Consider the following 51,501-nt stretch of genomic DNA (forward strand, 5'->3'; position numbering starts at 1 on the left):
GATGCCACTGGATGCCACTGGATGCCTTACAGGTGCCGTACAGAGGTTTTAAAAGAGCTTTCTTTGCTCAAAACAGACACATGTTGTTTCAAATAGATGAGAGCCAATCAAAACAGTTAAACTGCGCCCAGAAACCAAAAGAAATGAGCTAATACAGAGACACAGATGAGTATGTGTCTGTTCGTCACCAGGAGTCACCACTTTCACATTACACTCATTCATTTGATCCGTTGTTAGTATAACACATTGATAAGAGCAGCTTTAAGTTACTCTTAGTTACCGCTAAAGTGTAGCATCAGCATAAACCAAAGTGGAAGTGGTTCTTGCGTGAAGCTGACACCAGATCAGAGCCCCTCACCAGGTCCCTCTGACCCCCCTCCCCCCAACCACCTCCTCATCCCCTTATCCTCCTCTTTATCCCCTCCTCTGGCTCCACATCCCCTCCTCTTGCTGAGGGGCCAGGTGGGCAGACGCTGGCCCAGGTCTGTAGTCATTTTCCCCCTGACTGGTTTTAATGTAAAGGGTAATCTGAGAGGAGACAGGCAGACACTATGTGTGTATTATATATATATATATTCACACAACACACACCACACACACACACACACACACACACACACACACACACACACACACACACACACACACACACACACACACACACACACACACACACACACACACACACACACACACACGGAAACCTGTGCTGGGAGTTGAACACTAGTAAACCTCTACCAAACACCCTCAGTAACCTTCACCTTCTTTTCACCCAGTAGCATCTGGTTATCACTCTGAACACACACATAGGTGCACACTCACACTTGCGCGGCCTCTGTATCATGCACACACACACACACACACACACACACACACACACACACACACACACACACACACACACACACACACACACACACACACACACACACACAACAATCCTATTAACATCAGTACTTTTGTAATGGATGTGTTTGTGGTGCTGCTGTGGGAGAGAGGAGAGACCTGGAGTAGCTGTTATAAATCACTCGCTTGTTCCCCCTCCCCCCACACACACACACACACACACGCACGCACACACACACACACACACACACCCAAGCACACACACACAGGCCCTCTATCGGCATCACTACATGGGGCTCCCATTCACTAACTCCGCAATCACACACTCTCACACACACATACATACACACAGAGACGCTTTCTCCCCCTCCTACTCTCTTTACCGCCTGGGGTGGGGAAATCCTATTACCCTATGAAGAGGAGGAACACATCATTAATTACACTCACATACTCCTTTACACACACAAACATATCTGTATGCCAGACTCAATTGCAACACACAAACACAAACACCCACACATACACACACTTACAGATCTCAGCTACTCATTCTCACACAAAACTATTTTTCTTAGCTGCAATTTTGTGTATTTCTCTGTCAGCTGCACCATGACAGGTGACATCAGAGCTGGGCTGGTTTATCTGATAGCACACACACACACACACACACACACACGCACACGCACAAATATGTCAGAATGTGTGAGAGAGCAAAGTTACGATCGCCGAGAGAGATTTCAGGCAACATGGACAGGCAGATCAGGGACTGTCAGAGTGTCACCCTCAGATTTATCCAGAGCCTCAACAGCCTTTTCAAGGTTTACTAGATAGATGGATGCCATAAAGTGATACATGCACACTATAAAATGAACAGAGGAGGGGTAAGCCATGCATAGCCAGGCTGTCAGGGCGAGTGTTTATGCACCCAGGTGGGCACCTTTAGGACACATTAAGTCAAGGCTGTCCCAGCAAGAATAGAAGAGGCGGTTTCACTTCAGTGAGGGGACACGCATGTCCTGCAAAACAGCTTTTAATGGCCCTGAACAGTGAGTTGCATCATTTATGCATACAGACATTTTAATTGGTCTTTAGTGTCTGTCTTTAAACTGTAAAATAAATAAAGAAGCCCGAACAACCACAACATACACAGATTTGAGGAATGGCATGCAAATTGTGCAAGCTACACATGCCAGTAATTAAAAAAAGGTTGCACACATACTGAGACAAATGTACAGACACATGCCTACACATGTGCATGCACCTCCACACATGTCATATACAGACATGTATGATTCACGTACTGGTACATCACATCATAACGCAATAACAAATATAAGTGAAGTCTGATGGTATCAAATGATCATCTTATATTTGTCATTATTGTTGTTGTCTTCTTTGTCTTCGCTTCTTTGATATATACTTGTACTTCTAATTTAAGTGCATCCACAGGATAGACAATAGATAAAAGAAAAGATAGAAAATAGATAATAGATTATATGCAACATGTGTGCAATTTTTCAGGATACACAATGAAACAAAATTATAGTTAGATGAAAGTATGTGTCTGGTCAAATTACTCGAGTAACATACTAAAGAAATCTGGTTAGTATACCAAAGAGATCACATTGGCATTTTAAACATGCAAGCAAGTATCCCAGTTTGTGAAAAACGAATAGATTTAGATTCGTTTTTGGCTGAAATAACACAGCAGAGTGGCTCTGACGCACAGCCACAGCGCCACCAAGTGGATGCAGGTCGCACCAACACAGCAACCACAGAACGGCAACAAGAAGCAGCTTCAGATTTGAACAAACAATTGAGAGCCGAGACCTTTACTTAGCAGGAATGAAGAATTCAAACAGAAAGTATGTTTTAAGCACCTTTTTTTTTTTTAAACCAGCACAGTCAAATGATTTGTAAGGAACACAAACATTTTTCTATGAAGGCCAGGGTATGAAAAAAAAAAATAATATAAAAACAATCTTTTTTTGCTCTATCACAAGAGCCACGACATCCAAACACTTTGAATGGCTCGTTTGAAAGAGCGTCTCAACAAATGTTTTGGCAGAGGGCTTTGGATCTTTTCTTTGTTGTCAACTGTTCACAAAGTATTTTCTCTCTCAGAGAACACACATTTTTACCTTTTCAATATCCAACATTTAGCCATATTCTTATATAGATTTCCACTCTTGTTACATGTCCATTAAAGCTCATGTCCGCATGCAGGCAGATTATAGTTCAATACATAATAATGAATAGGCGAAACCTTGCAAAAGTAATTTACTTTTTTTAAATTAGTTTACGGCAGATGCACAGTTGATCCAGGATAAAGTACTTCAATTGTGTAAGTACTCTCTAAAATGGGCAATAAACATAGGACTACTTTGGACAAATATATTGTTACAAGGATAGAAATGTGAAGAAACGGAACACTAGACACTGTTCAGATTAAGAGTAATCTGAAATAAGGGGAAAGGATGAGGTAAGGCATGTGGTGTACAGAAAGTGTTTATTTTTACTGTCCCTTTTCCTCTATATTCTCACTACGGCCTCTTTCTTCATGTACAAAACATTTCTAACCTGCTGTAATACTTTAATGCAGGGGTGTCCAAACTACGGCCCGGGGGCCAAATGCGGCTCGCGGACCATTTTGAATCGACCCTCGGCTAATTCAAAAAGTATAATGGAATATGGCCCACAAATGAACTTTGTACTTCTTATATATATATATTGTGTAATATATGTACACATGTGTTAATAAGACCACTTTTCAAATAAGTTCAGTCACTTAAAGTTGGAAACATTCTCTAACATGTCTTAGTTGATAAGAAAAAAGCCCAATGACTTATTTACATAACAAGCTTGAAATAAACCCTTCCTATTTCTCCTTATTATAATCAATGTGAGGCTTCTGTTTTAAGGGATGAGCTGCCAACACTCACAATCATAATTTACCTACATTTGATTGATTTTGATAACTTATAACTGAACTTATGAGGCAATATACCTCCAGTGAGTGGCCTAGCCCTTCGTATATTTTTCTGTATGTGGCCCTCGGTTTGGACAGCCCTGCTTTAATGTGTTTGTCCACTGTTCCTGCACACAATGCTAGAAGAAGTCATACAACCAATACGACCAGACTTATGTTGAAGGCCCTGTGCATCTGTGTACATTTAATCCCAGAGTGAACAAACTCAATTTCCTGGGGATAAATAATGGGTCTTCTTCTTGTCATTTGTCACAGTGAACCTCTTTATAGATCTCTTTAAGTCAAATCTGGCACACGTTGTCACAGAGTCTTCTCACTTCCCCCCTGTGGTGCCATCCATCCACCAGAGGCCCTCAGTACTCTCTCACCTGTTTCCTCTTTCAGCCCTGTAGTAAAACCTGACCCATTTCCACTCATTCAAAGCCAGAGTGCTACCAACGCTATAAACGCCTGTATTTCCAAACAGGGATACATCAAGTTCACTCTTATTTTATGTGTATGCCTTTGCTTTGCAGACAGCTGAGCCTGTTCCTGTTTGTTGTTCCTGATCTGCTCACCTGTCATCCTCGTTGGATTTGTGTTCCTGTTTCCAACCGACAGTATAAGCCTGTTCCTGACCACCAACACAAGTCCATTTCCCATCATTCTACTTGCTTGCATTGTGTTTCAGTCCTCCTCCTGTCATTGTCAGATGTTACCGTTTTTTTCCCTCGTTGTTAAATTAATATTAACAGTTTTATAATGATACATGCACACTATAAAATACAGTATGCACACATGACACACTATATATCATGTTGAAGTCTTTCTCTGCAAGACATAGTGACACTTTTATATCAAGATGTACAATATTTCTATGGTGGTGTTTCTTTTAGCATAGTTAAGACAAACAGTTCTGCACATTTTTTGACAAAGGATACACTTGTATTTTGAAGCAAAGAGATCCCCCCCCCAGAAGAATATGAAGCAACTTCTTACATGGAGTCCTAAATGACCACAATACTTCCTGCCAAGAACAAATTGAGTTTGTTCACATGAGATTTTTCATTTGGTTTTCTCACGGGTTCAAAGTGAATGGGGTCAGTTAGACACATGTGTCATGTACATCCCAGCACCATCAGTATTTACTAAGGAAAATGTGATAACAGTTGTTGGACTGTCAATCAACTGTGTTAGAATAACTACCTTTCACTTCCTGAACTATGTAGCTTTTTACTGATGTATTGCATTCAAACCAAGATTAGGAGCTTTTGAAGGTCAAGACTGCAGATCAAATCAAGCTGTTAAGTGCATGAGGAAATATTTTGCATGGGCCTAAAAGCTCCCTTTCATGCAGGGACTTCATCCTGTTCAGGCAACAGCTTTTACAGTCAATGGGGACATTTAGGGGGGGTCAGCGGGGGCTTTCTTTGGCTGCACCTAATGGGTCCAAAAACCAAAACCATGCACATGAAAATGTCAACCGTTTGCATGTTAATGTCGAAAAACAAAACCTGTCTGAGATCATTCTGCAAAGACAATCAGAGAACAGCATGAGTTTTGCAGATGCTATACACAACAGATCTGATGAGTCTCAGTATGTGGTTTGTCTGTGTGTTCTTCACCATGATCATTATTGTGACACTTGTACACACGTGGTCAGCGATTGACCGCACAGATAACTATTTGAAGCTTTTGCCATGACTCAGCGTTTCCTCTTGACACATTGTGTTTTCAAAACCCTCATTAGCTTGATGTAGCTTGATTACCAGAGATACTTTCTAATAGACGTGTAGACAAAGTTTAAAATGACTTTATTGCAACTTACGACAGGATAGAACTTAGGCTGCTTTATAAAAAACTGTTGGAATAAAGAGCAAGACATCCTGTACATCCTGACATGACACAAACAGGATGATGAGAAACAAAGCTTAATTGAGCAATGTGCAGGATGCATGGCTCTGTCTAACCAGCAACAGTATTGCGTAGATATTTGACATTTTTCTAAGGACAGAGTAAGAAGTTTCTTTGTTCGAGGCTTCAGTTTGCCAGCAGTCTGCTCTTAAGAGCAACGTCGACATAAGTGGTTATTTAAAAGATGTCCAGCTAAATGTCAGCGCAGCAACAAGTCCTGCCTTTGCTGCATGGACTGGATATATATTTACAGCAGTCACAGTCTTTAAAGAAGTCCTGTATCAATATTTATTAAAACTGATTAATTTTCATTATGAAGGCTCATGCACAGCTTCAAATGCTTAGACAGGTGCGTAGGAGGAAACGTCCATAGGTGAGAGAAGAGAAAACTCTTGCATGCTGTCCTTTTTCTTGCAATGAACTTGATTTAAAAGTCTAGACTCCATGCATTACTATAAATTAGACAGTATATATAGCATTAAATGACCCTTTTAATATGGATCTGCATCTATCTGTCAGTACATGAACTATGGACATATTGGCTTTCTTTAAGACATGATGGTTTCGTTTTGAAATAAGAATCTGTGATGCAAGGTCATTCTTCACATTTATGTTTTTATATTTATTTGTTTGTAACTTCAAGCTTACAACGCTGGTTGGTAACTTGTGAATGAGATACACCTTTATTAGAAACATAGATTTTCACAATGGACTATTGTTTGTCAATCAGTCTTTTGTAGAACAGTTTATACTTTATTTTTGACTCAATCATGTTTCATTTAAAAACAGTGTAGCCATTATGATGAGTCTTTACAAATATGAGGAGGGGCTCAGAGATTTGCTAAAACATAGCCTGTTGTAAGAGACGAAATGATCATTAACAGAGATACAGAGCATGGGAAGTATTTTCATTTCAAGGTGGCTACAGCCCCTGTGTGTAGGATGTTTATGTGGTTATACCATTTCATTCTGAAAACAGTTTGTAGAAAAATGAAGCAATCCTGGTGCACATTGCTGCAGGACGCTGTCGTCAGTACCCCCGATCCATTTATATTACCATTTGGTGGCGCCGAAGTCTGTTTTAAGTATTTAAGAGTTGGATTTACAGAAGCATGAGGAGTTGCCAAATTATGCCAATTCCCAGACCGTCATCTGCTGATCCTGCTCTCCAGCTAGAATAAAAACAGCAGCAGAAAGACTCAATCCAAACAAACACCGGACACTCTTACTGGAGCACACAGGTGTAGAGTTCTCATGGCAGGTCATGTAGCTCACGTACACACAAACACACCAGAACCCCCCCTAAAATTAATAATGTACTGGAACCAAAACCCCTGTCATGGCCCCGTGAGCTGTTTCCTTGTTTTGAAACAAGTCAGTTTGTGAAGGGTTTTATCAGTGTAAGACAGACGTGTTAACAATAAGCAATAAGTCTAGGTTGAACAGGTTTTCTCCTAACTTGTATATCAGGGAACATAAACGGTCAACCTCCTGCAGAGAACATATTGCATTCAACAGTGAAACCAACTTTTAATAGTTTTATTTTTACACCAATCCGCATTTGTAATGCTTTGGGGAAGTTCGATTAGCTTCTAGGTTGTCAACCTATTACAGATGTTCATCTTTTGCAGCTTATCTGAATGTCTAACCCTTTTTTTGGTCCCACTTACTTTGCATGTTAACCACAGCATTAAATTATTTCAGATAAGCCTTTTAGTAGTGTCCTTCTATAATTGGTCTTTTAGTTTGAAGTATTCTTATAATTTTGTTATATACTTTATTTTTATTTATTTTTTACATTTAGTGTTTGATATTTTGGATTATTTATGTATATATATTATATATAAAGCACTTTTTGAACATTAAAGCATGTGAAGATGTCACAATACAAATATAAACCTGACAATTAGCATTATAATCCTCTTTATTTCTTCTTCTGTTGTTAACTGTTAAAATAGCAATTATTGAAAGAAGAAAAACATCAATGTCCAAACCATATTCAAAGTTTTGATCAGCAGTCTTTATTGAAAGTGAACCTTAACAAAAACAGTGCAAAGTTAGTGCTCATGAAACGAAAATGACAGCCTGCGACGAAAGTTAAAAGAGTGAAGTGAAACACAGATGACTCAAAACTTTAGTCTATGTTTATCCTTTCCTGTGCATCTTTCAAATGTTCTCGCTCATTTGAAGACTTAATGCCTGTCAGATATCCTTTAGTCAGTGCTCTGAGTGGAAATACCTCAGTCATATTATTCATGAAAAAGGTTAAATGAGAGGCTTTTTCATACAGTACATTCAGTGTTCACTGTCACCTATACATTTATTGAATTCACAGAAGTAAATGTTCAAAGCACAAGTTCTTAATCAAAACAGAGTATATGTACATGTCTCAAAATAAGTGTGAATTTTAATCTCTAAAGTAAAATATGTTGGAAAACTTGTATTTATCTTTTTATTATTTGCATTTTCAGAAATTATTTAATGACATAACAAAATAGACACAAATAAATACATAGATTAACTACATATCAAACGACAAAGAAACTGCAAACTTTTTTATAGGCAAATACACTACATGTAAAAATGAACACACACTATTATATGAGTATGTAAAGTATATGTAAAGCATCACTTTCATACTTGTTTGTCTGCAATATGTTGAAACGACTGAGGATTTGTTAGCACTCCCATTTCCTTAACCGAGTTATTCAACCTTATGCTATGCTCTTTTTTTTTTGTCTTACTGCACCTCACCCCCACCAGAATGGCACATACATTACATACTCAAGATGACAATCTGTTAGAGAGTGGTTCAAAAGAAATGTGAACTCTCTGGGTTTTCCTGAGTAACAGGAACATGTTAAAGGTTCCTTCTCATTTGCTCACACTGGGCACATGAGGAACAAAGTGTTGGGGCTGAAGTGAAGATTTATTCTTGTTTAGGAGACACTTTATTTGAATGAACTCACCCTTTTAAAGGTATGAAATAAAATGATGACACCACATGCATGTTGGCTTTTGAAAATGCACTATACAATGATTATAGCTTGTGAAACTGCAACAACTGAATGTCAATATATGAATACAAATAGATCATAAGCTCTACAATGTAAAAGTCTAGATCCCTGTGGTTGCAATTTAAGGTTATTTTCATTATTAATTAACCCGTTTGTTTGTAAAAAGGTGTACAAATAAACTCCATGAATGCTTAAAACCCAAATTGATGCATTCAAAGGTCCTGTTTTGATTGATGAACATAAGACAAAAAAAAATCAGCAAATTCTCACATTTCTGGAAACTTAAAGCATCTGTTTTTTCATATACTGTAGCTTTGGTTAACCCTTATGTTGGGAATGAGATGTTGCTGATTTAAATAACTGTTTGTTTTTCCTCCAGCATCTCCTCAAGGCACTGAATAATAATTGGGTCCACCTTTGGGTCGAACTTATTGGCGAACCAGTGACCATAGTTGAGTAACCAACGCAACTCGCCTGCACCAAAAATGCAAATGCTGCGGACGTGTTTCCCCGAGCATTGTGGGTACAGTGCTTCCTCCAGGTACTCCCACTTCACCAGCCTGGCCTTACTCATGAGGTCAGTGATGTCGGGCTGGGATCTGGGCACCTCTCCAGGAACACCTGGCAGGCGCACAAGGGTTGCCCAGAAGTGTTCGTCTGGAGAGTAGGTGTCCTCTGACCAGGCCAGGAAATCCTTCACCACAGCTAAGGAGTCTATGTGCACAATAAACTCCCGTGACAAGACAAAGTAAGCACTGCCGATGAACATCTCGATGCCGTGTGGAGGTGGCGTCTTCTTCTGCTCTGTTTTCATTGGAAGTTTTTTTAACTCAATTTTGAAATCCATCAGTTTGTAGCTTAAGGTGAACCTTTGCTTCTTGCTCTCACTGGGCCGGCTTGTCTCTAGCATATTGGACCCATTTAACTTCTTCAGTTCTGACACTATCTCAAAGTTGGACCTGAGGGGGAAATCTTGGCCACAGAGGTTGATGACATACTTCCATTGGACTTCCGACTTCAAAAGGTCAGAGAGACAGTTGAGATCTGCTTTCAATCGACTGAAGCTGGCGTAAAAGACGGATTCTCGCTTGGAGGCTATGAAGACATTAGGCAGACAGCGGGCTAACCCCTCCACGGCTGAGATGAACTGTCCTGAGGACTTCTGATCATAGTGGATACAGTAGATGTTACTGGGCGAGTACACCACTTTGATGAGTCTCTCTATCATCAATGCAGATTTATGCACAACAATTGAGTAAGCAAGAGGAAAGTCTCTCTCCTGCTGTGAGACTCGAACAACATCATAACCTCTGGCTTTGATGAATGATGGGCAGTTTGAGGTGAGGTTAATCAGACATTCATCGGTGTCCTCCACAACTTCACGTCTGATGACAAGTGATTTACCCACCTCCACTGGGTCCATGTCATAAATAGCCGGACAGTTAATATTGTACTTTTGATATGCCTGGATGCCATCTAAAGCTGCTTTGGGGGGTAGAGGCTCAGTGATGTTTCTGTACTCCACACTGACCAGCAGCAGTAGACATAGTGTCAGCAGTGACAGGAGTGAACGACAGAATGACTTTCTTCTGAGTCTCGGTAGTGAACATCTTCCATTCATTCTGGAAGCAGAAACCAAAACCACATTTCTTAAATACCCCTTGCGCTCGAATAGAAACTGAAAAGCTATACATTTAGTTTTGACAAAAGAACATACATTTTAATGATTGGATAAACACTCACCCAGGGCCGGCCCGTAGCACTGGCGTTATAGATGTTCGCCTAGGGCGCCAGATCTGGGGAGGCGCTGCGCTGGCAGTTCTGGGAGGGGAAAAAACATTTTTGACCGTTGGTGCTCATCCTAATGTTGGGCCTTGATGTAACAATATTCATAATTAAGTAAATGTAACACCCTTTTCACCCCGGTTACAAGTTTTATTTGCCCTGTACGATGGGCGCTGTAAGTGATGAAAATGGGGAATGTTGGCTTATCTGGCACCCGCAGCTCGCAGCCAAAATGCGAGTGAGCGAGGGAGAGAGGGAGGGTGCACCGGTACCGGCGCTGTTGTTATTAGAATCTGGTGCTAGCTGCTCTAACGGATATAAGAAGAAGATGTTTCTACAATAATGTGGAGGGAGAGTCCTCTCCAGTCAGACTGAGAGGCTGATAACTACAGCTCAGTGAGGTAAAGGACTCGGAGTGTTTAGATAGTTCACTTTAGTCTAAGTTATTACATGTTACTTGTTAGATGCTTTTATCCAAAGCGACTTACATACTCAATACTGTGGGCAATCCCCACAGGAGCAATTTGGGATGAAGTGTCTTCAGGGACACAACGCCATGCTGACTGCAGTGGGGTTTGAACCTGTGCTCCCTGATCCGAACACCTACAGACAACCCACTATGCCACATGCCTATGCCATTATCTCAGTGGGTCTCAAACGGTTTGGTCACAATTTATGTAAACACATATTTCCAAGGCACTCCTTTATAATTATTGGGATAAACAGGTTTGAAATCATTTCAATGTATACTATAGACAGTAAACCAACAATATCATTTAAAACTGGAGAGATAAAACAAAATGCATAAATAAATAAATGTTAACTAGGTCAAATAAGATATAAATGAACAACACAAATAAAATAAGTTACATTTATTTGTTATTGGCTATGGTAGGTTATTGGTTATGTTCACACACTTATTTGATTATTAAAATGTAAACCGATCTTTTTCATAAGGGTGTTTAGAGTTGTACCCCCTAGATCTAGTAGTGATTCTGCTCAAAGTGCACCAGATTGAAGCATTTTACTTTAAAATGTTCAAACATTTCTTCCCGGGGGGGCATACCCCCGGACCCCCCTAGGATGTGACGTCCACCCCCAATTCTATTGCGTATTCCTTGGATACTTGGGCTGCAAATTGTCTAGAGCCGGCCCTGCACTCACCTTGCTTCAAACGCATGTGCCGATTTGCAAACTGTCTCAAATCACTTCCTAAAAGTATAAAGGATAAATCCAGATGTATGGGTTGTGTGTATTGAATGCAGCAAATATGTATTTAGAATTAATAGTTACATATAAATCATAAAGTTCAGGAGCAACTTACCGATGTCAGGAGGAAGAATTTAAATCCTGTGCCATTTTCGCTTTTTACGCACGACTGGTTCAACATCTATTGACGACTTCCACTTGAATCCTCTCTTCATTCATCGCATTCCGAGATGTATTTTGTAACATGATCTATATAAAGCATAAAGAGCCTCAACACGCTGTCTGTCTGCCTTTAGTCGTTGTGTCGGTGCGCTCTCACAAATGAGCCGAAAAGAACGAGGGAGTGGCTCAAAGAAGCGGATAACTGCACTAATTGCATATAAAAGATGCACAAATGTTATCTGGCGTTTCATATGTCACCACAGATGTAAGGCAAATACTATTATTATGTGCATAATATTGTAAAAGTGAATGGAGCTGTGCGTACATTACAAGCTATTCCTAAACGGACATCCATGCAGCTGATTAGAGAGGGGGAATGAAAACCCCGTGGTTTCTGTCATCTGAAATCACTTAGAAATCAATCAAAAAGAATCCAAAGAATCAGTTTCTTTGTATTCTTCCAGGAGTGACAACCTGTCATTACATTGTCAACCAGATCGCGCTATATAATTAGGAAGACTGTACAACAAGTTAACCGTTCAACGGTGCTTAAAACCAACCACGTCTCTAATGTGTCAAATTAGCAGTTATTTGTGAGAAGGGATAGAAAATGCATTATCTAACTTTATCTACATCATGTTATTGGCAGCAGATAAACAAAAACATGGATCAGATTTGTCCTCAGGTTGTTACAGAAACATAGATTTAAGTGTGAATGCATTTTTCATTGTCACCTTTTTAGCCATTTCCAAATATTTCACACTTTATTGTATTGACTTTTAAGTTTACGCAATAGGCCTACATATCATGTGGCAATATTTTTTTGGGACCAACTTTTTTCAGTTTTATATAACGGAAATGACAGTTCAAACACCCGTATAACAAGAGTTCACACATTTTTTGTCGACATGTAATGTGTTTGATAAAGTGGCCCACAACGTGTTACTCAGAGACTGACTGAACTGTCAAACCAGTTTATAACGGACAAGAAAACAAGCGGCTGTGGTTAGCATACAGGATATGAAATATGAAAATTCACTCTGCAGATAGGCTAGCTATGATGTTCAAGAATGGATAGATAGACTTTTGAAAAGTGCTGAAATGATCCTCCAGTAAAGAGAAACTGATGTGATGCACTTCATGTAATTGCACATTGACAGAATCAATATGAATGTTCAGTAATAAACTTCTTGCTCTTTTATTTGTATTAGATCTCTGGAGAGTGAATCTACTGAGATACCGCTGGTCCTTCCTTCCTCCAGCGTTCAGACTATACAACCAGCACAGCCCCAGTAGAACCCCCTAACCCTAACCCCCCCACACACACCACAACACAGACTATAACACCCCTTGCTGTTAAATACCAACCAACTATATTTGCAATATATATATATGCCGTTAAAACTGTGCTATTTATACCTGGCTGCTACATCCTAAAACTGTTACAGGATGTGTATTTTGAAAATGATGTCACTTTTTTTATTTTTTTATTATATTTTTTATTATATCATAACTTAGTACTTTTTAATGCATGTAACATATGTAACATTATGTAACGTTAAGCTGTCTGTGGCTCTTTTTTCTGCTGTAACTACGTACATTTCCCCTCTGTGGGACTAATAAAGGTATTCTGATTCTGATTGGTGGAAAGTAAATACATTTACTCAAGTATTGCATCTAAGTACTTTTTTGATATATTTGTACTTACATTGAGTATTTACATTTATTGCTTCTATATACTTCTACTCCATTACATTTCAGCGGCACATTTTTTATTTTTTTATTTTGTCTTTTTATTTTAACACTCACAGTTACTAGTTTCCTACATATACAAATAAGCTGACATGATATTGAAGTGCTGTACATCACAGTGCTTCACATATCTACATGTGGTCCACATTGACAAACTTAAATACTCTTACATAAAAACAGGATAAAATAATAATAATAATAATATAATACTGTGAAAAGATCAATTCTGCATAACGCATAGTTTAACTTTTGATACTTGGAGCACATTTAGCTATAATTCTGATGTACTTTATATAGTTCTGAAATGGGCCATTGCCAACTGCAACACCCTACCAAGTATGTGGGCCGCCTTACTGATAGAACGTGTAATAGTCAGCCTATAATCAAAGGTATTTCTCTTCAAACCACACATGGTCAAACATGCACCAAAGCCCAACTATATGATCCACACAAAACAAGGCAGAGTTTTACAGCAGCTCCTTTTGTTCTTTGTTGTAGGCACATTTGCATGATAAGCATAAAGATGGGAGCTGTAAAATTACATGTTTCAGTCCAAACAAGTGTAAGATTGACAATTTCTCCTCAAGACAGAGTCAGACTCTAGGCCTAACCACTGGGTGCTTCACTTGCCATCTTGAAGCGCTGCAATCTTTAAAATACTGCTCGTGCTGACCATTTTAGTTTTCAGTCATGTTTTACACCTGACAACCTGTAGCGCTAACTACAGTCTGCAGTGGTGTACAGTAACTAAGTACATTTACTCAAGTACTGTATTTAAGTACAATTTATAGAGAATTGTACTTCACTTGAGTATTTCAAATGTTTGCTACTTTGTACTTCTACCCCACTCAAATTCAGAGGTAAATAATATACTTTTACTCCACAACATTTATTTAATATCTTTAGTTACTGTGGATTAATGATGTATAATCAACTCTTAAATAAGACTTTAGTTACGCCTGGAGTAAATTCACAAGCTACCCTGCAGTATACAAAGTCATTAAAACTAGCAGCACCTTTACCAGCTTTGATAACACTTTAATGCATCAATAATTATAATCAAAGCATATACAGTAATAGCCTATATTATTCTGAAACGGGCATGAGTATTTTTGCTTTTGGTACTTTAAATATATTTTATGCTAATACTTTCGCAATTTACTTATATTTACTAATATTTTGATTTCACTTTTACTTGTAACACAGTATTCTTACTCCTACACTCTGGTGGTTCTACTTTTAATAAGTACAAAATCGGAGTAGGCTACTTTTCGCAAGCGTGTTTATATATATCTATGACTTTTCCCACCTCTGACAGTCTGTCATCACGTCGTGTGACGTAGGTGACGTAAGTGACGTAGGTGACGTAGGTGACGTAAGTGACGTAAGTGACGTTGACGACGTCAGGATTTCCGCATCGCCATGTTGACGTCGTTGTTACCCCGAAGCGATTTGTGGAAGGGGCATATCATCATGGAAAGGACTCGCTGACCCTGGTGAAGCTTACATTTTAAAGTACGATAATTCAACATGTTTTATAGGGCTCCAACTTTAAAAGAGTCAATAACGTACAGAGTGACAATGTCACCTTGGTGGTAGAATGTGTATGTTGTTAGACCGGGTGTGACAGCTAATGCAGCTAATGCTAACGCTACTGTCTGAGAGCTAACTGCTAAAGCTAATGCTAACCATGAAAAACCTTAAACTGACACCTTAAACACAGATATTTTTACTAGTTTGACCCCTCTCGATCATTTCTTCCTTTATAAACTGTTAAACAGTACGCTTAAGTTAGTATGCATAGTTTGAACTAAACGCTCTTTCACTTGAGATAGCTAGCCAAGGGGAAGCTACATGTTGGTCTCACAGCTGTTAGCTAAACAAATGTAGCTACAATTACATTACTTCCCTTTTTAAATGTAGTGGAATAGAAGTATAAAGCAGCATAACATGGAAATACTCAATTAAAGTACAAGTACCTAACAGAAATTCTACTTGAGTACAGTACTTGAGTAATTGTACTAAGTTACTTCCCACCTCTATATGCTTTTTAATACATGTGACTCTGTGATCTTAGGCAGCAGAAAGGCATCCTGAGACCATGTTGGCCCGGCTGTTCAGGCTCCACGGCCTACTGGTGGCCTCCCATCCATGGGAGGTTATAGTGGGCACCATCGCTCTAACCGTCTGCCTCGTGTCTATGAACAACTTGACATCCAGCAGCCAGATATGCAGATGGAATGACTGCCCCAAAGTGGAAGAGGTGAGTCTGCTTGAGAGGAGGCTGGAGTGGGTTTGACAGCTTATTAAAACAGGTAGAAGGATATGCTAACAAGAAGTTACGTCTGTGCTTGTTTTCTTACAGGAAATCCACAGCAGTGACATAATCATCCTAACTATCACACGCTGCATGGCCATCGTTTATATCTATTTCCAGTTGAAGAATCTGCGACAACTAGGCTCCAAATATATACTGGGTCAGTATGATAGGATGCTGTAGCTTGTTCAGCATTACACTTTATGCTTCATATCATTTCTTTCCATATTTACAATGACAATGCCATACAGTATATATTTTTAACTGTTATCGTATTTCTTCCTACAGGCATTGCAGGGTTGTTCACAGTGTTCTCCAGCTTTATTTTCAGTACGGTGGTCATCCACTTCTTTGGGAAAGAGCTGACGGGTCTTAAGTAAGTTTTAAATGGGCCAACATACTTATTGCACAGCACACAGAATTAACTTAAGTTTGCTAGTCATTTCAACTTAGGGGCAGTGTCCAACAGAACTTGGTTTTTAACAATGAGGACGTGCTGCCGTGAAACAATGTAATTCCCTGTTTGACATTTATCCCTTTCCCCTGCAGTGAAGCCTTGCCGTTCTTTCTCCTGCTCATTGACCTGTCCAAAGCCTGCACATTGGCCAAATTTGCCCTCAGCTCAAACTCTCAGGTATTGTCACGCACCTTGTTTCTGTGAATGTGTGAACTGTAACTGAAACCTGTTGATTCATAGCCAGAATATAGATGAGGTATCTGACAGGTGCTATGGCCCTGTGTCTTGTGTATAGGAGGAGGTTAGGGAGAACATCTCTCAGGGCATGGCCATCCTGGGCCCCACCTTCACCCTGGATGCTCTGGTAGAGTGTCTGGTCATTGGGATTGGCACCATGTCAGGTAAGAACAAATATTTGTGTTCCTCCAAAACAGCACCAGCTATGTTTTATTTTAATACTCTGTGATGATGGTGTATTAACTATTTTCTATTGTTTTCCAGGTGTGCCTCAATTAGAGATCATGTGTTGTTTTGGCTGTATGTCTGTCCTGGCCAATTACTTTGTCTTCATGACCTTCTTCCCTGCGTGTGTCTCCCTGGTCTTGGAGGTAAGGATTATTTGTAAAATATGGGCGAATCTTTGTCTGAAATCAGTTGCAAATGCATGTCACAGTAGATTTCGATCGAGCTCAAGCTGTATGTTTGTCTGTGTAGCTGTCCAGGGAAAGTCGTGAGGGACGTCCGATCTGGCAACTGAGCCACTTTGCTTCTGTGCTGGCTGAAGAAGAGGACAACAAGCCCAATCCTGTGACACAAAGGGTCAAAATCATCATGGTGAGACTCGGTAGTTTAAAAGTAAACTCTGTACAGTTGTTTAAAAATCTGTTTCAATCATGTGAAACGTTTTTTACAATATCCTTCCCAGTCTCTGAGCCTGGCTTTGGTTCATGCTCATACTCGGCTAGCAGCTGAGCATCCAGGTCAGAACAGCTCTCTGGAGGGACCCATAGCTACCAGACTGGACTCTGGTGACACATTATGGCCTCCTAAGCTCAACAGGTAAGAGCACTCGTAAAAAACAAATGACCCTTTCCATGAACACATTTGCCTGGTATTTACTGCCGTCCTCTGACCTACTGATGCATGACTTTGTCTCTTTTCCCCTCCGACCAGTATGGACCTGGAGCAGGTGATAACTCTCGGCCTCGCCCTGCTCCTGGCTGTGAAGTACGTTTTCTTTGAGCAAGCAGAGACAGAGTCTTCCCTGTCCCTCATGAGTCCAAGTATCAGCTGTCCTCCGACCCAGAAACCCAGGGTGGCAGAGGACTGCTGCAGGAGGGACTACCCAAACACAAAACCTCAGACGACCATGAACGGTACCTTAGCAACCAACCCTGCCTTGCCTGCCGTGTCAGACGCTGACACAGCGTTCAGGGAGAAAGGTGAGACTTATAATGAGCCCTCATAGCGCTATCCTGTCTTAACCTGCAGATGAAAAAACAAAATCTCTGATGTAACTGCATTGTTGCTTAACATTGCTTTTTCTCTCTCGTGTTTCCTCTACATCAGAGGCTACTCAGCCGGCTGTGGTCCCAGTGGAGAACGGCCCCTGCGTTTCATGCTTTGGGGAGTCTCCTGCTCCGACACCTTGTGTTCCTCAAAGCAGCTGTAATTCAGAGGCCCGGACGCTGGAGGAATGTATGAGTATCCTCTCAGATCCACAGGTAAGCTGATGGAAATCCTATCTTCAGTTCTGTGTTTGTCTGAAGGTATAACAAGTCACTACATTTCCCATGTTGCTTTCCAGAAGGGTGCCCGTTTTCTGAGCGATGAAGAGGTGATGAACCTGGTGACCTCTCGAAACATCCTGAACTATAAACTGGAATCTGTCCTGGAGACTCCAGAGAGGGGCGTGGCCATCAGGAGGGAAATGCTTTCATCCAAACTGCCTGTTCTCTCTGCTTTGACTTCTCTGCCTTATAAGGACTACGACTATTCTAAGGTATTGGCCACATGCATATCTTTCACTTTTTATGGGGCCTATTTGGTATTAACTACAAGCACATTCATTTTTGATCCATTTTAAATTATGATATACATACATATTTCATTTTACAAAATTACAAATATTCAAATTGTTTTATATACTTTATATATTTATATAAAGTTATATATTTATATTTCATGTACATTTTTTTCATTGTTTAAATACTTATTTATTTGCTCCTTTTTCTTTACAATTGAATACCTCCTACGGTGTTTATGTATGCTCCATTATACACCAGAGCAATGTATGTATAAACCTACTTAGCAATAAACCTAATTCTTTTTCTGATGGTTTTCATTAACGATATGTTTCTGTACATATTGCAGCTTCTATAAAGTCCTTGTTGTTGCCCTGCAGGTGATGGACACCTGCTGTGAGAACGTCATTGGCTACATGCCGGTGCCAGTGGGAGTGGCTGGTCCTCTTCTTTTGGACGAGAAGCAGTTTTACATTCCCATGGCGACCACAGAGGGCTGTCTGGTGGCCAGCACTAACAGAGGATGCAGGGCGCTTTCTGTAAGTTAGGAACATCGAGCTCTATCTGTTGTTGACTGTGTGTATATATATGTGTGTGTGCTGACTCCATGGTATGTTCCTGTCCAGCTGAGCGGGGGTTGCCGCAGCAGCATCCTGGCTGACAGTATGACCCGGGCTCCTGTGGTGAGGCTGCCCTCAGCATGCCGCGCCGCAGAGGTCAAATTGTGGCTGGAGACCGCGGATGGGTTCGCCCTGATCAAAGAGGCGTTCGACCAGACCAGCAGGTCAGTGCAAACACAGACAGAAAAGGTTTCCATTTCATTAAGTCACACCCATGAAATGTTGTTGTATTTGAGGACATACAGATCATATGTTAACATTTGCTCTTGATAGGTTTGCTCGTCTGGAGAAGCTTCTGGTGAGCTTAGCAGGGAGAAACTTATACATTCGCTTCCAGTCTCAGACCGGTGACGCCATGGGCATGAACATGCTCTCAAAGGTACCATCCACGCTTGTATAGCAGTCAATGCAAATGAGAGGCAGCACTACAGACCACTGTGTTTGTTTTGTATCTCCAGGGATGTAAATACAAATAAAAGTGTGTGTGTATTTTCCCAGGGGACGGAGCAGGCTCTGCAAATACTCCAGCTGCAGTATCCAGATGTGGATGTGCTGTCGATCAGTGGCAACTTTTGCACTGACAAGAAATCTGCTGCCATTAACTGGATCCTGGGTCGGGGAAAGTCTGCTGTGTGTGACGCCACCATACCAGCCAAGGTGGTCAGGGAGGTAAAGAACACTAAACTCCTCTGTTTGTATTTTGATGTGTAACAGTGGGATTTCCACTATAAACTCAAATCCCAGTTTATTTATTCATTCATTATTAACATTTTCTTATTGGTGCTGCTTTTTTCTGTTGGAAAAATCATACATTTGGCACTAAAACAGCCCATTCATGTGTCTGCAGGTGTTGAAAACCAGCACAGCCTCTCTGGTGGAGCTGAACATCAACAAGAACTTGGTGGGCTCGGCCATGGCGGGCAGCATCGGGGGCTTCAATGCTCATGCTGCCAACATCGTAGCTGCCATCTACATCGCCTGTGGACAGGTAATGGACCCCCCAACATGTTTTAATTACTTAGATTCATCTCACACAAATTTTGGTAAAGCAGTATTGATGGTTCAGAATAAAGATTACATTTGATTAGTATTTTATGAGTATAATAGAATGGTTAAATTACGCATATAACATTATAATTGGACACTAGTCTTCTGATCTGCTTATGAAATCAAAGTATGAAAAACATCCCTATTAAGAGATACTTATATAAATAAATACATTATATGAGGAATTAGGAGTGCTGATAAGGGTATTCATTAAAATGAACCCAAAAATGATTACATTGCAATATATTAGGCTGCAAAAAAAGAATAAATAATAAGTGTTGGGCATCAGCGTAGCCCACCACATGAATCTGTGCGTCGAGTGAAATGTTTGCGTTGCTGGTTCCAGGACCCGGCTCAGACCGTGGGGAGCTCCAACTGCATCACCCAGATGGAGGGGGCCGGCCCGGAGAGGGAGGACCTGTACATCAGCTGCACCATGCCCTCCATAGAGCTGGGCACTGTAGGGGGGGGCACCAACCTGGCCCCCCAGCAGGCCTGCCTCCAGGTAATGTTCCCTTTAACAGGACGTATAAATATACATTTTCTCCAAGAAACAGTGTAGTATGTTCAACATATCTGAATAAAAGACATACTAAATATGTTTAGTATTATATGTCTGAACACCGAAATGGCATAATGGAACATTTGAAAAAATGACATAGATTGGTATGTAAAACAATGAACAAAAAACAACAGCATAGTATGTCAAAAAAATCCCCAAAAATGACATTTTAACATGTGTATCGTATAGAATGCCGGAAACGACATAGTATGTCGTAGAAAGTCGTAGTAAAGTATGTTTAAATTATTATTTTTTAAGTATGATTGTGGATATTAGGGTTGTAATTACAGAGAGAGGGTGCTTATACAGTGTAGTAACAGTTTTATTAATCATTAGAGCTTTATTAAATGTGACATAGACCTGCTATACTTGCATAGATTCTAATGACCATGGTAAACAGTTCTCTGATATTTGTCTGATCTGTGACCTTTCTTAAACATCTGTATCCGTCTCTCTGTAGATGCTCGGTGTCCAGGGGACCAGCTCCAGCCGGCCCGGGGATAACGCCCGTCAGCTGGCCCGCGTGGTCTGTGCCACGGTCCTGGCCGGGGAGCTGTCTCTGATGGCCGCTCTCGCTGCTGGACACCTCGTCAAGAGCCACATGGCCCACAACAGGTCAGATACTTCATTAGTCTTCTTTACAGTTTATAACCATCTTCATTTTCTTCATGATTTCTGAAGCCTTCCTATTTTTCTGCTCCCAGATCTAAAACAAACCTCTCAGAAACGCCTTCATCAGCATCCGAGAAAGCTGTGTGACAAAGAATTCAGAGAAAGCTGCGTGACAAAGAATTCAGAGGGTCCCTCTTTATTCATATTGAAGGAGCGCTCCAGCCAACAGAGGGAAGCGTCACGGTGAAAACTGAGAGACAACATAGAATTGTCTCCTAATGACGTGACTCTGAAAGGAGTGGACCTAAAGACTAAAAGAGTGTCGCACCACTGTGTGCATAAAGACTTTTTCAGGTCCGGTATTATGTTGAGGTTATTTATTTGTGCCATGTGTCTGCAACTGAGCATTGCAGAAGTGTGTGTGTGTGTGTTGTCACTGATCTTTAAGAAAATAGTGAATTATTGAATGGCTTTGAATTGCTGCCCAATTGATTGAACGCTTTCTGTGCCTCTTTAGAGTCTTAAGGCCGAATTCATTCATACAATGACGGAACTTGCACCTTGATTCTTTTATTTGAAATGCAGAATGTGAGATCTTCAAACTGCTATACCATGTTTTGGTCTTTGCACTAGCCAAAGGTTTGCGTGAGATGATGCTATTACCGCCATCTGTTAAATGCCAACTTTTCCCCTGAATGTATGTGTTACTAAAGCAGTGTTCTCTTGCACAACCCTTACGGATTCAGGCTGCTGCTGCTGCTGTGTATTCTGTGGAATGAAAATGGCTGCTAGTTCCAGAGAGGAAAAAGCTAACATGGTTTTTCGTGAAAGTGGAAAAATGATACAGGCATTGTTTCTTTGTGTTCAGACGAAAAGGATGACTGGAAAGATTAAAGCCATATTAACTAATATAATGGTACACTATTACGTACAGAAGGTTATACTGACAGTGACTGCAGCTCCTTGTTTTGTCCTGTTTGGAAAGCAAGTGCAAATGTGGCCTTACAGTTTGTCTCTGAGAAGCCATGGCATGTTCTAGATAGAATATTCTAAGCTATTAATTTTTTGTATTTAATAAAAAATGATTTACATCAAGTTTCCTCTTAATGTCTCTGCTAAAACTAAAATGGTATAGGTACTTTATACCACTAACAATGGTAACACGTATGTTGAAAAAAGGTTGTAGTGAGTCAAAAACATCATAGTATATATGTCAAATATCCATACATTAATTTCTATTTCATAAAAAAGTCTTTATGCCTGTTTTCTTATTACATGAACAAATGACTCCAAAAATAAGAAATGGAGGATAAACTTATTTATTTCACTTTTTCAACAGGGCAGAAGTGCAACGCTGTCACAGTACATTTGTAAGTTGATCCCACAGCATTAGTATGAACAAATTATTTACAAAAACATATTCCTAATAACATTCATTTTTGATTTAGAAATGTTAAGGTGAAAGCGCTTTAGCCTTTCTTCGTTCCACTTGGCCCAGAGGCTGAGTATCATACGGCTCACTCTCACCCACATCACTGCTAGAGGCTCTAAAATCAAACGCTCAAGAAGAGACGGAAAAAAATAGCAACAAATATCATCGAATTAACCCAAAAACAGAAACATTTTGTGCTGTCCACTGGTGGAAAATAGTACTAAAATATATTCAGGTAGAGCTACCGATGCTTTACTTTGAAATGCTTTACATGGCAAATAACTAAGGAAGTGAAAACCAACTTCCTCTTAAAAGTGTTATAATATTTCCATATCAGTGTCAGTCAACTCAACGTCAAATAAGGAATGATAAGTACACCATTCCAATATTTTTTATTTTATTTAACCAGGAAGGTCTCACAAGTGTAGATCCTTACTGAACTCTGGACTTTGCACCTCCACCTTTGTCTACATTTTTACACAATATACCAAAACCTAACTTGATTTCAGTATTTTCTTCAGTAGCAAATGTTGTGACGCACCCGAAATGTGGAGGAGACGATGCTGATACGGAACTTAATTTGAAATGTATCTCAAGTAATACTACAACTTGTAAAAATATCCTGCTAGCCCTCGGTGGGAAACCCAAATTAAGTGTGCTCTGTTTCATTCAGTAAATTTAAATGGACTCCTTGAGGAGATGATTATAAGGGGAACTCGGCCACGAGGCACTTCACTACTGATTTTCCTTTTCCCCCCATCTGAAGCTAGATTCTCCTTTTACACCAAGGCATCTGGGCTCAACAACGATGTGACCTTCAGAGAAATGTTGTCTATTTACAACTTAATAAACATTCAAAATAGGTGCTATATGACACTACATCATTGTACAACACAAATATAAAGCCGAGCAAACAATGTACATTAATTGTTTTTTTACATTAAATATATGACAAACTCCTGACGCCTCGTCCCTCCGTCAGCACCACCAGGGGGTGTTTTCATGAGAGGGACGGGGTCAAAGAGGTCAAGTCTTATATCATAGGGCTCATGGGAAGATGACAGCCCTCTGGACTTAATCAATCAGTGATGTTAGCAGCTTCAAAAGAAAGCTGGGGAATTACTTGAAATAAATCAACAAAAAATAGGAGCTATAAATTGCAATAAAATATTTCCTTCTATTAGCAAAGATCTGTCTGTTTCTTTTTATAAACTTCTTATAGAACATACATACATTCATATATTAATATATCTGTTAGAAACACGACAAATCCTTTTTCTACAGGAGCATGAACAATGGCCGCTGCATAAAAAACTTGCATGGGGAGGCGGGGCCCCCTGCTGGGTGCATTCATCACAGGAGACTACTCTTTAATGAAACTTGAAATGATCTATTCTGAATAACAGCCATTGTAATGTCTCTTGAAATGACGACTTGTGATATCACAGCGAGGTTTCAGTTGCCTCACGAATATTGTTTTATTTGAATGCCGCCACCAGAGGGCAGCATTTTGACCCTTCCTCCCCCTATAGGAACTAACTTGTAGCTAAAAACTGAGAGGGAGAAAACCACTTTACAAAACGTGTTGGGTAGCAGCAGAGCAGCAGTCAGTCTGAAGACACTGGATCCTCAAAGCCTCATACGCGTTTCTGTCCTTTGTCTCAACACTGGAAAGATAAAGAAGTGTCTTATTATCATTTAGCAAGGTATGCATAAACGGAGATTGAGATGTGACGGGTGAGTAAATAAAGTGGACGAGTAAGCTGCGGTGTTACCTGTGCGCCTCAGAATAAGATGGGTTTGCCAGCAGTCTTCTCCTGGACGTAGGAGGTGAAGCGCTTGAGGAATTTGGGGTACTCCCTCTTAGCCACGGCCCGGAGCACAGAGGCAGGGGCCCAGCCTCCGGGGTTCACTGCACACACACACAGGAGAGAGGTTTAACAGTGGCGCAAGTTTTATTATCATAATATCATGATAATAAGTCAAAATGGCTTCTTAAGAGTTTTCCCTTACTATGTCAACATCGCATATAAAATGTTTTATCAAAATACAGTCACTCGGGTGGATGGTTACAAAATAAAAACAGAACTAGGAGAAGATATTTAAGACTGGTACATTCCAGACTTCAAAATGCCTTTTTGGAAGACACTTTAAAGAGGTTTCAAGAGCTACAATCAGATGATCATTAACCTCAACTGAAGACAAAATACTTGCTAGACGATAGAAAACACACCATTGGCGACGTAAGTGATTTTGCACATGATGTTGTCTCTGCTGATCTCTTTATCTCCCTCTGGTGGGCTGACCAGGGTCTGACAGATCATGCCGATGTTGATTTTGGCACGGACACATTTGTTGGAGGGCTGTGGGACAACAAGGTAGAGAATTAAAACAACATGATTACAAATACAAATACAAATACATTTCAATAAATATCCTTGCATGGTGTCAGGATCCTAAAGTGTATCTGATTGGTTTATGGCTCACCTGAGCATCGTCGTGATCCACAGAGAAGTTGCAGACCAGCCAGGTGTCGGGGTCGTTCTCGTTGTTGGCCATGATCTTCCTCATGGCGGACAGGTACAGCACGTCCCTCTGAGAGGCCGGCCACACACGCTGCAACACACATTTTTATTATTCAGATGCAAGAGATCATATAAAACAATCTTCCTTTCCACTGTTGAGATTTAGTTTGAGATGTCGTAGCCCTTACCTTGTGCGTTTGATAAACAATTGCTGCGTTTTCTGACAGATTCTCCACAACATTGAAGTTTTCAATGGTGGCTGCAGAGGGAGAGAACGTGGGGATGTTTCAGTTTAGTAAAGAATGGGAAGAAAACGTTTTAAAGCAGTTCAGATTGTTAGTGAGAGGACTTACTCTCCCAGTCGTTGCGGTAGGCCGTGTCCCAGAAGTAGTGGCAGACCTCGTGTCCAGTCACCCCCTTCACCGAGTGTGTGGCCTTCAGCGGGTCCAGCACTATCCCGTTCTCTTCCACCTCTCTCCTGTACACCTGAACACACATTTCAACATGCGTATACATGTTATATGCTTTGATTTGAGTGCGGCCTAATAGTCATTACACTTACTTGAAACAATATTGTATTAATTTAGCAAAATAATGGATTAATATGATCTACTATGGGATCTAAATTACACTTCATTCAACTTTATTGTCATTGCACAGATTACAACTAAATGCAGTCTTCATCCAACGAGTAGGATAAGTGCATGAGGTTACAGTCATTCATCATACCTTCATTTCTCCCTCTTCTACAACCAGCTGCCAGTTGGCGTCTCCACCAACATCCTGCAGGGAGTAGGTCATGTGATTCTGCACCATCTCCTCCACCTATAACACAGGGACAGGGTTAGAAGGAGGATGTGAGTGAAAACTTGAACCATGGGAATTGGCATAAACACTGCTAGGCAACATAAAGCAGTAATGAAATACGTCCTAGTTTTTGTAGACGGACCAACATGCCAGAGCTAACACTGGGGGACACAAAGCTTCAATGTACCAGGCAGGACTTTATTTCACTTTGCTGTCACACATCAGACCTGGTGGCACATTGTTTTTAACCTTCAAAGTTATTATTTAGGACATATGTAAAATGGGAATTCATATTTCATGCTGCTGTGTTACTGGGGTGTAAGCAGTCACTGGACAGTTACCTCTGCGCTGAATCTGTGGACCTCGTGAGGGACGCTGACTATGAGAGCGGGGGTGGACTGACTATGAGTCTACAGGGAGGGTAAGAGCCAAGAGGATGATAGACCAAATAAATGAGGAAGTGGAAGAGAGAAAAAAAAGGATGTGATTTCAAAATGAAAGTGGTGTGTGATGACAATGGAGGGAATTGCAGAAATGGAAGTGAAGTGATGTGTACAGTTTTAGCTGGTGAAGTATCTGATTACCTTGTTAGCGAATCTGTGTGTGCCGGTGGTGGAGTAGACGTCTCCGGGGGGGACGGGGCTGGATCTCTGCATCCTCGTCTTCTCAGTGTGAGACTGGACACAAACAAGCATATTTTAAAATCAATCATGTAAGCAAGAAAAGCAAACCGTAGAAGCGATCATTCTTTTATGATATACTGCATCTGATCCTTAGCGTACCTGTTCCTCTATTTTGTCCTGTCTGTCGAGAGCAGCTTCCACTGCATCGAAGAACTCATCCTCATTGATGAGGCTGTTAGGACCCTCCTGACAAATCAAATGAGAGAGAACATGTTACTTACAAAGTTCTCACACAGCCCAGACTCTTGCCACTGCATGATCAAGAAAACTCTACCTCATAATCTGGACCTCCAAAGTGAGACTTTGTCTTCAACTCGTTCAGAGCTGATTTGTAGCCCTCCTCTATTCTTCTGCGCTTCTCCATCTCCTACACACACACACACACACACACACACAGTCATTAATGGAACAATATGTGATTTACAGTATGACATCATAAAATGACCGGTCAACAGAAGTTAAGAAACATAATACATTTAAATACTGACAGTTTTCTCTTCTTCAAAAATATTCATCTTGATGCTTAATGTCCCTGTTTATGTTTTGGCCAATGTGACAACCCATGATGCCAGATACAAAGTAAACACATTTCAAACACACAAAAAGATTATTATGGTCTGACAAATATATATGTAGGAAATACAGGCTTTAAAATAAAAATAAAAATAGACGATACAAGGCCAAGATCCAAATGCTACACACCTTATCCAGTCTCTTCTGCCAGCTGTCCTCTCTCTTCACCATGAGGTCGATGCAGTGGGACAGAGTGGCCAGGATCCCAGCTGTGGTGGCTTTGAATGTGATGGCCTCCCCCTTAAAGTCTATGCCCTTAGGACTCAAGGCCTGGAACACTGCACAGAGGAGGATCATGGGAATAAAACAAAATGCTACTTCAGACAAACACCAAATCTGTACAGTGCATGGTCACATCCCAACATCATATTTGACATTATTTTTACGTTAATTGGCATCACATTTAAAAGAAATTCTTGCAAACATAGGAATATATTATAACTTGCAGGAACACAACAGTTTTAAAAGGTGCTACTACATATTTTGTCAACTTCTTCTTACGAGAACATATATTTCAAAGCAGTTGTGGTTAGTTTCATTGAAACATTTTTGTATTGTGTTTTTTTGTCTGTGCTGTCTCAATAAATAATAGATAATGCTCTTTTCCAAACGTTAAGCCAGAGAGTCATGAATATTTAACGTTATAGAATTCTGTATTACTCACGCTTTTCTTTGCTGCCGTTGTTATTGTGCAGGAACTCTCCATCTGTCCTGGTGTTGGGGAAGTCATCTTCATCATCCTCCACGACTGAAAAACAGAGAAATAAAGATTCAGATAGGGAAGGCAAACGAAAACACACCAAATAGGTAGCGATACCTAAGCCTATTCTGGTAGGAGGCTAATGGAAGTAAACCAGCGTTACAGCGCATGGGAGCGCCTTGACGCTCATTCACAACTTCAGCTGCAGCACAGAGCTCCGTCAGGCTGACAGAGCTCTGCCTCACCGGACAACATGACAATGGTCTGTTTTCATCTTCAGAATGGAGAGGGAGAGAGGGGGGGGGAGAGAGGGAGGTGAGGGGAACAAAAGCAGGGCTTCATTCTCTGTGCTCATCCACGGGCGCCCAGTGCAGGCTGCCGTGAGCAAATGTTCAGCCTGCCAACCCGGGGTGAGGGGGTTTGGAGAATAACTGCTGACTGAGTCACAAAACTCAGACACACTCCAAACAAGTCAGTCCAAGTTTCCTCTAAACTGCATATATTTCCATAATATATACATGGAATATTTAAGGCAGAGAGTCACTTAAGAAACACCATTGTCTTGTTAGAACCACGTTTTGTGATCAGTTACCCTGGTACCCTGAATTTGCTAAAAAAAAGTTGAAGTAAATACTCTTGTGCTGCACACTTAACCATTCCATTATTTCCACACATAGCTGATTAACCAATGCAAAATCTCTGTGAGGAAATAAACCACGCTTTAACTTACAATCATTTTGATTATATCATATCTATTGATTACTTTCTCTATGTCAATTTATTGTTATGTCTATAACAAAGATGACAATATATTTTGTGCAGTCTTCAAATCGCTTTAACAAAAGAAACACATTTTTTTTGTATATATAAGACAAAGAAAAAGCATAAAATCCTCACGTTTGAAAAACTATAATAATAAATACATATTTACCATATTTGCTTGAAATGTCCAAAATAGAGAATTATTTTTCAAATGTTCAACTAATTTATTAATTTATAATCATTACTACTCCTAAAGAAAAACAATAGCATAATCTTCTCTTCTTATATCAAATCACAACATTTGAATATATATATATATATATTAATATGAATAATCTGTTCAAAGTAGTGGTCTTACTTTTATCCCTCTGCAGCTCGTCCTTGGACACGGCGTCTGAACAGCCATCAAAGTATTTCTGAAGCGTGTCCACCTGTCTGCACAAGATGTCTCTGAATGTCTCCATCTCCGCCAGCTTCTCCTTCAGGCTGTGACCCTTCTTGAGGCAAATAAAGAAACAGCGGTTAGGTATTTGGTTTATATTTCCATGGACCACAATTACACCATTCCATGCCAAAGACCTCAGCCAGAGTAAACATTGAGCAGTAATCTCACCTTGAAGGAGGATGTGGAGGTGGCGGAGAAGCCGCTGGTGGCCGATGTGAGCGACAGCATGGAGCCATGTCTCCGCAGACTGGACTCAGAGCCATACCCAGAATCAGCCTGTGTGAAGAAAGCAGAAACAGACATGGAGACACGTTAGCAATGTCGTCACAAAGTAGCCTTATTTTATAAAATTCCGTATAATGATTTATTTAACTGCTGCAACTCAGCTGTGACTTATTAAGCAAACCATGTGACACAAAACAAAAGGTCAACTACAACTAATCCTTCCCCTAATCTCTGCTCTAGCTGTTGCTCTGATAATTGTCATGTTCCATCTAGTATAGTCATTTAAACATATCAATGATGAATCTAAACTTTATAAAAGTATCTTCTCCTCCTTCTCCAACCTACACTACCAACCTTCAAATCATGATTATTTTTTAATTGACTGGCATTTCATCCTAATATGAACACATGTTTGAAAATCCTATTAGAAACTGCATAAACAGCTTGGCAGAAATTCCTAAATGTTGTAAGCAAACATTTTGACAGTATTCGTTGAGCTCAGCAGCAGCGCAACATGACACGGATTCAGTGACCATGGCAACGCAACTGAAATATCCAACAGACTTCCTGTAAACCTGCCCGCTTCCCCTCCCTTATATAACAGCCCAGCCTCAAAATAGATGGCTGGTGACAGCAGAGAGGAAAGGTGCAGCAGCACAGAGAGGGAGCGGGGGAGAGGAGGAGCAGAGATGCCTTTCCCTTTAAGACATCATTTCAATTGCAACCACCAGGGGGCAGGACATGTCAATGCACGTGACGAGCATTTGTGAGAGCTTGGGGTTACTGTCGGTCAACGACAGGAATTAACTCCGCCTGTGTTCACATAGATTTCAGACAGCACTGCTTGCCCTTTAAACCACATTCTGCTGCCCCACTGACTTCATCAGCACAGATTGCACTATCTAACTGTTTGCATGAGGGCTGCTTAATCTGGTTGAGAAAGACTGAGGTTTTGTTACAGCTATACTATTTGAAAAATGCTAAAATAAAACTGGATTCATGTAAACATTAATCCACTGCTCCCGTCAGCATTTTCAACAGTATGTAGGCAACAAAATAACCAACATTTACCAGTCAAATGCTGTTAAAATATGCATGGGCTAGTCGATTTGCATTACTCAGCAGACAGTAAAACAAGGGGAATCTATTGAGTAGCTGGGAACATTTAAAAATACAAGCCATTCGGCCGGTGGAAATAATAAATAACATTGTTATATGACGGAGTAGAAATATTCACACACATGCACAGGCCTTAAAGATGCATGCAATGAGGCAAACAGAGTCTCTGAGTGAGTGTTTGTGTGTGTTTAAGTGTCAGGTGATTACATCCCAAGTGCACTCACCCTACTGACTTTGGATAAAACAAGATATAAAGCCTGGAGCTGATAAAAGAGCTGCCCTGAGTAGAAACACACTTATCCAAGACACAAAGCTCATTTTAAGTGATAAGAAGCCCACATAATAACCATAAAATATGGCCTTACATTTCTGTCACTGCACATTTAAAATACAACAAGCATCGTTTTCTTTACTAGAGATGGTATCCAAGAGACAAGTGTTGTTGTAAGATGTTTCACCGTCTCCAACTGTGAGAGTAGTAACTGTGGTGTGTTGTGTCTCCTTGGAGACGCTGGAGTAGTGTTGGTTTCGAAAGGAGAAGCAGGGCCCTCTAAGAAGAAGAGGTTTTGGTGGTGACTCATTGTGGGTGGGATGGTGCGAGTGCCTATATGAGTCACAGCGGCTCCCCTGTGCTGGGATGAGTGAGTGGGGGGGGAAGAGGGGGATTTCCCAAACTGAGACCAGAAATGAGCATGCGTGTGTTTTGGCAGACAGGCTGAAGGTGTGGTCACTGCCAACTCCTCTTCCCAGTCAGACAGACTCGCAGCTCTTTTCAGTTTAAAATAAGTTTTGTTAATGTTGTGAAACCATTTCCCTCTCAGCCTAGGATGAATCCTAACAACATAAACAATCAACTACCAGATGACACATGGGGTTGTTTTCAACATCAACGCAAGACAGAATTTACATATTTGATGGTTGGTTGCTGTTTGTATATAAACATTTTGTAGGCCTTTTTTTTGTTGCATCTATTGTTTTTCACTCAGCAGTAGGGGTTGCAACCCACTTCCTTTGTCCTTCACACTAACTGAATACAATCGGTGCTACACCCTGCACTTCAAGGTTTTTCACAGCTCTGAAAGGTTGTGATTCAGCCCTGGGAAAACTCACATTGTACTGATATTTACTGATACAAAAATCAGAGTTAGAAAAGCATTACTGTTTTCACAACTTTCACAGGAATGTCCCCAGAAAATCATTAAAACAGGGTTATCTGTTGACAGTATTCAAACAGCTTTCTCAGCAAGTCTTGACACCCTTTTAAAACCCGTGTAAAAGGTCTGTTTGAAAAGGGATTATCTAAACCTTGAGTTTACCGTTAGTCCAGGGTTAAGATACATTTCAGCCAAGGGTGCCCTCTGTTAAAAGCCTTAACAAGAGTCATGCACTAATAGAGAACCATCCACCATATAACAGTTCACACAGCATTTATGCTTTTGGAAAAATCTTAGATGGAAGAGAAAGGAGAAACACAGTTGTAACTAAACTGTGTTAAAGATGAGTGAAGCACTCAGTAAGTCCTGCAGACTTGCCAACAAACGCACCAGCGGTGGAGAGATGAATATTGTTCCCTGGATTCCTCCCTTCTCTCTCCTCCCTTCTTTGATACTCTAATAGAAATACACACACACACGCATACAGTGAACACTCACATCCACAAATACAAACCTTGTATTTTGATACTTTGTGACAAAATGTGACAAAGATTTGGATTATTTTGAAACCAGCAGTTTGTTTTCTGCTGTGTTAATGTGCATGACTTACCCTGTGCAGCTCAATGGAGTCGATCCACTGGTGTCTGTGCTCCGGGTCTGCTGCTCTGAGGTACCACACACTGTCGTTTACAGTGATGTCCAGCCGGCACTCGTCAAACTCATGAGGCTAAAACAGAAGAAGGACAGGGGACAAAAAGATTAGTCAGTTTACATTGAAAATATGCCGCTGTAAATCCTTTTACCATCAGTATGCTCGACATCTGAAAGTTTGAAGATACTGGAGAATTCTAAGAAATAGGGCCTGCAAACTAGATTTTTTTGTTTTGCTTTAGTTCATGTTCTTTCAGCAAGGGGAAACGCAAATCTCTTTCCTGCTCAGGAAGAGCAGAGGGAGGCACTCGTGAGAGGTGACCACCCGTGTAAATTGTTATTTAAAATGACACTGAAATAGCAAACTGCTTATCTCTCTCCTGTTCGGCAAAAACAGGAAACATGGCAATCCATTGTCACAGTGATGGGAGTCAAATGTAGTCAATGTAGGCTGATCTATATATCTCAGAGATAAAGGGCAGAATAGAGCGTACTATAAGAGTGTAGCAGAGGCATAACAGCCTTTACTTTCAGACACTGTCCCATAGGAGGAGAAGTGGCAGATAACTGGCCTTTTAAGGCAACAAGCAAGATGGAGCATACTCCTAATATCCCTCCAGTGTACCGTCAGCGCTGTGAAACTGCAGCGCTGGCATGGCCATTAACCAAGGACTTTATGTGTGTGTTGGTTTGTGTGTTTGAGAGTGCAGGGATGGAGGGAGCGGTGGGGACAGCAATGGTGTTTACCTGTGCGGTATTTACCTAATGCATTAAGGACAACAGTGAGTCCCAATGCTAAATCACTCTGAAGGTCTAAGCACAGGCAAAGCACAGCTCGCTGATATATGACTGAGAGTCTGGCTCAGAGTAGCTGAGGACACAGCTCGAGAAGCACAAAGAGATGGAAAAGACTGAATGAGCAGGAATGCCAGATACTGCGGCTGAACTGGAAGCAAAAAGAGAAATCACTTCAGAGAAGAGACCTTTACATTCCTACGGTGGCCACAATGCAGTAAACACATCTGGGATTCCTTTCATAGTGTATCTGTACAGCACCATAAGTCAAATAATTGACTCTGCAGGGCCAAGAGTCTGCAATGTTGCAAGAAGCACTCATTTCACCAAAGGGCACTTTAAGTGAAAAATAATTAGCGATTGAAATTGACTGGTTTGTTTAATTGATGCATTTATAGATTTTTTTGGGTTCAATATTGAAAAATAATATTCTAATAATACTTTATTGATTAATCCTGTCTACCAGCCCTTTTTAAGATCTATAAGATAAAAACAACCTACATGTTATTTTCCCTGAGACAAGCAAAAACAACACGGGCACATTTGATCATTAACCAAAAGCAAGCTTGCAATCTAATATTACCCAGAGACACCCCGAGCCCACAACATTACGGAAGATAGTATTACTCCTGTGAGTTGGCAGAGTAATAAATGTCCCACTATGGTGTCTTTAAAAGAGGTTTCAGTGGAGGAGCGGGACTTGGCTCTGTTGCACGACACCTGGACGGCACTGAGGACAAGACCAGATGCTCTGTGTCAATAATGCACGATATGAGGCCGAATGCTGAAACCTTGCCAAACCAGATGCTCATTTGAAAGTGACCAGTGGTATTTGCATACAGTCAACACCAGTAGCAGAGACAGAGAAGAAGAGGAAGCACAAGCAAGGAAGGAAACAATGTGATGAATCATATACCCTACATTTGTATGAGGAAGACCAAAGGGCTTTTGGCTGATTGTTTTTAATACAATTGTACAAAGTTTGAATACAATATTCTAAAAAAAAAGAATATAATAAAATGTCCCTTGCTGCAATGGCTGTACTACACGAATATAATGCGAGATGAAAGAGTGCTGGAGTGTGCAACGCAAATGTTGAGTTGGTCAATGAGTTTGTTGTGTCATTTGGTTGCTAGGAAAGTGGGGAAATGTGTTCCTCATGATCACCTCCGGACGGCAGGGTCATGGGTATACTGACTGGAAGGCCTGTTTGAGAAATGAAAGCCTGCACTGGGTCGACGAAGGTTACTGGGATCCAAGGCTACGGTCAACAATAATCCATCATAGTAATGACATTTTCGCAGCCTTGCACAGCACAAGATGACATGCTGATATCAGCCTGGGCAAAAGAGAATAAATGAACTGTATGGAGTTTTTTTTGATAGTGTGTGTCTTGTGAATCCTTGTGTTGAACCAGATAATCAAATTGTGATGTAAATCTAGGTCAATAAGAATGATGGATCATTTCTGCTGAATTACTTTCCAACAGGCCTGACAAGCAGGTATAAAGAAATAGATGGAAGGATATTTTAGATGCGCTTGCAGCAAATCAATATTTTAATTATTTTGAATAGGAAAGGGGAAAAGCGAATACCGATGCAGTAATTCTTTATTGTTCCATGAAGGCTTTGTGCCACAATGTTACTTGACAATGATTTTCTTTAAACTATTTGGTACAAAAAGTAGACTATGGATAAAAATACATTTATTTTTTCAGCAACACTGTTTAGGTGCAGCATCCATGTGATGCTTAGGAGACAATATGTTGATCACACAAAGGTCTTGCCCACAAGCCTTTTATTCCTAGGACTCTACTCGTATTATTGTGTCTTGTTTGTTTTGGATCGCTTTCAACATCAACATGATCTCATAAAGGAGCATGGTAGGGGGTAACAAGACTGGAAGGAGAACAAACATCTGATGAAATGATCTACCAAGAAACATATTCAGTGTTTTCAGCAAAAACACGTGGGTTTGCTATCCTGGCTCCAAAATGGTGGAATGAGCTCCCCATTGACATCAGGACAGCAGAAAGCTTACACATCTTCCGGCGCAGACTGAAAACTCATCTCTTTCGACTCCACTTCGAGCGATAGAATTACTAACAAAGCACTTATATACTAATAAAGGACTGGCTTATCTAAAGCCAGTTGAGTAGCACTTGAAATGTTTTGGCTCTATGAAACCTGATGATTCTGTTTTCTTCAAGTTTGTATCTTCTTGGTCGCATGCACTTATTGTAAGTCGCTTTGGATAAAAGTGTCAGCTAAATGTAATGTAATGTTTTCCTCTGTATCAAAGGGTAGCAAGTAATATAAATGCCAAAATCATGATGAAACAAAACAGTGTGTGACATTGTTTATCTATTTTCTCTAAATACAAATGTATTACTCTGCCTAAAAAATAAACAAGCCCTTCTCTCCTCTCCCTTTCAACTCCAGCTGGTGTACGTGTTCGTAGTCACACTCTCCAGAAGTGAGTGGATGGGAGCTTCCCGAAGAAAACCTTTAGAATTTTAATACACAAAAAAACTGATGGATTGAAAACAATGCAAGCAATGAGAACCCTAACAACGTTTTTAAAAGACCCAACTGGATTTTATTTCTATTTCTGCCATTTTAAACCTCATAATTATTCTCTCTGCACAGGAGATTAAGACAAATATAGTATCTTGATCCATCAGACCTGGAGCCAGGAACATCTTTATGTTCACGCCGGACATTAAAACGGGATCCCATTGGCCTAGTGCAGGAAACACTGACTCACCAAGAGCTCAGAGTGCAAGAGGAAAGGAAAGGCTAAATAAACAAGGATGAGAGAAAGGTCTGTCGTGCCCAAGTTTGTGTGTGTGCATATGTGTATTAGGTTTTTACCCTAGAAATGACCCCCGATGAAGAGGAAGTCACATGCTTTGAGGAAATCGTAAGACAGCACGAGCCTGACGTCAGTCCCAACGCTCAATTCAACCAACTTGACCATAGGTCTATTTGTCTGTTTTCCTATCTCTTTGTGACAGATACGGAGAGGAAAGCGACAAATCATTGCATCCAGTGACACGGCCTTGAAGAACTCCAAACAATCCTGCACCAAATTAAAGCTAAATGTGGAATTACAACTAGGACAGTGCATTCTTTTTAACCATGGATCTACAAATGCCAATGGTGGTAAGCAGCCTTCGTTAAGAACAGTCTTGTGGAGGCCCATTTGATCCAATAGACAACCCATACGCACCAACCTGGAATAGCATGACAAGATAGTACATGTTGAAGTCAACTGTCAACACAGAGTTTGATGGTTTTACTTGTTTGCTAATGAATGTAGAGAACGGTTCACATTAGACAATGCGTCAACTGTTTTTAAAGTGAGTAAGCGTATGTTTCGATTGAGGATATTGTTGATTTGCTGGTTACACACCAGATATGATCGTTGCAACACAAAATGGCATTCAATTCAATGTTATTAAGTTCCTAGTCGTGGAGATGGCTTCAACAGACAAAGAGGATGCATATGACCTACCTACTATATCGTGCACGAACAGGTGGTGGACACAATGAAAAACAATGCACAATGCAACCCAACCTAGCAGCTCTGCAAGTAATCTTTCCTCATAGTTGATACTGTGTCAAACAGATATTTCCAGTTTGTTGAAATTTGAGGCCAAAGTTTAAAGTATGGGACGATTACATTTATTTTATTATAAGCTGTTCTGTAGCTTAGCTATTGTGTTTCCAACCTACTAACAAGCTGGGTTAAGCTGGGTATGATGGAAACCTGACATTACATTTCCGGCACTAGATCAGTCATAAACAACAAAGGATCTTGTCAATTTGCTATTTTGAGAAATGCTTCCGAGCACTTGCTCTGGTTGTTTTGCAATGAAGATGTCCCAACTTCAATTACAGGTCTACCTGGGTTTCTTAACTTTAGTGTCCTGACTGGAATGAGTAAATGACTCATAGTACAAACCACAAACTTCCCTCTGAACTTAATACTGATGCGCACCACATGCACAGAGCCGCAATTATCAACCCACAATATATTAGTCGATTGACAAAAAATGTATCAGCAAATATTCATCTTTGACTGGTTACAACTTCCCAAACTTGAGAATTTCTTCATTTTTTGTAATAAATATATCATAATGAAATGCATTAGTATGGACAGTTCAGATCCGAAGATGTGAACCGCCCCAAATATTGACAGGCATTTAACCATTTTTTTCCTATTGTTTTATGCAAAGTGATTTATTGATGAAAATGGAATTAAGTTGCAGCCCTAAAGCATACAGTATAATCAGAAGTTAATCTTCTTTGGGAGCTTTTGTAGAACATATTGTACCCCTGTGTTATTGTGAGTGCCATGAGTAGGGCTGCTCGATTAAGGCAAAAATCATAATCTCGATTATTTGGGTCAATAATTGACATCACGATTATTAAAAACGATTATCCATTTACTTTGAAAACAAAAAATGTGAACAGTATGTTTTTAACAGTTGATTACCCTGAACTTTAAGTATAATTCAACTGAAAAAAAAAAATTATAATTTAAAAAAATAATAAAAAAATAATCGTTTTATTTCGATTATGTTGTTTTCATAATCGTTGCAAGCCAAAATCGTAATTGCGATTAAAATACGATTAATTGAGCAGCCCTAGCCATGAGTGGAAATTACAGGAAAGAACAGTCAAAGAGAGTAATACACTTTCTGTTCAAAAAGTCAATAATTGTCTGTCTGTCTGTGCCACCACCAGCTATAGCTTTTTCATATTGACTCCCCAGAGTTTTGAGGCATATTTCCATCGGAATGAGAAATTACAACAGTAGCGTCACATGGAGGTTAATATTTACACAGGCTGGGAATGGATGAAGCTGAACAAATACAGTTAATAGCAAAGCCTGCTTTCTGCTGCCTGGGAACAGTAACTTATTCATTTCCCTTGTTACTGTTATAGAGAGACACAGACGGGGTTAAGTCAATGACTGACCTGGGTTCCCATTGAAACATGGAGACAATGTGAACATCCAGCGTTATAAACTGTTGACACATTTAGATTTATTTTCCCTGTGAGCATAGTGTGGCAGCCTCTTTCCTAATCTCTTAGGCAGGATAATATTAAATGTCTGACAGAAATGGGAGTCTCTGCTTCAACATATTGGAAGCTAAATCTATCACAGCTCCACTTTCTTGGTCTATCCTATGCAGTGACACAGCAATACTCAGTCTCATGATGAAGTTCTCAATAAAGCGTTACCACACACTGTAGCATGTTTTTTCAAAACTACAACAGTCACCTGATAGGCAGAGCAGAACTTGTCACTCCTAATCAGGAGTTCTATGCGAAAATACGTGGTCACCTGCAGTTGAAGAAGATGTTTGAGAAACTCAAGTGTAAAGGTCCTCATCTGATTAGAATCGTCTACAGCGAGTCAAGCCTTAGGCCTGCACATTGATCCAGGAAAGAGCCAGAGTCCTTCCCTCATGAATTTAATGGAAACATATGGTGGATTCCTAACATCTGTATCACATCTAATGCATCATATATCAAACTTCCCAAAAACCCTGTAGAGGCTCAGAAAGAAAAGAGGGAGGCGGGTAGTACACCCATGGAAGAAGAAACAGAAAGGTGTTTGATCTTTAGATTGAAGACATTTCCAAAAAGAAGTATTGAAACTGTGTTTTTGTTCCTGCTTCTTCTTAGTTGTTTCAACAAGCAAGTCTTACAAAATGTATTATGCAACACCCAACTGAAACGTTTAATCTATGAGAAGAAAAACATGTTTTTCTTATGAGTTTGAACAAAGTATGCAATGTGTGAAAAAGGTGAAATTCTGTGAATTGTATACAGCGGGTTAGTTGCTGAGCAGACAAACAGACAAAGGTGATACCTCTGCCAACTTTCATGCAGATAAAAAAGCTTGTGTAAGTCAAGATAGAGTGAGTTCATCAACTAAGGGCACAGCACAGCACACTATTCTTGAGCGGATTTTTAATAATTAAATCTTATTTCCTCAACTTGCTGACCTGATTATTAAAAGCTTTACAAAGCATCGTCAACCTGAATACAAAATAATTGAGTCAATGACAACGATAAGCTGTATAGTAGTTGTCTCGCTGTAATATGGAGGATATTATAGCTAGACAACTACTATAAGGATAAGGTCAAGTGACTCCAGAGAAAGACTCAGCTGTCAGTTACTACTATCCAATCAAAAGCAACAATGCAGACCATTTGTTGTGGTGGAAATATTTCCACTGTGGTTATCACAACAACGCTACTGATTGCCTTAACACCACACCGCCTGGCTGTAAGCCTTTTTTTTTTTTCATGGGAGCTAAAACTAGAGCAACACAGTACACAGAAAATCAGCTGAGGCTGTAGGTGAAGTGACACACAAGGGTAGTTTGTCACCAAATTTGCAATTTAAATAAACATCCACAGAGCATCCTCTCAGGTCTTGAATAGCAGAGGATGGGTGCCTCAGTAGGATGCGTGCCACAGACGATTTGACTGTTTGTCGGCTTAATAGCGAGAGTGATGGTTCCTCTCTCTATTACCAAATGTAACTCTTGAAAATGAAAGCGTAAATTCTTGTATGACATATTGAAAGGGCCAGTATTGCACAAACAAAAGGCTGCTTTGAGGAACACAGAACTTATGTCAAATTCATTTTAATAAGAAGTGTGCTGTTTTGTGAAAAAGAAACTCAAGGGTACTTACAGTAATCACAGCTTTGCTAAGGCAGAGGGAACCCCGACAGCCATACTCAGTCTCATCCTGGGACTTGTAGTAGCTCAGTGTGTTGTTTTTCAGGACCACCCAACGGTCCTGCCAACCATGGATGTAATTTGTCCACTGGAAAAGAAAGCCCTTTAATCAATATCTTAAAAAAAGATACAAACATTAGCTCAAATATACATATATTAGCTCATATATATATATATATATATATTACATTACAAATATCAGTTAAAAATCTAAAAAATAACTTTGTGTTATTGCACTTCTCAGAAGACCTATTTATGAGATATGACATGTAGGATTTGAGGATTTATGATGTGTGCAGGGCTTGGTATAATTAAAAAGGTGAGCTTTACTGGATGCAGATCTGCTTAATCTCCCAATATGCTTGGTTAGCGGGTCAGCATGCAATCCGTTTAGAGCCAACCAGTGTACAGTGACATTAATACCACATTAGCTTGCGAGCAGCTTAACTCATTAAGACTGTGTTCATTTTGGCCAAAACAAGGTCTTGCACAAGTGAGAAGAAACATATGGCCAAATAGGTTACCAAGATTTGTCTAGCAGGAGACTTAACTGTCTGTTTACCCAAGAAAAACAGGATTGATGAACAAGAGCTGGTAGTGTTTGTTTTTTTACAGAGTTAACAGACGGTGTTTACGAGTGCCAGAAACCCAGCAAAAGTTTTCCTGTACCTTGCATATAGCTGTCAAAGCAATATTAAGACTGAACATGTGCACAATATAACACGTACACATGTTGGTAGTAGTAGAAAAAGCATTGAAATATTCAGCAGGCTTTATGTGATCACAAAGTACATTAGGGAAAAATACAAGCTGTCCTAATTATCAATAGTGGTGACATCATTGTGCAAACATGGCTACAGCTTACTGTGATCACCATTCACTTGAATATAACTGGTGCACAGCAGCTGTCAAATTAATATAACAGGTATACAATGTTACATGTACAAACCTGGAATAAGCTATCAACTTTTACCTACAACAGTAAGTGAGTCTATCTTAGAGGCTATGAGCTAATGTAGCTAGCTGCTGCATTAAATACCCCGCTGTCCAATTACAAAAGGGGGCTTTCCTTTTGCCTCAGTTGGGATTACCGGTGTAATATTGCTGAGCAGCAATGTGGAAATGTTGACAGGGAGAAAAGGATTCTGGATAACCCCAACACTCAACATAGACATTCTGTGATTTGTCGTAAAGCATTCCCATTATCACCTCATTTAACCCTGATATTCAGACACCTCCCTGACAGTTAAGCCCTCAGGATTTAGCAGTGACACTGATCAAGCGAACAACATTCAGGTTAGCCCAAAAACAATTACTTACCTTTAGTTGTCTAAAGTAACTAAGTAGTCGTAAGTAAATGTACTCAAGTACTGTACTAAAGTACTGTACTAAAGTACAATTTTGAGGTACAGTTACTTAACTTGAGAAGGTAAATGTTTTTGCTACTGTGTACGTTTACCCCACTACATTTATGTAGTACCTTTAGTTACTTTGCAGATTTTGTTAAATTATTTGAAATATAAATCAACATTTACATTAGATTTAAGTTACACCTGGAGTAACATTCACAATATACCTTGCAGTATACAAAGTAAAATTAGCTGCACCTTTTACTTGAGTAACATATGGATTGCATTACTTGTACTTGAGTATTCCTACACTGTGGTACTTCTACTTTTACTTAAGTACAATATCTGTGTACTTCTCCCTCCTCTGCCCTCAGGACTTGGCAGTGACACTGATGAAGCTTACTAAACCAAAAAAACATGACCCACCTTACTGAGGACTCCGCTTAAATCGACAATCCCAATCAGATGTCCAGACTCATCTCTGGGCTCCACGTCTTCCTCGGAACCGGAGGAGTTCCAGCTCTGGTTGTCTGACATGTTCTCGATGCTATTCAGCTAGTATAAACCGATACTAACTTGGCATATATAATGCTCAGGTGAGTTTAAGCTGACAGGACCTGAGTGAATAAGCGGCAACAGTTCAACGAATCATGTTTTGGTATTATACACCGACTAGTAGCTCTGAGGTTAACCCAAATAGAAGAAGCTAGGTAGCAGCCACCGAGTAGATAAACGACGGTAAGGTAAGCTAAACAGATCGACTCATGTTGTGGTTAAACAGGTAGCTAAGCAGTGTCTGTAACGGTAGCTTAACGTCGAGTTAAGTGTCAGAAAAGGATGAAACGCAGATAAATGTGCTCTGGCTAGCTTCAGCAGTGAAGCAGGTAATCCGTATCTGACTTTCAGAGAGACGGTGCGGCAGTAGCAGCGGTTGTTGTTGGTGCTTCTTCCCTCTGTTGACTGTTGACAGCTCTCCCGTTCAGCGCCATGTTTCAACTGACGTCTCGAGCTTCTTCTCGGTGGGTTAGCCCCTAGCGCGTGTTCCAACTTGTGTGGTGCGCAGGGGCGCTGGCCCTGGTGACGTCACCAAACACCCCTGCTTAACTGGACGCAGGCCCCGCCCCCTCCTCCAGTTTACAGTACTGAAAATAGACTGAGGAGCACAGGAAAATAGACCAGAGTAAATTATGCTCCAGATTCATGTTGGTGTTCAACTATTTTTGCACTTTTCAATAATATATATCTCTATCTCTTTATATAAATGCACAGCACTCCATAATAAAATTGTATAATTGCAGTTTGTCATATTTCAATGTACTTAGTTCTTTATATATTTATATTTGGTGTACATATTTGTTTAATTATCAACAAGGCCTGGGACCCACACTGACTTTTACCCCTTCCATAGACATTATGTATTAAATTAATGCAAATCATGTGAGAAAATATTTTAATCATTTTAATATTGTGAACCCTGCACATGCCTCTGTATACTTTGCACGTTTCTGTTCGATCTACCTCTTTTAAAATCTGCACAGCTCTCCACTTTACATTCCATACAGTACATGTTTTATTTGTATTTTTCATTATTGTCATATTTTACTGTACTTAGTTTTTTGAATATTTATTTTTTAGAAAATACTTTTTTGGGGTAGTATTCGTTTTTTTAAGTTGTTTCTTTTTTATTGTTATTTTAGTCGTTCTCTGACAATTTAATTGTTCTTACTGTGTTTATATATGCACCATACACACCAAAGCAAATTCCTTGTTCGTGTTAACCTACGTGGCAATAAACCTGTTCTGATTGTGGTTTCAAGTTACCTTTAGTACTTATTTCCTACCAACACAAACAAGAAGTTATAATACAGATGCAGTACAATTACTCGATTAAGTATAATTTTGAGGTACTTGGACTTTACACAAGTATTATTATTATTATCTTTTTATGCTGTTTTATACTTCTAACTACACTACAGAGGCAAACATTGCATTTTTTTAATCAAATACATCATTGTCACTGGTTACTTTTTACATATAAAAACAAATGATGCAGTACCATGGCCTGCCCTACTGCCTATCTACACAATAGTATTAGAAAGTACCATAACTCCAGATTGATTGAGTGTGTATCCAAAAAAATAAGCAATAATCAAATTAATAAAAAAACAACACATTTTCTCCTTTCAAAAATAATCTTCTTATCCTTAAAACCTTTCACCCTCTTCATTTTTATCAAGTGTTCGACGCTCACAAGGTCAGCTAATCTGCTTCACCAAGATAGTGTCAGTGAGGTGTGATTACGTTTTACTGACACTGTTCATTTGGCAACACATATTGATTATACTGTAGGTGCTAAACTAAATATAGGGAAGGACAGTTCGGTCCTGCAAGTGACTTCAAATCAGTGAAGAAAGCAAAGACAATAAACCTAAATACGAGAAAAAACGCTTGTGTGAAATAACTGAATATACTGTCCGAAAGTGTTGTCTTCAGATATGGCTATATTTCGAATCAGCTGATTGAGAAAATGTTTTTTCAGCGCCTTTAAAAGCTGTATATTCTGGGAAGAAACAGTTTATGCACCTTTGCACTAAAGAAAATGTAACTGTACTGCAGTCGTTAACAAATCATACCTTTTTCCTACACTGGGGGGAATATTTTCCGTCAATTAAATCATGATGAAATGAAGCACCTCCTTTTCATAATAAGGGCCTCCTGAGCCCAAGAAGAACCCCTGAGAGTTTCAGATTCACTTTACCAACCAGCGAGGACCGCAGTCAGGATCAGCACTTAGTGTAGAAATCTATGAGGTCTGTCCACAGGAACATTAGCAAATGAATGTGAGGTCAAACATATTATCCACTGAATACTCTATTTATGTATCCATGTTTTCATGGGTTTGTTGATCGCTGCTAATATCATGGGCTTTTAACCAGCCTGCACTCATAAATCAGAACATGTTGCTTGATTGCTTGCAAACAGTACAAACGTGTGCTGGTTTTCTTCAACAACTTTCTTCTCTGTTTGTTATAATGAGTGAAATTAATTCATAAAGTTTTTCCCTCTCTCAACCTTCTTTCCATCCTTGACATAAGCCTGTAGGCCTGTACTTATCTGAGAGTCATGTGATAATCCTTGTACGATTTAGCACATACACACTTCTTATAACACAAACATACTCACCCTGTCTCCTGATATTCAAACACCCGTGTTTCAGTGAGTAACCGGCCAGGAGAGGAGAGGAGAGCTTTCAGACATGTCATGGGTTTTGTGAGTGTGATGCACTTGAAATCATGAGACCTGCAACTGAAGAAACCACAAGACTTCCATTAGCTCCACAGTCCAACTCTTCTCTTCCAAGGAAAAGTCTGAGTGGCAGGAAGTGAGAGGCTTCAGTAAATGTAACATGTTTTTGAATGCTGAGCTCACTTACCATAACTTTACTTGATAGAAAATGAACACAAGAAATGTGTTAGTGGTCTCTGTAAATCAGACATGAGAGAACACTAAAGCAAAGTGGTTAAGAAAACAAGACAAGGCCTTCATCTTTCACACTAAAATCACCCACAGCCTCCCCTTTACTGCACATTTAATCTAAAAACAACCTGACAACCTGTGGTACACCCTGGGGAAGGCTGTGGAAATAACTGGTTGTTTGACTAGATCAGATTTAAACAGGTGATTCAATCATGGTGTCATAGAAACTGTTCGTTACCTAGTGAACTGTGATTCATTTAGAAGCCGGGAGCCAAGGATCATGACTCAGGCAGGGCTGATCAAGCAGTAATGTGATTAAATCACATCCTCGTCAGCAGCTCCAAGAAGGCAGAAAGGAAGGAAGCAGCTTGATTGATTACTTTACTCCACATTAATGTCAAACACTTCCTCATGGACATGAGTATTACAACAGAGTAAACTTAGATAAAGTTGTTGCTATGTTAATAACCTGACAACCACTGATTTAGAGTGGTTTGGTTGCACTTACAGTTTATATAAGTCTCAGAGTGGTGAGTATTTCAAAAGATATGTATGAGTAACAGGCTATTTTACACCAGCTGCATGTGGACGTGACTGCCGAGCAGGAGGACCGTCTCAGGAAAAATCTTGTGTAAAGAAACCCTCAGGAAATGTTGGACCAGCCTTCTTAACTTGCTGAGCCCTCTGCTGGTGGCCCCTGCTGTTAAATGCATGCTGTAGTGTAGACAATAAAAACATTGTGTGTGTGTGTGTGTGTGTGTGTGTGTGTGTGTGTGTGTGTGTGTGTGTGTGTGTGTGTGTGTGTGTGTGTGTGTGTGTGTGTGTGTGTGTGTGTGTGTGTGTGTGTGTGTGTGTGTGTGTGATAGAGTGGCTTTATCTCATCAAGCTGCGGCAGCTGTGACACTAATCCTGAAACCAAAACATCCTTTACTAGACAACTTGGAAACAGTTGCCAGGAAACCAGGAGGAAGTGCTAAAGTTGTGAGTGTGGCTTAATTGAACGGCAGAAAATGCCACCCAGTTAATTAGAAAAATGTATGCATTTGATATATGTTCACTGAGTCAATATACTTATTAAAATCGTTGAGCATATATCTTGAAAGTAAAAAAGGACAACGTATTTTTTTTCTTAAGTTGCATTACATGTCTGTGTTATAACAATAATAATAATAGTTATTAAAGTATATATTATATATCTCGTAATATAAAATATAATAATGTCCATACAAATAATATTAGCGACAATAGCAAAAATACATGTATTCATATCGTACTTTCTGAAAATGCACAAAATGTTTTGCAATAAAAAATAAATAAATACTAAACAATCAAAAGATAGAGGAGCAGCGCCCTCTGCTGGCTGAGGCTAGTACATACAGCATCATCACTAAGCTGCTGCAATACAAAAGTCTTAAAAATACTTTCAGCCACTTTATACAAAAAGCATAAGCCCCAAAGGTATTTATGAAGTATATATTTGAGCGCTTTAAGGTGAGAATGGAGAGACAAAGTGTTTAAAGTTTCAGCCACATAGACTGGTGTGGACTCATGCCTTATTGTATACTCTATTTTCTCTGCTTTCGTCTCAGAACAGATGGGAAATGTCTGCCTTAAGCTGCTCCACTTCCCTACTCAGCAACCAAATAAGAGACCTAATGAATTTATTTTTAAAAGTCACGGTACATTTCATTTCATTTCATTTCAAACCTTTATTTATCCAGGTGTATCCCATTGAGATCATTGATCTCTTTTTCAAGGGAGACCTGCTCAAGTAGGTTCCACATGAAACATAAAAACATAAACAGAACAACAAAAAGGACATCATACAGCATCATTACAGGGATTACAATTTACATAACTATCCACATGAACAGGTACCAACAGCTTCCGACTGAGTAGCATCCAACCAAGCTTTAAAAACATTTAGTGGCACCAGATTGCTCAGTTTCCATTTCAATTGCAGACTATTCCAAGACAGAGGAGCTGCGCATCTAAATGCTATCTTCCCTAAGACAGTCCTAGCAGTTGGCACATTTAATAAAACCACAGCATGCGATCTCAGGCAGTAGCCACTTACAATTCGCCGTGAGATCAGGGACCAGATGTAGGATGGAAGTTTCCCTAACATGGCTTTGTATATAAAAATGTACCAGTGACTGAGCCTCCGTACAGTTAGCGAAGGCAAACCAGCCCTTGCATACAGGGTACAGTGATGAGTTAATGCTTTACAGTTTGTCACAAATCTCAGTGCACTGTGATACGCAGCATCTAACTTGACCAGGCAATTGGCAGGTGCATTCATATAAATCAAATCACCATAGTCCAGCACAGTACACTCTACAGTACATCTTCTCATTAACTCAGATTAGCAGTAAATTAATCAGTGTTGCTATAGTTTCTTCTTTTAAATAACCTTCTATTCACTTGTGCTAGACTCCAATTAGCCTATATGAACCCTTACCTCCAGTAATCCTTGATAAGAAAATGTGTATGAACCAGCAACCTCGGTGTATTGGTTTTGTGTAAAAAATACTTGCTTATAGGTTTATAGACAGTTTGAAAGAGTTGTCTAATGAATTAGAAGGACATGATACACTGACTGCTATTGCTACTTCAAATAGGAAATGGGAGTAACTACATGAGAAACTTCATACTCTACTAGAATCAGCTCAGGTTACAGGTGTATACTAACTACGAAACCCCTCTGTTTCCAGTGTGACCAACAGGAGGCAGTGTTGTGTTGAGGTTCAGTAGAATTTCTTTCCTTTCCCTCTCCTTTTTAAATTTGTTTAACTTGTTGACACTTTGAAGAAGAAATGCAAAAACACAAAACTGTATTTTGCTATAACAGCAGCATGTTTACACAGCAGGTCATATTTATATTTTTCATACTTGCAGTAATATGTTTGTTGTGGTCAATTTAAAGGTCCTGGAAGGCTATAGAATCACACCCAGCCAATGTTTTGTTATCGCATAAAGAAAAACAGCCAGCACAATATGAATCTTGCAGTTAGTACAGTATATCTTAATGATCTTTGAGATGCTAATTTGGTGTTTCTACATATTTAATGTGTAAATGTGTTAAAGGAGTTGTGTAGAATAGTCTATAGTTTTGTACCGTTGAAGATGAAACTGAAGTTCCAATTATACAAAAATAATTTGTTTTCATACTAAATAACTACTGTACATGTATAATGTACATTTCTATATATGTGTCTTAATATAAATATAGTAAATGACTGCATACCATAGTAATTCTAATCAATACAATACATTTATTATTATTATTATTATTAATTATTATTACAACACTCAAAATCTGAGATGGCACAGTGCTGATGGTGTACGTTCTGAAATGAGTGTGTCCATGTGGGTGTGTGTGCCCATGTGTGTGAGTGTGTGTCCATGTGTGGGTGTGTGTCCATGTGGGTGTGTGTGTCCATGTGGGTGTGTGTGCCCATGTGTGTGAGTGTGTGTCCATGTGTGGGTGTGTGTCCATGTGGGGGTGTGTGTCCATGTGGGTGGGTGTCCCTGTGGGTGTGTGTCCTCTCCTCCCTCCATCCCTGCTTTAAACACAACAGAGCAGAACGCCGGGGAACAGCAGCCTGAAATACAGCTCATTTGTCAGTGACACAGGAATGCTTTGACCTTCCCAAGACAGGCCTGCTCAGCGGTTTCTCTTTCTAGCCGAATTACAGTCGTCATCCGCATGAGTGAGAATGGCTCCCCTCATACACAACAAGCTGTATTACAATCACCACCGGAGGCAAAGTAGGAGGGTAATAATACTTTCTAAAAATATAGGTGGTAGGTAAAGGTTCAGACTGTTCACTAACAACCACAAAACAGGACAAAGGTGAAAGTGATAACATCCAGAGTTTAGAGTGTCCAGGGTGGCTTTAACAGAAGGGCCCAGTTTTTTTCAGAACAGTTAACCAACCTGAACGGTTAGTAGTAAAGCCACTGGACAATTTTTTTTATGATCAGAAAAGGCTTTAGTTATTCTTTAGATGAGAAGATAGTCTGTTTTTGCTACAGAGACTCCAGAACACACAAATAATAGAGTCATGTTAAGTTAAAGTTAAATGAATGTTTATTGAGCGAATACAGGAAGAGCTTTCCTTAAGACAATGTGAATGGACACCTCGTTTTGAAATAATGGACCAATAATGGACCATGATGAAACGAAAATGAAGACAAATGTTTTGTGATTTTCTTGATAAAGAAGTGTACTTGATTTCAAGCACTGTGACTTCTGGCAATTGTATTTTTACTTAGTTTTATACATTCCCATAGTACTGGCATGCTTGCTGGCAGCACGAGAGCCAGAATGATGGCTGTGTAATAAAACATCACTTTCAACCTCTATTTAAAATACCTACGCTATTAAACAGAACTATGAATAAACAACCAGCAGGCTACACTGCTGCACTGTCCTCCGATATGATATTCCAACTCTTTCTGTGTTTTTCATGGTTTATTTAATTTGTATCCTTGAGTCACAGTGCTGCCATGTCCACTAGACCTTTTCTGACCGACAGCTACTTCACCCTACAACTGATATAATCATTGCTTATGGTATTACAATACTTTTTTTGTAACAATTGCTTGTTATCTGATTTTGTACCTTTCTTCTAACTCTGTATTTTCGAACACATTACTCAAAAATAGATGGCCAAATGCCGAAACTTTAAGGGGTAATACATTAGAGTCCTAGATACACTAGAGATATTTTAAGATAAAATCCCCAGCATTTTCACGTTTCCTTTAAAACCTTTATTTTAAAATGTGGTTTGCTAAGTGGTCGGATGAAAACCTTCTTAAGGTGTCATCATTTTAAATACATTTTACTTTTATAAAGTAATGTTGACAAAATCATCTCTTTCAACTAGTGGGAGGGATATATCCCAAGCACATGATGCCTATATCCATTACTCTAAGTCTCTATTGAAATGAATGAGATGCTACTTTTGTCTTTTCTCCATGCTCTGCAGTAACTGGGGGTCTGGCTGATTGTGCTGGGCTGCAGTGCTCTGGAAGAACATTACCTGAACACTAACTGCAGCCAAAGGAGCGCTGATGGATACGACACACCAGTGTACAAACTAATATGGGAAAGAAGCGTCCTCTCCTGCTTGGAGGTAATTAAGAGAGGGATTAATTCAATAGCTTTAACCTGTCAGCTCAATCCAGAAGAAAATGCTGAGCCATGGATATACTGTATCCTCCGGATTCACCAGCCGAGGGATTCCCAGCTGTGACTCATCCGATGGTTTATTGTTGTGTGAGACATGTGGGAGTGGGAGGAAAATCTTTAATTCCCTTCACTGATCATCCGCCTCTGTGTAATGCAAATCAGTTCTGATCAATGTCAGGGAAAAGATGAAAGACATCGTACAATATTTCCACTTCATACATGTTTCTGCTATCTTCCACGTGTCTATCTGTGCAATTCATATCTTGCACAATATGTTCTTACCATATGCTCTGAATTGTATCTTCCTTTGCTTTGTTCTTGTCACTGCAGTTTCTGAAGCACTTCAAATCTCAGTAGAACATTTTTCTTAAGGCATTTAATTTGTCAAACATCTTCAAAAGCAGTAAGTAGTCCCTTCTTTCTAAAAACTCTTTTCAAAGAGTTGATGGATCTGATAAGATATATGCCAGAATTTTGAAATCAAATGCATTTTAGAAAAAGAAGAAGACTTGGGATGATGTTGCGTTGGCTGTTGAAGGACATTTTAAATGCAGCCTTTTTGGGGTAATGTGCATTGACTAGTGGACCATGTAGAAAAACACTCCTGGTCTGAACAGCTAGCTGCTACTTGTGCACATAGATCACGTATCTATTCCATTTCTTGCCAGAACACACTCTTCAGCATTTAAGGACACCTCCTGCTCGTTGCCTTTGGGGAACTTTCTAACTATCCCGGTGACCTCTGCCAGCTTTTTATGAGAGTAGAAATAATGTCTTTTTGAGAACAGGATGAAATAATAAAAAGGAGAAGAGAATGTGTCTATCAGTTAAGGAATTCATACCACGAAATTACTGCAGAGATTCAGCCTACTTCCTGTCTTCACTGCCAACATTAGTTCTGCCATATGGTCCTCTATAAATAAAAGGAGTGTACCTGATAGATCTGCAGTAATGTTAAAGAGATCATAAGTCTGCAGATATTAGGATTTTAAGCTATGAAGTAACAAATCTCTGTTAATGAATGAAAATAAAGGCATACAAAACCCTTTAAAGGTCCTCAAATGCTAGATTTCAGGTTCATATTTGTATTCTGTGCTTTTACTGTGACATGTCTCCATGCTTTGATGTTCAAAACGGTCTTTATTTTTCTTATACTGCCTGTTACTCTTTTCACCCTCCGTCTTTTCACCCTCCGTCTGAAACCAGAGCCCATCTGTTGTGATTGGTCGACAGCCTAGAGATGTCCCGCCCCTCTACCTATTACGTACAATTTGTTGGAGTGCTAGCCAATAAAAGCAAGTTTTACATAGTGATGTCACTATGTTATAGAAGTAAACAAAGGAATCCAATGGGGGATTTTCAGGCAGGGGGGGGAGTGTGTGGGAGAGGAACTCCCTCTGTAGAGAACTTAGGGATTTTATCCTTCGCAGACTATTTACAGTACATGTCACTAGGGTCCAACACATTATTGGCAGACACTCCTGATACCTGATGTCAACATTCAAGATTGCTTTATTTCAAGTTTGTCAATACTTTTACCATGGTAGAG

At 39.8% G+C, this 51,501-nt stretch overlaps 3 protein-coding genes across 10 annotated transcripts; 1 reads left to right on the plus strand and 2 right to left on the minus strand.

The window, feature by feature from the left end:
• Positions 1-7,726: 7,726 nt before the first annotated feature.
• LOC117476807 (beta-1,3-galactosyl-O-glycosyl-glycoprotein beta-1,6-N-acetylglucosaminyltransferase 4-like) lies at positions 7,727-12,174 on the minus strand. Its single transcript, XM_034123562.1, has 3 exons — positions 11,855-12,174; positions 10,489-10,566; positions 7,727-10,367 (listed from the first exon to the last, which is right to left on the minus strand). The coding sequence occupies exon 3, from the start codon at positions 10,364-10,366 to the stop codon at positions 9,098-9,100; it is 1,269 nt and encodes a 422-aa protein (XP_033979453.1). The 5' UTR covers position 10,367; positions 10,489-10,566; positions 11,855-12,174; the 3' UTR covers positions 7,727-9,097.
• Positions 12,175-15,072: 2,898 nt separating this feature from the next.
• On the plus strand, positions 15,073-22,387 carry LOC117476808 (3-hydroxy-3-methylglutaryl-coenzyme A reductase-like). Of its 3 annotated transcripts, none has more exons than XM_034123563.1 (20): positions 15,073-15,168; positions 15,731-15,916; positions 16,019-16,130; positions 16,259-16,346; positions 16,520-16,604; positions 16,723-16,828; positions 16,929-17,035; positions 17,142-17,261; positions 17,353-17,486; positions 17,601-17,869; positions 17,997-18,151; positions 18,235-18,429; positions 18,832-18,990; positions 19,078-19,235; positions 19,345-19,450; positions 19,570-19,740; positions 19,919-20,059; positions 20,465-20,623; positions 21,141-21,295; positions 21,385-22,387. In XM_034123563.1, exons 2-20 carry the CDS (start codon positions 15,755-15,757, stop codon positions 21,437-21,439), a joined length of 2,637 nt encoding a protein of 878 aa, XP_033979454.1. In that variant the 5' UTR covers positions 15,073-15,168; positions 15,731-15,754; the 3' UTR covers positions 21,440-22,387. The 3 variants fall into 3 exon arrangements, with proteins under 3 accessions (XP_033979454.1, XP_033979457.1, XP_033979456.1); XM_034123566.1 differs by having other exon boundaries at positions 18,238-18,429; XM_034123565.1 differs by having other exon boundaries at positions 15,079-15,149.
• A 208-nt stretch (positions 22,388-22,595) lies between these two features.
• LOC117476809 (ceramide transfer protein-like) lies at positions 22,596-42,333 on the minus strand. Of its 6 annotated transcripts, none has more exons than XM_034123569.1 (18): positions 41,705-42,333; positions 39,883-40,017; positions 32,328-32,444; positions 32,108-32,173; positions 29,388-29,495; positions 29,133-29,271; positions 27,977-28,060; positions 27,442-27,590; positions 27,014-27,106; positions 26,839-26,925; positions 26,641-26,733; positions 25,979-26,074; positions 25,603-25,735; positions 25,438-25,508; positions 25,212-25,340; positions 24,958-25,087; positions 24,500-24,636; positions 22,596-24,391 (listed from the first exon to the last, which is right to left on the minus strand). In XM_034123569.1, exons 1-17 carry the CDS (start codon positions 41,813-41,815, stop codon positions 24,509-24,511), a joined length of 1,869 nt encoding a protein of 622 aa, XP_033979460.1. In that variant the 5' UTR covers positions 41,816-42,333; the 3' UTR covers positions 22,596-24,391; positions 24,500-24,508. The 6 variants fall into 6 exon arrangements, with proteins under 6 accessions (XP_033979460.1, XP_033979458.1, XP_033979461.1 ...); XM_034123567.1 differs by having other exon boundaries at positions 32,096-32,173; XM_034123570.1 differs by having other exon boundaries at positions 29,133-29,268; positions 41,705-42,331.
• Between the last annotated feature and the right edge of the window lie 9,168 nt (positions 42,334-51,501).

The sequence above is a fragment of the Trematomus bernacchii genome, unplaced genomic scaffold (assembly GCF_902827165.1).
Source record: "Trematomus bernacchii unplaced genomic scaffold, fTreBer1.1, whole genome shotgun sequence".
Taxonomy (NCBI): domain Eukaryota; kingdom Metazoa; phylum Chordata; class Actinopteri; order Perciformes; family Nototheniidae; genus Trematomus; species Trematomus bernacchii.

Coding starts and splice junctions, on each gene's coding strand:
- LOC117476808 (XM_034123563.1), top strand. CDS start 15,755: ATGTTGGCCCGGCTGTTCAGGCTCCACGGCCTACTGGTGGCCTCCCAT. Junction 16,829..16,928: donor TGGGATTGGCACCATGTCAG/GTAAGAACAAAT, acceptor ATTGTTTTCCAG/GTGTGCCTCAATTAGAGATC. Junction 19,451..19,569: donor GCATGAACATGCTCTCAAAG/GTACCATCCACG, acceptor GTATTTTCCCAG/GGGACGGAGCAGGCTCTGCA.
- LOC117476807 (XM_034123562.1), bottom strand. CDS start 10,366: ATGAATGGAAGATGTTCACTACCGAGACTCAGAAGAAAGTCATTCTGT.
- LOC117476809 (XM_034123567.1), bottom strand. CDS start 41,815: ATGTCAGACAACCAGAGCTGGAACTCCTCCGGTTCCGAGGAAGACGTG. Junction 25,736..25,978: donor TAGAAGAGGGAGAAATGAAG/GTATGATGAATG, acceptor ATGTGTGTTCAG/GTGTACAGGAGAGAGGTGGA. Junction 24,637..24,957: donor AATCACTTACGTCGCCAATG/GTGTGTTTTCTA, acceptor GTGTGTGTGCAG/TGAACCCCGGAGGCTGGGCC.